The sequence below is a fragment of the Saccostrea cucullata genome, unplaced genomic scaffold (genome assembly GCF_032062105.1).
Source record: "Saccostrea cucullata isolate Sc308-1 unplaced genomic scaffold, CSIRO_AGI_Scuc_v1 ctg2332, whole genome shotgun sequence".
NCBI classification, from domain to species: Eukaryota; Metazoa; Mollusca; class Bivalvia; order Ostreida; family Ostreidae; genus Saccostrea; species Saccostrea cuccullata.
Genome location: NW_026927295.1, coordinates 473 through 64,187, shown reverse-complemented (window position 1 = coordinate 64,187; position 63,715 = coordinate 473). Strand labels below are relative to the sequence as shown.

The 63,715-nt window shown below is 34.2% G+C and overlaps 4 protein-coding genes across 4 annotated transcripts; 3 read left to right on the top strand and 1 right to left on the bottom strand.

Moving 5' to 3' along the window:
- Window positions 1–14,424: 14,424 nt before the first annotated feature.
- LOC134273992 (RNA guanine-N7 methyltransferase activating subunit-like) lies at window positions 14,425–18,590 on the bottom strand. The gene is made up of 3 exons (XM_062756215.1): window positions 18,479–18,590; window positions 16,745–16,937; window positions 14,425–15,179 (listed from the first exon to the last, which is right to left on the bottom strand). Exons 2-3 carry the CDS (start codon window positions 16,927–16,929, stop codon window positions 14,951–14,953), a joined length of 414 nt encoding a protein of 137 aa, XP_062612199.1. The 5' UTR covers window positions 16,930–16,937; window positions 18,479–18,590; the 3' UTR covers window positions 14,425–14,950.
- A 1,246-nt stretch (window positions 18,591–19,836) lies between these two features.
- Window positions 19,837–46,654, top strand: LOC134273991 (cyclin-H-like). The gene is made up of 11 exons (XM_062756214.1): window positions 19,837–19,969; window positions 24,762–24,889; window positions 25,214–25,336; window positions 25,769–25,842; window positions 26,549–26,750; window positions 27,260–27,367; window positions 27,814–27,869; window positions 30,348–30,418; window positions 32,769–32,880; window positions 44,208–44,283; window positions 46,272–46,654. The coding sequence occupies exons 2-11, from the start codon at window positions 24,773–24,775 to the stop codon at window positions 46,305–46,307; spliced, it is 975 nt and encodes a 324-aa protein (XP_062612198.1). The 5' UTR covers window positions 19,837–19,969; window positions 24,762–24,772; the 3' UTR covers window positions 46,308–46,654.
- LOC134273986 (uncharacterized protein K02A2.6-like) lies at window positions 20,490–24,365 on the top strand. Its single transcript, XM_062756211.1, has one exon. It carries the CDS (start codon window positions 20,490–20,492, stop codon window positions 24,363–24,365), a length of 3,876 nt encoding a protein of 1,291 aa, XP_062612195.1.
- An 898-nt stretch (window positions 46,655–47,552) lies between the features above and the next one.
- Window positions 47,553–57,241, top strand: LOC134273985 (uncharacterized). Its single transcript, XM_062756210.1, has 7 exons — window positions 47,553–47,871; window positions 53,520–53,627; window positions 53,878–53,950; window positions 54,201–54,517; window positions 55,124–55,369; window positions 56,529–56,738; window positions 56,919–57,241. Exons 1-7 carry the CDS (start codon window positions 47,694–47,696, stop codon window positions 57,239–57,241), a joined length of 1,455 nt encoding a protein of 484 aa, XP_062612194.1. The 5' UTR covers window positions 47,553–47,693.
- Window positions 57,242–63,715: the final 6,474 nt, after the last annotated feature.

Sequence of the window (63,715 nt, the reverse complement as noted above, 5' to 3'; positions counted from 1 at the left end):
GAATAAAATCATTTCAAGAAAATGTACACATCATCCTTTCTCGAGATTACAGCTTTCCTAATATGATTTAAGGATTCCCTCTTTTATAATCTCTGCTTTCGGCAATCTTACACTTTATTTTCATTAACTTAGATACATATTTTTTTCATATTCATGTACAAACACACATTTAATTTCACATTCTTTCTCAAATGAGTTTGATCTGTTACCGTATAGCCGGTTTTTTTTGGCGGGACACAAATTTGGCGATTTTAGGTTGTTAAGGTATATCATTAATTTTGGTGGATAATATTTTGGTGAATTTAAATTTATTACCATTTAGTTGCAGGTAAAGAATGCGCTCTTGTTAAGATTGCACACCCTCCCAAACTTGCCAAAGTGTCGGGAAATCCTCGGAAATACGCAGATACTATTGTTAAATAACACCCCATATATGGAAATTAATATGTAGCTCTTATTTGAACTGCACAGATAATGTAAAGAACATTTCTAAAGAAGTAAAATATTTGTATTAAATAGAAAAAGAAAGTAGGATACTAACTTGTTTTTTCTGTAGCTAAATCCGTTTATATAATTATACATTTTGCTGACAATGCATTGCAAGCGCTGTCTGTGTTTACGTAAACAAACCATCCCAAGCGCAATTACTTTCACACAGGTATTAATTGATACCAGTTATTCAATTATACCAAGTACATGTAGTTTAAAACATTAATTGTTGAAAAAACTTCACTGGTCATGAGTGTGCCGTATAAATGACAGATGATTCGAACCCATTGTTTAGCAACCAATACAGCTTTATAACTTGAGGGTCAATTGGAGTAAAAGTTTTGGCAGTGATGAAATCCAAATTAAAAACAATAAACTTATAGAACTAAATATTTTTGTTTCATCAAAATAATGTCAGTATAGATAACTATATCTTTATTTATAACTATTTGTTGACTTATTTACCGGTGATAACTCTACCGATGATTTTCCGTAACCATGCAAAAATAGGGAATTTACAAACGCAAGGTGTGTAGGCTAGAAATTTAGCGGTTTTTATTTTGGTGAATTTTTATAAATCGCCAAAATAGGCCAAAATTATATCCCAGCCAAAATAACCGGCTATACGGTATTTTATGGATAATCCTATAAAATGGTTTTCAACAAATTTTAGCCGGGCATTGATATTGTTCAAAGTAGTATCTTCACATTATGATGCCTTCAAAAATGATTTTGTCGCTCAGGGAAATTTAATGTGATGAGAGACATGAAATCAAATGATATGTTTCAAAACATTGTAAATAAATAACCCTGCAATAAAAATAAAAAAATACTAAAACTTTTTGCAGTTAGGTTTTAAATTAAACATATGTATTTTGTTCAGATCCACACCTAATTTTTTTAATTAGAGATAACGTCAACGTAGGTAGATAAGATTTAAGGTTATGACGTATCAACCATCTATATTTATATCATTACAACGGTAAATTTTTAAAAGCATCTGAATTAAAATTGGTTATATTTGAAATTTCATTATAACACGATAATATGCTGAAAGTTTAAAATGCTATAAATAAAATAGGACACATTTACTTCTAGTATTTTATCACCATATATTTCTTCAATTTGTCTTTAATATGTGTGTTGCTTTCCAAAACATGATTGAACGAATAAACTTCCTTAAGGGAAGTGTATATCAATACTTCCAAATGGATTTTTTCTTCATCCAATGGTAGAAAGTAACTTTATTCATATTATGATAAAATAAAAGTCTGCATCTCAAGATATATGCATCAAAATAATGCTTGTTCTTGCTTAACACGTTAAATTCGGCGAACATTATCGAAGCTGCCAGTGCATGGTAAACAAAGTAATACAGGGAGTTATGTTTGTACAGGTAGATAAATTCGCCTGATGCCTCATATAAAATCAATAGTGATCGGTCGAAGCCGATTACAAAAATGCTTATCGTCGTGGTAGCTCATTTACTAGAGCCAAAGCCTTGTGATCGAAGGGTCATTGGTTCTAGTTTCAGCAACTACAAGGCCCCTGACTAATAAGATGATTATAAAGGAATTCAGGCTTGCCTGTTAAAGGCAGCAATACACAAAGTCTATGGCTTTTATAAATCATGTTTGAAAACACGTTTTGCGGGACTATTTGATTGGCATGTTTCACATGCAATCAAAAAAAAAAAAAATTTTTTCCGATATCGATTTAGACTAACGATTACTCCTTTTACAAAATGTTGATTTGTGTGGGATTTTTTCATGGTATTCATACGATTTTTCACTGAATCCAATATTTTCATCTCATAAATTTATAGAAATATTTATAATACGCAATGCTTGTAAGAACACGTTGAGTAAGATTGTGTTTCGGTTTCGAGTACATATTTACCGCTTTTAGAATAAGTGGCTGCACTTAACATGCTTAATAAAGACTTCAATTCATGTCACATTGAAACAGTATGCTATATTTAATGCAGGAAGTCTGGCGAGAACCTTCAAGTACATACACATAATCATTCAATTTCTTTTAAGGCACGAGACGATTCGTTTAATGAGAGCCACCTTGACACAAGTGTTTATTATATTATGCAGAGACGAAATAATTGTACACTTCATGCAAAATGATCGATAACGTTGTGCTTATTTACACATATATTTTCCATGCATTTTTATTTTCATGTATAGAGAAACAAAGTTAAAGCTGAACACTTCCCATAAATAGGCACTGTCAGACGGGTATATAAACCGTTCGCTTTCGTTACACCCGATTGCACACTCGAAACTCGTGGCCGACATGTAGTATTCCTATCGTTGTCTTAGATTTTTTGCGTTTATTTCTTGTTTTCATGTGCATTTTCTGTTTGTAAATAATGTATTGACCTGTATTTTCCATGATACTTTTATCCTGTTTAGGACAAAATACGTAAAAATTGATAATTTCATCGATATTGAGTAGTTATACTTTGTAAGATGTACGTCTGCACTCGTCGGATCTCTATAGTAAAATACATTGAACTGACTAGCAATTTACTCCTTATATACGAGTTGTAGGGAGAGCGTTGAAGAACGAGAAATATGGCGGACTATGCCTATTTACGAGTAGTGTTCAGCTTTAAGAAAATGTACACACCTTCTTTCATGAGATGACACCTTTCGTCATATGATTTAATGATGCCAAGCCCTCTGATTCCTGCAATCTAACACTTTATACTTGTTTACCATATTGTGTTAGCTCATTTTCGAGACCTTGTGATCGAAATGTCATTGGTTCGATTCCCGGCCACTATACTACAAGGCCTCTGATCAATACAACGATGCTACACGGATTTAAGTCAACAATGCGCAAATTCTATGGACTTGTGTGAACCATGTTTGATGGTCCGATTTTGGCTGGCATGTTTCAAACAAAATTGTAAACAGTTTGATATTGATTTTGAGTACCAGTCATTCTGTTTTCTTGATCAATGCATCATATGAGGTTATAATAGATGTTACTGGTCGAAAAAATACCCCCTGGCAGTCAACCTCGCCTCCAATGAATCCAAAATATTGTGTTTTGTTTTGGTCTTGAATTGTATCGGTTTCTTTTTAATAGGATTCATAAGATTTAATACTGATCGCTATTTTTATCTTATAATTTTCATAGTAGCGTAAATACTACGCAGTATATATAACAAAACGTTGCAATAGATTGTATTTCGATTTTGAATACAAATACATATATATCTTTTAAAATGAAAATATTACGTTCCATCAATAAAAATTAAATCATTCTGACTTGTTTTTTCATAAGAAATATTTTTATATACAACAGATTTATATAAAGCCATTCACGTTCACAAAAACGTCTTTGTCCATGAACTTTTTGGACAACCCTCGTACATCCATGGGAAAACTCACTTTACATAATGTTAGAATTATGAGAATCAGGCCGAGGTTACGCCTTTTAAATACATTACTAAATCTAAATAAATCATTCTTTTTTCTAACTCTGACTCTTTTTCTTGCATCTTTATTTGGTACACAGTACTTAAAAAAAATTATTCAACTTTTAAATTTTCTTTATATATTTCATTGAAAATATTTTTTTGTTAAATCGATGATATGACATTTTTTGACAGATTTTATAAAAAAAAAATTCTTGATAATCCAAGAAATTGTTGTAGTTAAAAAAAAACAATAGTTTTTATGATAAGCATTGATAATTTAAAAATATTGTAATTTAAGTGTGACATGAATTTTTAAGTCATATACTCACAATGAATTATATAGTCAACATTGATCTACAATTTTAGAACTGATGTTTAGTGATGAACTATATTTTACTACATATAAAACGTGTAATGACCTTTTAAAGAAAAATAGCTACACATTTCCTGGTTTAAGTACTGAAATAAATAATTAAATTGGACAAGAATTGACCATTTACCTATGATTTTACAAAATATTGTTTCAATGTAATATATAGAGAAAAAATAAAATTATCTTAACTTTTGGCACGCCACTGTAGATCATAAGTTCATTACAATCTCTGAATATGAATGTTCGGCATTTGCACATTATAAATTTTCAAAATAGTATGCAATTATAATTGTTAATAGCCTCCCTCCCCATTAATACATGCAGGTACAAATTAATAGATTTTGTTAGATTCATTGCATTCGTTAATAAATTATTAAATTGCGTCTAAATTGAAATTGGTTAAATTTCCAATTTTTTGTATAACCGATAATATGCTGAAAGTTCTCAATGCTATAAAAAGAATAGGTCACATTTGCTTCTAGCATTTTTTCTTCAATAAATCTTGAATATTTTTGTTGCATTCCGAAACATCAATGAACAATTGAGTTCATGAATTTATGGAATAACATTTTTTTTATTTTTCGATTTCATCTTTCTTTTTTTAACCGCGCCTATCGATGAACCAGAACACTGATGAGGAAAAAAGAACATGTACATTAGTTTAACTATTTGTAATTTTCTTTTGGACAATTTGTATCACAAGACTTTACAAAAATCAACAGCATAAAAACTTACGACTTTTCAACTTTATACACAACAATTCCGCACGACAAATTAAAATCCATGCTTTTTGATATCATTGACAGCTGCTTCTTCAACAAAAATGGAACTCGTAAGTTTACTTACCTCGTCATTGGTCATTTGAAAAATTATTTCGTTAAAACAGATTCTGATTGCACACATAAGTACTCTGAAGTTGACATCAAGAAGATGCTGGAGTTTCTGATTGACAATATCTATGTGGTTTTTGGAGACCAGGTATTCCAACAATCTATTGGAATTCCCATGGGTACAAATTGCGCTCCGTTATTAGCCGACTTATTTTTATATTCATATGAAGCAGAATTTATGCAAAATCTTTTGCGTGAAAAGAAGAAAACACTTGCTGTGGCCTTCAACTCGACATTTAGATATATCGACGACGTATTGTCAATTAATAATGATAATTTCCATTCCTACGTCGACACGATATATCCTGGTGAGCTTGAGATAAAAGATACCACAGAGTCCGACACTTCTGCTTCATACTTGGATATTTTACTTGAAAAAGACACTAATGGTAATCTAACAACCAAGCTATATGATAAACGTGATGACTTTAACTTTTCTATCGTCAACTTCCCTTACTTATGCAGCAATATACCTTCATCACCTGCATACGGAGTATTTATATCTCAGTTGATTCGATACGCAAGAGCATGGTCTACGTATGAACAATTTCTTAAACGAGGTAAATTATTGACAAGCAAGTTGATGAAACAAGAATATCAACAGTCTCGTTTAAAGTCATCATTTCGTAAATTCTATGGTCGATACAATGACCTTGTCAGCAAATACAATTTATCATTGAATGAAATGCTGACTGACGTTTTTCATACCAATTGTTAGTCCATTATTTATACACTGAATTGACCATGGATTTTTTCCGTTATTTCCTGATTATGACAACGAGCACACGGCGGGTGTGACCGGTCGGCAGGGGATGCTCACTCCTCCATGGCACCTGATCCCATCTCTGATGTTTCGGAGGTCCGTGTTTGCTCTGCTCTTATTTTGTATGTTTGTTTGATGGACGTTGAGATTGAATACTGTTCGTTATTTCCATATCCTTCTCGAACAAAGACATTGGAAATGTAAATAAACGTCAATTTCGCAAGGTAAATACATCAAAATAATGTTTTTATTTTTACAATATTGAAGGTGTCAGTACATGGTAAACAGAGTTATGCATGAAGTTAACAAGTGTGCGCAGGTAGATAACTTCGCCTGATGCCTCATATGGAATCAACTGTGATCGATTGAAGTCGATCACAAAAATGCTTCTCGTCGTGGTAGCTTGTTTTTTTAAGAGCCAAAGCCTCGTGATCGAAATGTCATGGGTTCAATTTTCATTCGCTACAAGGTCTCTGACTAGTAAAATGAGGATACACGGATTTCACATGTTTAAGAAGGTCCGTTTTACGCAGTATTATTGATACACAAATTCTATGAATTTATTGAAACTTGCTTGAAAACAAATGTTAGGCAGATATAATTTGTCTGGCATGTTTCACACAAAAATTGTTAAAGGTTTGAAATTGATATTTATTATAAAGATTACTCCTTTTAATATATGTTGATTTGTGGGTTTTTTCACTGTTTGTCTTAGTATTGATATATCTCTGATCACTATTGTCATCTTATGATTTTTCATAGAAGTATAGATACTAGGCAATGCATTTTAAGCTATCTATGGCGTATCTGAGCTAAGTTTAGATGTACATCATATTTTGTTATTTACGTTCATATTAGAATAAATGTTCGGTTAAAAATGACTTTTAATTGTGTTTCATATTTAAATTCCGAATCGGTTATTGATTTAAATCCCTGATATCTAGGAAACGCGATTGATTAAAAGTGTGTAATTTTCAAGAAAGGCCTTATAATCTTTATATAAAGTAACAAAACAAATAGAAATATCTTTTTATTTAATTTAGGTAGTCTGCACTCATAAAAAATATGTCATATATGACTTTAGGAAAATCTTCAGATAGATTGTGCTTGGTTTCGAGTACATGTTTATCATTTTAAAAATAATTGGCTGCACTTAACATGCTTAATAAAAATTATTAAATGCAGGATGTCTTGCGAGAAGCTTCAAGTATATACACATAAACATTTATTTTTGTTAAAGGCACGAGACGAAGTGGCTCAATGAGAGCCACCTTGACACAAGATTTTCTTATATAATGCAGAGACGAAATAATTGTACACTTCATGCAAAATGATTGATATAGTTCTCTTCATTGACACATATTTTTTCATGCATTTCTATTTTCTTCTTTACGAAGAAAAAAATAATTCAAGAAAATGTAAACACCATCCCTCCATGAGATATGATGAAAACTTTCGTCAAAAGATTTAATACAATGATTTCCCTCCCTCTGATTCCCGCAAATTAATACTTTAGTAATATTTACAATCATTGTAGCTCTTTTTCTAGAACCCTAGCCTTGTGATGGGAGGAGCATGGGTTTATTTCTCGGCAATTACAATATCGAACCTATGTTGATATAAACTGAATGACTACTGTTCGGCTTTGCCAATTATTATGTAGGTTATAATGTTAGGTACCAAGAACTTTATTCGGTTAAATTACACCTTTTATTGTCAAATGTAACACTGGAAATTGAATATGCTATAAAATATTTTTTTTAAATTTTATTATCCATCGTATAGAAGTCATTGACTCTGAGGCTTAGAGAAGCATCTCATTACGACGTCATCATGTGACGTTAATACTAGTAAATAGAAAGAACAAGGTTCACTTTTGCCTTATTTGGCCCAGTGAATTTCTGAAAAACTGAAGACTGCATAGTTTTAATTAACAGTGCATTGAATATCACTTAAATATTTGGTGACTGCGTATCTTTCAAAAATGACGTCATTTTCTGGCTAGTCAATGCATTATGACGTTGCAAAATGCGTCAATTTCCTCATATTCTGAAAAAGTCTACGAAAACGGCCAATTTTAAAGCTATTTTTCGATATTTAATATAGAGCGCAACCTCTGATCTAAAATATGCAACTTGTGAATGATAAAACTGATTCTGAGGAATAATGAACATGTTTTATTTTTTAGATCAGAGAGTGCGCTCATATTATTTTTCTTCACTGAAAGTGTTCAATTATACCTGTTTACATAAAAATTCAAGAACTTTGCAATTTCATAAAGCCAGTTCTCCAAGACCTGGACTTTGAGAATTTTTTTAATATGATTATGAAAGTACCAAGTCTCTATCTTATTTTAATGCTTCAAATAGAAAATCAAGTGTTGAACAATTAATTGGTATATCTACAGGGCAATTTTATGCATAAAGTGAACCGACTTCTTTTCCTTGATAAAAAAAAAAGTTCAACACATTCCCGGGGATAATTAATTTCTCTTTGTAAAAAAAAAATATTTAAAAAAAACCCTCAATTTACACGAAAATTGCTGCTAGAATCCCATTCTTCCTCACAGAAAAAAAAATCCATAGTTTTCCATGAAATCTTCCCAAATATTTTATACGATCAAGAACTGTTTATCAATTCATAATAGACAAGCAATTCTAGCAGAACTTTTAAGCAATACTGAATATAAGTTTTTGATATAACAAAAAAGGGTTTCACAAATCGGAGATCCCTCTCACAGAAAACACATCTGTAAATCACTGCAGCATTCGTCATAAATCCCGAGATTAGGGTTAGCGTATTATTCTTTTACATCAATTTATAAAATCGGTGGCATCTTTATCTTTCCAAGATTTTAATTCAGCTTCAACAACATCTTTACGAAGGAAAAAAAGGCTATTACGAAGGAAACGACATTATGCGTGCACCAGACGCGCTTTGTTGAGATGTAAAACATGATTGTGACGTACATCTTTTGTTTGTGTTGCCCATTCTATAGCTTACTATTGAGCTAACCCCCCAAACAATCCATTTAGGTACATGTAAGTGTCCACTATTTTTTCAAAACTGTTTATTCTCTTTAAGAATGGAGAGTTTTTTAAATAAAAAGATTGGAGAGTGAAAAAACCCACAAAATGGAGAGTTGCAGGTACACTTTGGAAATCAAAAACAAAATGCAATAAATGCATCATTAAATACAAAATCTACAAAAAGTAACTATATTAAAGGAGGCCCAGGGCCTTGAATCACTCTTCTGATAAACTGTACAAGCTATCACTTCTATTTGAAACCTCTAACTCTAAGTATCATAAGATCCAAGTTGCATCAACTGACAGAGTTTGTTGATTCTTAGCCATTTGGGACTGAGGATATTTTAATAGAGCTATAAAAAAACATAAGTAGGTCACGGTGACCTACTTTAAGATTGAAATTTTCTGAGGACTCAAGATGCATTAATAGACAGAGATTGAAATTCTGATATATTCAAAAGTAGGTCACGATGATCTACTTTTTCGGCGATATTATCCAAAACCAAAGATGCCCCAATTAGCTTAACAATTTTAGGTTAATAATTACTCGAGATACTAAAATATAGCCTTAAAATGTCAAAAGTAGGTAAAAGTGACCTAATTTTTCGTTTGCTTTCCTCGAAAGCCCAAGAAGCATCAACTGACCTGACAAAGTTTGATGATTGTAAGCCAAAAAGTACCCGAGATACTTAAATACAGCCATAAAAATTTCAAAAGTAGGTCACCGTGACCTACAATTTGATTGACGTTTTCCAAAGTCTCAAGTTTGATGATCACATATCTGAAAGAATTCAAAATATGCCTTTTAAACAACTTGAAAAGAAATCTGAAATGCCTCCAAAATTCAAAAACTAGGTCACATTGACCTACTTCTATAAAAATACGTTTTAAGGCCCCAAGATGCATAAGATACTTCAACTTACAAAATTTGATGATACTAAACCTCGCAGTATCTGAAATAAAGGGATTAAATGTTTTAGAAAAGATTAGCCATAAAATTCAAAAAGTTCAAATTCAAGTTGACGCTGTTTGAGGACCCAAGATGCATCAACTGACAAAGTTTAATTATCATAGGCTTTAAATTGTATAAGATATGCCTCCAAATCAATTTGAAATCTAATGCCCGCAAAATTTAAAAAGTAGGTCACTATTATGTACTTTTGAGTTAACATGATGTAAAGTCGTAAGATGCATCAACTTACAAGATTTTATGATACTAGCAATAGTAAGCAAAATATAAATGTTTTTATTAAGTGTAAATTTAAATCAACTTTGAAGTGACCTTGAAACCACACCCTTTTCCCCACGGCAATTCCACCTGCAAATTTTAATCTTCAACATATCCTGATCATAGTAAGTTTGGTGAAAATCTGCCAAGTGGTTCTGGAGAAGAAGATTTTTTAGCAACCAGTTCTTTTTGGTTTTTTTCCGATTATCTCCCCTTGTTTTAGGGTCCGAACCCTAGTTTTAGTATAAATAGTAGCCCTGTGACAAATTTGAAACTGATTCGCCAGGGTTCTTGAGTTACGGCTCATATTACAAAAAGTTTACACACACCACACAAATGGCCATGGCATTTGCTCTTTGAGCCTTTGGCTTAGAAGAGCTAAAACTCAAAGTGGTCCTAAAATTAAGTCATGAGGAACACCAGCATGTAAAGTTACGATAAATCACCCTAAAATACCTACATTCAAGATAAATCTAAAGCAAATAAAGGTGATTATTATACCCCTCACTTGAAAAGCGGGAGGTTACATAGTAATCGGTATGTCCGTTCATTCGTCTGCAGGTCCGTCCGTCTGTCACGCTTTGGGGTACCCATCTCTTATCCCCTACTCCTATTATACATTGAATGAAAGTTGATGAAACTTTCACAGAATCAATATTGCTTTTGCCATTGTGCACCTTTTATTTTACTTTTTGATGCGACAAATATGTTGGGTTACTTAAAGCAAAACACGGACACTGCCAATATATTCATATGGGGGTGGGGGGGTGGGGGGGTGAGGGGTATCATTCATGTTGTGAGATCATTGCTCAAAGTACCTCTAGTTTTACTAAAAAACAGTTTGCTTTGGAGAAGAAAAAACTTTTTGTACCTGAAAATATACATATAGTTAAGCATTACTGTAAACAGGAAAAAATTCGCCCATGTTCTAGTTTCGCCCCTTTTGTCCTTCTCACAGCAGGGTTAATTTAAAATGGGGCAAATTAAAAAAAAACACAGTATAATTTCTTAAACAGAACCGAGATTGGGCAATTTGAAATGGGCATATTTAATTGCAAGCTTAAAAGGCAATTATTAAACGGGACAAAAAAACCCTTAGTAACATAGAGTACTACAAAATGTTCAACACTAGCAATTGAGGATGCTCAGGTTAAACCTACATGTACATATATACAATGTTAATGTAATAATTCAAGGATTTCAGTTACTTTAATTAAGGTTCATAACGCATGCAATTGGTGTTAACATACTAGACTCTTCTGTGGAGAAAACTGTCAAAATGAACACACATATTTCATTTATACACATGTATAAATGTTATGTAACAATATTTAAAGTTATAAAACCACAAAAATACATAATAACTGTAAAGACTAATCTTTATTATCCCTTCCCCCCCCCCCCCGCTTATATATATAGCAGGTAGAGGGTATATAGTAATCGGAATGCCCTTCTGTCTGTCTGTACATTCGTTCGTCTCTTATGCTTTGGGGTACCCATCTCTTATCCGCAACTCCTTTTATACCCCTGAATGAAATTTGATGAGACTTTCACAGAATCTTGGTTATAAAACACGATTGTGCATCTCTTATTTTACTTTTTGATCCGACACATATTTTGGGTTTTCCAGAGCGAAACATCGACACTGCCATTTTTTCTATAGATTATTGAAGGGTGCCCATCTCTTATTGGCAATTCCTCCTATACCACTGGACAAAATTTAATACTTTCAAAGAATCTCTTTTACATGATGCCATTGCACAACTCCTACTTTACTTTTTGATCTGACACTTAATTATTTCGGCTCTCCAAGAGCAAAACAGGGACTTTTTCATAATTATCATATGGGAGGCGGGGTTACTATCATTTTGTGAGCTCATTGCTCACGGTACCTCTAGTTTTTGCTATTATTGTTTGAGCTAATACCAAGATGTACTGTATATCTGTTACTCATTCACAAGCTTTACAAAAAAACCTTACATGATAAATTTCTCAAATGGCCCCTTAAGAATACCTTAAGTTGACTGTACATAAATGTTTACTTTGCACAGTGATACACATCACAATTATTCTTGATTTTCAATTTCATTTAAATGTTATTATAATATCCCCCCCCCCCCCCCCCCCGCTTGAAAAGTAGGAGGGTATATAGTAATCGGTAAGTCCGTCCATCTAGCTGTCTGTATGTCCGTCCATCTGTATGTTACGCTTTGGGGTACCCATCTCTTATCCGCAACTCCTCTTATACCACTGAGTGAATTAAAATGAAACTTTCAAAGAATCTTTATAACATATTGCCATTATGCACCTCCTATTTTACTTTTTGATCCGACACATATTTTGGGTTTCCCAGCCACAACAAAACATGGACTTTTCCATTATAATCATATGGGAGGCAGGGGTATCATTTAGTGAGTTCATTGCTCACAGTACCTCTAGTTTTAAGCAAATTTCATTTAAAACTGCTTATTTGCAAAGGAATTATTACATTGCTATATAAGTAATAATTATATGTCTTATGAAAAATCAGTCAAAGTAGTTATAAATTATTTAAGTTCCTTCTGTAGTAATTGATCCCCTCTCTGCATACATCAAAAAAGTTCAATCTTATACATGTATAAACAAGAAGTCTATGGGCCCATTGGGCCTGAAATCACTCTTCTGATAAATCATTCAACCCTATCACTTCAATTCTAAGCCTTTTTGTATATACACTGAACCAAACTTCTAAGTGTTCACCTAACATTTTTGAAGTTTTAAAGAACAAATGCGAACAAAAAATAATGTCTTCATTTCTTGGTTAATGATGCATATTTAAGTTCGATGTTGCGTAAATTTCATGTTAGTATCTCGTCAGAATTTTAAGCAAAGTGTCAAGTAAATGGTGTACCCTCAAAATGAAAATTCACACAAAAAAATCTCGATTGTGTAAGAACCACTACTCGCTCTTATTACTAAAAGAAAATCTTTATTGTTGGATACCATGTACCCCTGAATAGGAGATTGACCCATCTGCTGTCACACCTACATGTACTGCATTGATCTTTCCAAACAATTGAAATTGTGAGAAAAAGGGGGCTTGGACATTTCTTTTAAAATCCCAAATGTGTTCAATGGGATTCAGATCCGGGAATTTGACAGTGTATCGTCACACAAATGCCTTTTGGTCAATATCCTTGGGTTTTTAGCACGTTAGTGCGCCGCTTTCAGGATAATTCAGACTGTTTGAGCTGATATAAGACTGCCTTGAGCACCAATTTTTTATCATATCCGTACGATTAAAATGATTTGTTTCCATGTTTTTAACATTTTTGCAGGACAGTTTAACACTATTTTAACCTGGTGTGACGCGAAATTTTCTTATCAGAAGAAGATCAAGGTCACTTCCGGTGTGGTTAAATTTTGTCAAAAACTTTCAAATTGTGATAAATTAGTGATGAAAAATGATCACAGCCTATAGAAAAATGTGTTTAAATGGGTTTTGATACTGTTTGACAATTTTGAAAAGTAATATGAAGTACAATTAAGCACTGAAATAAAAGTGAGTAAAACGTGGTGTAAAGATGGTCCAGATAGCAACATTCCAACGGCTCTATCTTTTATCTCAATGGTCATTTAACCAATGTTTTGTGTTTTTTAGTGAAACCAGATTTTGAAATATGATAATGATCACAAAAAGATGCTTATTACAGAAAACACATGCCGCAAAGTACAAATTTATTGTTTTTAAGCTTCGTCACGGAACATTGGTTTTCATCAGTGATATTGAATTTTCTTTCTACAATTGTTGAAAAGACTCATTTGTTGATATTATTTGAAAATATCATACTATTCTATAAAGTAGTTTTTATGTAAAGAAATTTATGAAAGTGAACACTTAGAAGTTTTGTTACGTGTAGATATTATTAATAATTTGAAATTTATAAAGCAGGTTTGAAGATTTACTTTTTTTGTTTGACACAATACCAGGACCTCAGTCAACTTGGAAAGTCTGATGATTCTAAGCCTCTTATAATACGAAACATCAGATATATTCAAGGCATGCGCAGGTTAAATGCAGATCAAAGTGACCTTTTTAGCTAACACATTTTGAGGACTTAAGTGAATCAAATAACAAAGTTTGAGAATTATTAGCATCTTAGTATTATCCTAATAATAATTGAAAAACAACTATGATTAGTTGCAAAAAATGCCTCACAATAACTATTTTTTTATTGAAAACTTTGATACCATTAGATACATTAACTGACAACAATTAACTTTAAAAGCCTCTAAGCATTCCTAATTTGAGATGAAATTTTAAAAAGAACTCCTTTTTCTGTAGAAACACTCTTTGGACCTGAAAAAAGTTTATGATTATAAGTCATTTATAACCCCAAACATTTAATTAAATCCTTAAAATCCCAAAAGTAAATCACTATGACCTATTTTCGTACACATGCTTCGAAGACACATATTTCAAAAACAAACCATTGAATTCATACATGTATAAGTAAAGTCCACTCCATGACCTAATTCTTGAGTGATAAACTCTCTTAATCTAAGATGCAACAAGTAACAAAACTTAAATGTACCTAATTTTAGCAACATTTTTTCATTTTCTCCCAAAATATGTATAGTTCACAGTGACCAACAAAGATCTTTGCCTTATGAGTTGGCATTGTCAATTAGATGAAACCTTCATAAAATATCTTCACACCTCCTCATGCTGGATAAAACTCTTGCCTTTGTGTGACGTGTCATCTTTGATCTCTGTCCCTGTATCCCCCATAACCCCTGTTGTCATGGTAATGACCTTGGTTATAACCACCATAACCAGATCTGTCACGATCATAACTGTCTCTGTATCCACGGTTATCCTCCCTGTTACCATGGTGATGATCCCTGTAACCCTGTTGATGACCTCTTCTGTTGTAGTTGTCACGGTGATAACCTCCACGTCTTTCCCCTCGGTCTTGGTATCCACTTCTGTAAAATTATTTCAAACTGCTAATTTGAGCAGAATACTCTTCATCTTGCTAAGCAATGCTAAATATTATCAAAATCTCTGAACAGAAGGAAGCAATATAAATTATAAGCATTGTTTTTCTTCCAAATTTGATGTGGATGTGTGGGACTGATCATCCAGGGGAAAGAAATTTTTAAAACATTATTTAACAAGAGTGGGGGAATGAATTATTTCCCATTCTATCTACTTGCCTGTTACTTATGAAAGCAATTTTTTAATTCAATGATGTTTTTCAAATTAAAATTAAAGAAAATAAGTTTCTCTCTATTAAAGTTGTTTATACAACTAAGCACATGAAATATATATTATTCCAAATAAAGAATAAAACATCTCTAACACAAGAGTATTAATCAGAATTTTTTTTTTTTTTCAAATCACTCTTTTAAGTCATTAAAAAACTAGAAATATGTCCATAGGACATGAATGCCCCGCCGAGGATGTATTAGTAAAGCAACATGAAAATTTGTATGTGTATAAAATTTGATCAGAATATCTTGAATAGTGATGCAGCTGAATTGCTTGTTTGGAAAATATAGGTCAGATCCAGCATCCGAAGCAAGTCTGGTAGTGTCCATCTCTAGATGCATCATCCATGCAAGTTTGGTTAGGGCAGGACTTATAGTTACTTGGGAATGAAAATATAGGTCAGATCCAGCATCTGAAGCAAGTCTGATACTGTCCATCCCTAGATGCATCACCCATGCAAGTTTGGTTCGGGCAGGACTTATAGTTACTTGGGAATGAAAATATAGGTCAGATCCAGCATCCAAAGCAAGTCTTGTAGTGTCCATCCCTAGATGCATCATCCATGCAAGTTTGGTTCTGGTAGGACTTACAGTTACTTGGGAATGAAAATATAGGTCAGATCCAGCATCCAAAGCAAGTCTTGTAGTGTCCATCCCTAGATGCATCATCCATGCGAGTTTGGTTCTGGTAGGACTTACAGTTACTTGGGAATGAAAATATAGGTCAGATCCAGCATCCAAAGCAAGTCTGGTAGTGTCCATCCCTAGATGCATCATCCATGCAAGTTTGGTCCAAGTAAGGCTTATAATTCCTTAGGAATAGACCTGCTCCAAAAACTTAAATCTGGTCACTCATCTGGAAAATGTAGGTCAGATCCAGCAAACGAAGCAAGTCTGGTAATGTTCATCCCAAGATGCATCATCCATGCAAGTTTGTATCAACATGTGAAGTTTGATAAATCAATCTTGAATGGTATGTTTAAAACTGAGCTAAACACTAATTTAACAAAAGTGAGGTCAAGGTCAAAGGAAAGGTCAAGGTCAAAAAATGTTGATGCAGTTGCATAGCTCTCATCAATATCTATCAGCATATGAAGTTTGATGAAAATATCTTGGATGGTTTCTTTGAAACTTAGCTTTGAGCAGAGCTAAACGCAAAGTGTGACGGAAGGACAGAAGGACGGAAGGACAGAAAGACGGAAGGACAGAAGGACGGAAGACGGACATGACAAACACTATATGCCCCGGCCATATTCATGGCGGGGCATAAATATGTTCACCTATTTCTGAAGTTTCCTCTGGACTTTTGGAACCAGTTTTTGACAAAGGGAGGGGGAGGGGAGGGGGTGTTAACTGTCGCCATATACTCCTCATCCTCTTCTGTGTATCTGGACTTAAACATCTGGTCATACAAGGCCAGTAATTCCTCTGTTGTCTTCTGGTCTGTGGTCGATTCTGATGACATTCTTTAAACTGGAAGATAAAGGCCCTTGTTTATACACACCCTTGTTTATCCATTTCTGTCATTAAGTTCACTTTGGAAACATGTTTTACTCTCTATTGAACAGGCCCAGCATAATACCCTGAAGAAAGGTATATAGCTTGATAAAGCTATATAGCTTTCACAAATACCTTGATATAGGTATTTTTTGTAGAGAAAATACAAAAGAAAATTCTTAAAAAATTTAAATTTTAAAGTCGACGTATAACGAGTTGTTGTGAGCGTGTTCACTTGTGCATAAAAAGTACTCGGGTATCAAAAAGTTTAAAGACAGCATAAAAGAACGTACGTCTTCTCACAGGAGATGCTTTTATACTGATTTCTTCCTGTTTGGGTACATTACTTGAGTGAACTTAGAACTAGACTTTATTTATTCTTTAGAATTTTATTTGTATTTTCATTACACAAAATACCTTAATTTGTAATACCTTGATAAGGTTATATAGCTTTATCAAGCTATATACCTTTATCAGGGTATTGTGCTGGACCTGTTGATGTCACATTTGTACTTGGGTCTTGGTTTAAAACAAGTATAAATACTTTTTTTTTTTACATATCAATAATTAAGGTACATGTACAACCAAGACCCAAGTACATGTGGTTGAGAAGTTCATGGCCCTCAAACACTGGCGCTTGTTTCATATAGTAAGCTTAATTATCTTCTATATAATATTATGTTATTATATAGCAGAAAACTAAGCTGACTGTATGAAACAAGCGCCTGTGCCCTAAAAACAAGACATCAACTTCTGAATAGAGAATAATCAGCCTGTTTAAGTAAATGGTACCATGATTACAACTTTTGCAGGTCCAGTACAATCAGTACATTTAGCTACGTAGGTAGAATTACCTACGTAGCTTTATTTACCTACCTCAGGTAGCTTTATTTAGCTATTTCAATGCAACTTTTCTTTTTATGGAAAAGAGACAAAAAATCGCAGTTAAATGACTATTGATATTTATACTAGGTTGTCTTTAAAAAACAATCCAAAGCAGAGATAGTTAAAACATTGCTGCGTTTGGTCAATTTAGAGCAAAACATGTAATTCCATTGTTTGGTTATCTGTCCGTGCGGTGAGGCATGACTGAGTATGATTACTTCACATTGTGCTGAATAATTACCAACCTATTATCATGTTAACCAGAACTGGACTTCTTTGTCATTTCATTCAAGGAGTAACTGTCATACATAGCCCCAAAACTTTCAGAACTTTGATTGCAATTGCGCAGAAAAAGACATTTCTTCAAGAGGGAATTTTTCATGAATTGTTTTCACATGAGTTCAAAGTTGAAAATGATCACTGCATCAACATGATAGTTTTTGCACATCCTGAGAAAAATGCTTTTTTATAGAAATAAATTCATTTGATAGCTAAATCAAGCTACCTGAGGTAGGTAAATAAAGCTACGTAGGTAATTCTACCTACGTAGCTAAATGTACTGATTGTACTGGACCTGTTTTGAATTGCACGAAATAAGGGACACTGTTGTTGTTTTTTTTTTTTTTGCTTACCAAAACTGATTGGACAAGGGCTCGCCGTCTAGAACTAGAACATATATTTCACGGTATATTCAGTCTAACGTGAAAGTAAGATCGCGTTGAGGGAAAAAATTCGAGTGTGACTAAAATGGGTAGCGAAACCCGGGCCGGGCCGGGAATTTCAAAACTGAGAGCCGGGTTTTTGATAATTACGAGATAAATACTCATTCTTTCTTCACGAAATTTACAGACATAGTTTATAAGTATAGGTGTTGCCTTCGCTGAGAATTTTAAGTCAAAATGTTTTGTTTTTCGATGATTATCGCCGATTGTCCTTTTCCAGGTGACTAAAATGGGTAGCGAGCCCGGTTGACTCATTTTGGCGATTTTAAGCTTAATGCATCGAAAGTGTTTGTGATATTTGCATTTAATGGTTGTTTATTAACTTCAAATAGTTAAATTGTTCAATCATTATGAAATTAAATGTCAATTATTAGGGTTTTTGTCATTTTTCATAGACCCGGGACAGGTCAAAACCGGACGCGTTTGCCCGGGACAAATTATATAATTCCGGATTGCCACAGAAATAATGAAGATTTTTTTCAGTCCCTGACCTAGATACATCTAAGAAATAAATTGGAAAAAATTAATATAAATATGCAAATAAAAAAAGAGTCATTTATATTTCAATTATATGTCATTATCTGATAAGTATTTCGGAAATAAAAGGTTTTTCCCGGGTGAACGTGTCGGGTTTCGACCAATCCCGGGTGTTCAAAAAATGCGTATATTTTCAATAATCGTGATTTATTATTGCAACAGTTAAATGTTTTAGGTAGTTTAAGTTCAATTTCAAAGATCCAAATGAAATAATTGTAAATATGCTGCCGAAATTAAGTTTAAATCGCCAAAATGAGTAATCCGGGCTCGCTACCCATTTTAGTCACTTGGAAAAGGACGATCGGTGATAATCATTCAAAAACACAACATTTTGACCTAAAACTTTCAGCGAAGGCCAGTCCTGGAATAATAAACTATGTCCGTAAATTTCATGAAGAAAGAATGAGTATTTATTTCGTGATTATCAAAAACCCGGTTTTCGTTATCGAAAATCCCGGCCCGGCCCGGGTTTCGCTACCCATTTTAGTCACACTCAAAAAATTCTACTTTCTCTTTTGGTTTTTAAAGGCAACTCAAACGCTGAAATGTCGTACAGTGCAACCATCATGATCAGCCATTCAGCCTTTAGTCACTATATTTTTTAATATTTTGATTTGATGCCAATGAAATGCTTTTTAAGGAAGTTTAAACATACTTGAAGTAAGGTTCACAAGTACCCCTTAAATTATAACAGAATTCTTAGAAGTTTTTTTCGAGTCATTTTACGTACAATTGATTTCAATTGAACGCATGCGAACAAAAAACAAAATTCGAAGAGAAGTTGATTACAGAGATGGCAACTAGATAATTTAATGTGCACTATGAACAAATCATAGTATTATCTACCTAGTATGTAAATTAAAGGTGGGTGTCAGAATCAAGTGAAACCTCGTATGTTTTAACGTTACAAACTTACAAGTCACATTTGCAAATTTGTGCCAGTGTGGATCTGATGTTGAAATAGTTAGAATAATCTAACTGTGTCTCGGTACAAGTCCGTAGGACATTTATCATTTTAACGATAGAACATTCTATCTAATGTTGAAAGTAGTCAGGTAGTTGAAACAGAAAGTGATAAAAAGTCTGCTCCACATAACTGTACTCGGCTGTAGATTTGCATCCTAGCATGTTCCACTGGATGATTCTTGTTTTTATTCTCTTAATTTCAAACAATCTACTTTTCCCTGTGTTTAGTAAATGTGTTATCGTACGAACTATCTAGTGTATGTGTAACCTTTTTATGTACGACTGAATATGTACCTGTTTACCCTTAGTTTTAGCGCCATACTGAATAAACGTGTTTGTGTGAACTCGGTGTTGTAATTGGCAATTAACGAACCTAGCCATCCAAACATGGTGTCAGAAGTGTTCCTAGTGTAGAAAAATGCCGAAGTTCAATCCACCTGAGTGTTTCGCCTTTACCAGGCCAAATGAATGGCCGGAATGGAAACAACGATTCACGAGGTTTCAGATCGCCACGAAGCTGACTGACGAGGATGAACAAATACAGATAAGTTCATTGATATACGCCATGGGACCAGAGGCAGAAGGAATATTCAAGTCTTTCGCACTCGCTAATGGTGACGAGAAGAAATTCAAGAAGGTACTTGAAAGTTTCGACAAGTATTTCGTTCCTAAGAAAAACGTGATTCATGAGCGCGCCAAATTCCACATCCGGAGCCAGCGCCAGGGAGAGTCAGTTGAGGAATTCGTCAGAAGTTTACACGAGTTGGCGGCACACTGTGATTTTAGAGACAAGAGCGACCAAATCCGAGACAGGTTAGTCGTGGGCATTATCGACAAGGAACTTAGCGAGAAACTACAGCTTGAATCTGAACTTACACTCACAAAAGCCGTCGAGATGGCACGTAATTCAGAGTTAGTGAAACATCAGATTAAAGATTTACAATCTAAGAACTTAGATGCAGTGAGATTTAGGCAGCAGAATGGACAACAATCTAAACACAATTACAGCAGACAGCCTAAAGCTAACGAAAGAGTTTACAATAACTGTGACAAGTGTAATATGAAACACAATCCTGGAAACTGTCCGGCATCAGGGAAGAAATGTCTAAAGTGCGGGAAAAAGGGACACTTTAAGATAGTTTGTCGAAGTAAACCGAAACACCTAGAGGAAGTTCAAGGTGCATGTTCATCACCAGATTCATTCTACATGGGTTCTATTGACCTGAGCGATTCAGACAATACAGACGCATGGACAGTAAAGCTGAAGGTGTGTCGGAAGTACATTACATTCAAGATCGACACTGGTGCTGACACATCCGTGATAACCGAAGCGAAGTACAATTCATTGCCAGTAAAGCCCAAACTACAGGCTTCGACAAATCAGCTGTACAGCCCAGGAGGATCAGTGGAGTGTAAAGGGATGTTTGTTGCTAAGACTTTTCACAAGAACAATGAGTTTCATTTTCGAGTGTACGTGCTTAAGAACTCTAACAGTGGTTCTAATTTGCTCAGTCGAAGTGTCGCACACCGTATGGGACTCGTTATGAAAATCGAGGAAATTCGGGATGTGTTTGGTACACATGGATGCGTTAAGGGCCCACCCGTCAAGATAACACTCAAGCCAGGAGCCACACCATATTGCGTTACGACAGCTCGCAGGATTCCATTTCCATTGATGCCGAAGGTCGAGGCCGAACTAAACCGCATGGAAAACGCTGGAATCATTGCGAAAGTCACAGAACCGACAGATTGGTGTGCACCCATCGTGACAGCATTCAAGAAAAACGGGGATGTTCGCTTGTGTGTGGACCTTAAGAAACTAAACCAGGCAGTCAAACGTGAACATTATATGTTACCCAACTTGGACGACATTGCCCCAAAGCTGTGCAAGGCTACTGTCTTTTCGAAACTTGATGCTAGTAGTGGGTTTCACCAGATACCTCTAGATCCAGAGAGTTGTCACCTTACTACCTTCATAACTCCGTTTGGACGGTACTGCTTTCAGCGGGTTCCATTTGGTATTACGTCAGCCCCTGAAATATTTCAGCGTCGTATGTCGGAGATATTAGCAGATATTGAAGGAACGGATGCCATAATGGACGATATCATCATATATGGGAGTACGGTGGAGGAGCATGACGAGCGTCTGGACCGCGTGCTGGACCGTATCAAGGAAGTTGGTCTTAAACTCAATAAGAAGAAATGCGAGTTCAGGAAACAGAGCATTGAATATTTTGGACACATGATTAGTTCAAATGGTATCAGTCCATGTCAAGAACGTGTGCGTGCAATACGTGAGTTGGCTGCACCAACAAATGTGACTGAACTTAAGAGAATTCTTGGAATGGTGAATTATCTTGGTCGATTTTTACCAAACCTTTCTACGGTTATGCACCCCCTTACTGATCTTTTGAAGAGTGACTCAGTATGGATATGGGACAACCCCCAGGAAGAGGCCTTCAAAAAAGTGAAGGATATGCTAACAGAAACACCTGCATTAGCCTTCTACAATTCTTCAAAGCCAGTTGTGATTAGTGCAGATGCCAGCAGTTATGGCCTAGGAGCCGCTATATTTCAGCAGTTTGATGGTCAACTTAAACCTATTGCGTTTGCATCGAGGACACTGTCACCGGCAGAAACCAAATATGCACAAATCGAGAAGGAGTGTTTAGCATCTGTATGGGCCTGTGAGAAGTTCGAGCGCTACATCATTGGACTCGACTCATTCAAGCTCATCACTGACCACAAACCTCTCGTCCCGCTCATTAACACTCAAGCTCTAGATAGGACACCTGTGAGATGTCAGAGACTTTTGATGCGTTTACGCCGATTTAATCCAATAGCAGAACATGTGCCAGGGAAAAATCTCGTGGTTCCCGACACTCTTTCCAGGAGCCCGCTAACTGGAAACACTGAGGATACAGAGGAGGAAGTCAATCTCTATGTAGACTGTGTCGTAGAGAATCTTCCCATATCAGATCAACGACTAGAGCGCATTCGATTAGCTACAGCAGATGATCCAGAGTTGTCTGAAGTTTTGAAGAAGACTCAGAACTGGTGGCCAGACCATGAGAGATCACTGAAAGCAGAAATCCGACCATACTTTTCCGCAAGATCCGAACTGTCTGTCTGGAATGGAATTCTAATGTACAGAGACCGAATTGTTATTCCGGAGGCTCTTAGACCAGAAACATTGCAAGACATACATTCAGGACACTTAGGTCTGAACAAGTGCCGTGAACGCGCACGAGGAGCTGTATGGTGGCCAGGAATATCAACCGATATAGAGCGTACCGTAAAGTCCTGCGAATTCTGTCTTGTTCATCAACCAAAACAGAACCGAGAACCGTTGAAGACTACAGTCCTTCCAGATCGTCCGTGGCAAAAGATAGCTGCAGATCTGTGTGAGCTGCAGGGCAAACATTTCCTAGTAGTTACAGATTATTTTTCTCGTTACCTGGAAATTGCGTATCTGGATTCGTTGACTAGTGCTCACGTAATTGGAAAACTCAAGAACATATTGGCTCGTTGGGGTATTCCAGAGGAATTGGTAACCGACAACGGCACCCAGTTTACATCAGACTCTTTCAAGAAGTTCGCAGCTAAGTACGGATTCGCGCATACAACCACCAGTCCTCACTACCCGCAAGCAAACGGCGAGGCCGAGAGTGCTGTTAAGACTGCGAAGCGTATACTACAGCAGGATGACATCTTTGTTGCGCTTATGGCGTACCGTTCAACACCCATCTCAACCACAGGAGTCAGTCCAGCCGAACTCATCATGGGACGTAGGATTCGAACCGTTGTTCCAGTCAAACCGTCTTCACTAGCACCAAAGTGGCCAGACTTGGACCAAGTGAGGAGACAGGACGCACGAACGAAGGAAACTTCAAAATATCATTATGACAATCGATTTGGGGTTAGGAAACTCCACCCGCTTGGACCCGGAGACCGAGTTCGCATCAAGACCGACAAAGAGAAACAGTGGACAGATAGTGGCACAATCACTAGCGCAAATTACAAAATTCGATCATACCTAGTGGAAACCGATCATGGAACATTGAGGAGAAATCGGAGGCACTTGCAGCATACTGGATACGTGAACACCGAATTGCCACATACCATAAATGTGCCGTATCCGTTAACCGACAGTAAACCAAGTGTTTCGTCTGACGTTGAGCCACCCTCTGAGCCGCCTAGCCAGGAAGTTACATCTCCTTCCGTAAAGTCCAAAACCGTAACTCGTTCAGGACGCGTCGTTCACAAACCAATAAGATTCAAAGACTACGAATGAACATTTGTGAACTCTGTGTTATAATGATCTGATTTGTATGTAACAAGTAATGCATGCAAGATGAGTTTTATTTGTAGCTTATGTTTTATTCTAGTCATTTTCTGTGAAATCCTAGTCATAAACTTTTAGAGGGGAGATGTTTAGTAAATGTGTTATCGTACGAACTATCTAGTGTATGTGTAACCTTTTTATGTACGACTGAATATGTACCTGTTTACCCTTAGTTTTAGCGCCATACTGAATAAACGTGTTTGTGTGAACTCGGTGTTGTAATTGGCAATTAACGAACCTAGCCATCCAAACACCCTGGGAGAAGGAAATTAAGGGAAACTTTGACTACAAATATGCTTGTCAAAATGAGATGTACCAGCAATATTTTTAATTTTTTTTATTTAGAGGTGTTGACGATGTTTGCGACGAGCAGTCAGTTTAAACACTGGATGTTCAGTAATGAGGCAGAGCTTCAGTCCCTCAGACAGGAGGCTAACGAGAGATACTTAGAGGAGTATGGGGCCAAAATGTCGGTAAAGATTTCATTTAACTCTGTTTATCACTTGATAATTGATCTATGTAATTAAGGAAATTTGCACTTGTACATGCTGCTTAAACATGTTCATGTTGACGGAGCTGGTTATATCAACTAGGATTTTTATTGTCGAATGAAAAGCCTGTTAATTTTGCATTGTTCTTTTATTGACTTATTCATTAAAGGAGTAAAAAGTTAACTAAGTTGAGGATGCATAAGTTCTTCTCAAAATATTATCAATTAGCTAGAACATTTACTGAAGTTTAATTTATTGATTATGATTCATGAGTAACATTTATCTCATTATTTATTCTGATTCCAGCCGGATCAGAGGAAAGCCTATTTTTTGACACCCTCTGAGGAGAGACATCTTTGCCGCCATTTTGAATACGTCCTTAAGGAGTTCTGTAGTCGGTTCCAGCCTCCTATGCCTAAATATGTCTTGGTAATGCTTAATCCTCATCTTTATTCTGTAATGTTGAAGACAGTCCTTCAACCCAGAAATTTCTTGACAAGCATAAAAAATGTAACCTCCTTTACCAAACATTAAAAACTAGCTATCTCATGGTGGTGATGGTGGTAGTGGACCCCCCCCCCCCCCCCCCCCCCCCCTCTTGATTTCTGCATGGAATTAATTGCCATTGTCTTTGTAAACGTTAACTTAATATTTAATTATAGAGAGGATAAATAAAGTATTTCAATTGTAGACTCGGTTCATTTTCATATAGATCTGCAGTGCAACATGTTCACTATGAAGAGAAGCATCAGATGAGTTAGAAAAAGAACAACTATATACATATAATACTTTGTATACACAATTTTTTACAAACACATGGATACTTATTTATCCATTTAAACACCATGTCATATATTTCAGGGTACCGCTCTTTGTTATTTCAAGCGATTCTACATCAACTGCTCAGCTATGGACTATCATCCTAAGGATGTCATGTAAGAGATATTGATGTACCAGGGTAATAGAAATTGATTTCAGAATTTATAGATTGATGATTAACATGTTCATACTTACAGGCTATATATAACCTATAGATTCTTAAACACTTTATATTAAAATTTTTAAGCTGCAGAGAATTTGTTCAATGACAGAAGATTTCTGAATTTTTGCCACAATTTTAGTTTTATTCTTGTGTCAGAAATATCTATAAATTTCTCATCTAATAGATTAAATTACATGAAGCCTCCCATGTTAATTTCAATAGTCCTTGCCCACTGATATCAGACACAAAGACAGCCGCCTGAGATTTACATGCATATTAGGCCTCCTTAGCTTCTGACCTTTGACTTAGTGAAATTCACATTCTGGTTGAATTACTGTAAACCAAGTTTTATTTGCGTGTGAGAAATAGCAATGAGTTCTGCGACCAACTTTAACTCACAAATATTATTTGCTGGGAACCCATTATTTTGCTTAGTATTTGTAGAGAATGTTTCCTTATTTGGAAACATTAATTGTTGCAAATTGATTTCAAACTGATCGCGAATAAAAAATGAAGTGAATAATAGTTGGTTTACAGTACATGTATTTAGAAATCAATTCACCTAATTTTTAATGAGTTAACAATGAGAAAACAAGTAGAAATGTAAATATTTGCTGACCATATCAATTAATACAATATGTTTATTATTTTGAATGTAGGTTGACCTGTGTGTACCTGGCCAGTAAAGTTGAAGAGTTCAATGTGTCAATCAATCTGTTTGTGGGGAACCTAAAGGGGGACCGGGAAAAGTTCGCCAACATCATCCTGACCTTTGAACTCTTGTTGATGGACAAACTCAACTACCACTTGCTGGTTCATAATCCCTACCGACCTTTGGAGGGGCTATTTATAGATCTCAAGGTTAGTGGTCAAGTACATTGATCTTGTCATTTTTTTTTCAAAAAGATACAGTTTACTTGGTTGTTTGCTAAATATATTGTTTTAAGAAAGTGATGTGGAATGTCCAAATTAAAATTGAAGATGAACAAAATGTAAGGAACTTCTTCATAATTATTTTGTGCAGAATTTGCAGTGAAGAAACATTTTTAACATTTCAGTATTCATGTAGGTCCTACATGTTTGTGTCAAATCGTTTAAAAAGGTCATTCATTCAGGAAAAAAAATTTAAGTGCATTTGCAAACAGTTCACTTCAAACTTGCATTAAGTAGAACAAAAACTGGTATAAATTCATGAAATATTTAAAACTGTTCATATGACTATGAATAAATAGATATTAAATCAGATAATTTGTCTGTGAATTGTAATGATTACATGAACCAGAAATGAGATTTCCAGATTCATGCTGTAAATAATAATAATGTGGAATTATTTTTATAAAAACAATAAAAATTATCCTTCTCTCTTTTAGACCCGATTCCGAGTCCTGGAGAATCCAGAGAAGCTGCGTAAAGGAGCGGAGGATTTCCTGGAGAAATCTCTGATGACGGACGTTTGTTTGTTGTTTGCTCCTTCTCAGGTAAACCCATATCTGGCTTAATGTACATCTAACTGAGAAATGATTTCAGTGCCAGATAAAACAAACTCTTTGTAAATATGTGTATTTATATATATATATTTTACATTTATCTTTAATGTATGCCACTTTAATTGTAATTTTGAAAATTAGCAATAAATGTTAAATTAAATGAAAGAGAATACTGTACAAGTGCAGTCAAATCTCATTATTTTGAACTCTTTGGAAATGAGAAAAATCTAAGGTTCTTAGATATTGAGGGTGAAATTTACAATACTTAGAGAAAAAGTGCCTTAGACTTCCAAATCACATATATGTATCCAAAGCATTTGAGATATCCATGTTCAAGATACTGGAGTTCAGCTGTAGAATATTACCATAAATTTCAACACTAAAAAAATAATAATACATTGTATGTGTTTATAAATGAAATGTGGATTCTATTGTAGATTGCCTTAACTGCTGTCTTAGTCAGTGCAGCTAAAGAGAAGGCCAACTTGGACAGGTATGTTTAAATATATAGATGGTTCCACTCTTCGCTATGTTACATTAATATATAGCTTATAATATGTGTACTAGAATCTGCCAAAGTAAGCATCATTCTACAGGCACTGTATAAAATGTCAAAAATAGATATGTTGTTTTGTAAGTCAATAAGAACCCTGAGTCAAGATGGATAACTCTGTATCTAAACTAAGTGTTATATGAGTATGATTGGCTATGTACTCTTTGGCATAAGCAGTCTTCACAAAAACTTTTCAAACTAACTGGCCAGTCGGACCAGTGAACTTTCAAAATTTACTGGCCCACCAAAATTTTTACTGGCCCTTTTATTAAAAATTAAATAAATACATTTTCATAATTGTAAATTTATACATGTTTACGTACTTCAACTTTTGAATGCCGCTATTTTTCGTCCTTTGTTGCATTTTGGTAAGCTGTTCATTGGAAATTCGCACATTTTATATACTAGTTAATAGTTACTAGCTAGTTCCGGTTGTTATGTAATACATCCATGTTATAATAAGGTTACAATAACATGATTCAACAAAACATGCTTGTTCTTTTTGTATTATATATCAATGAAATTTATGCAAGTAAGTCAGTTAAGATATATATTGACTGTGTATGATTTTTATAATCAACAAGCCCATCGGACTTCTTGAATTTTGATTTTCACTGACCCGACATCAAAATTCACTGGCCTCGGTCTTCTGACCAGTGAGTTTTCGTGAAGACTGCATAAGTTTTAAGGTTTTCATCATTTATCTAGGTGAAAACACAATTGATCAAGGAATAAAGTTTTTTGGCACTTAAGGTAGGATTCTTCTCTGGTTTCTGACTAGATGAAACATTCAAAGTAGATTTGCTTATACGGCTTATATATTTAGGTGTAAGAGATTTAAAAGACCATATTTTTCTTTCCTCATCACAATTGTACAACTTTAAATAGAAATGGTAAACTGCATTTGAAAACTAGCAGGGACTATATTTTTGGCGGAACGGTGGCGTATGAAAATATCTTTTCTGCCTCTCAAAAGTATAATAGAACAATGAATTTAGTTATAATTTTTACACAATCGTAGGCTTGGAGAAACTTTCAAATGTAAGTTAAATTAACAATGAGGGACTATACTTTCAAAATATATCTAACTTATATGATTTTTCAAACAAACTAGAACTTTGTAAGGTTTTAAACGCTTCCTATCAAGGTGCAGATTTGAGCCAAAAATCCATAAAAAGAATTTTTCCTCTCTTAGTAAACGATCAAAACTTGTTGTTTTTGTATCATTTTGTACATTTATAAGACTACTTTATTATATGTGAAAATAAGAAAAAATTAAATATAGGAAGCATATGAAAATAACTAATATATCCTAAAAAATTAAGAAAAACAGAGAAAATTCGGATTAGCCAATATCCAGTTTAGTTAAATCATTTTTGTAAATTTGGTAAAATCATGCTATAGACCAGATATAGTGATATATTTTTATGCAAAAAGAACAATCATTTAACTTTTGAAATAGAAGTAGGTATCACATGATTGGCAACAGTTATTTTTTATTCTAAATGTCAAGGAAAATGATAATGACCTTGACCTGACCTTGTCTCTAATATAAAACGGTCAAATTTAATTTCACTGAAACTATCACTTACTGGTATTGTCACCTTGATTCTGTGAAAATTTCATTAATTTTTAAATATTAGAAATATGAGAAGAATCCTACCTTAAATGAAATCAACAATATCAAATTTAAGTTTGTCAGGAGCCCAACAGGCCAGGACATTGTGAGGATGGCTAGTATTTCTGTCACATTTATCATTTAGAAATGTGATAGTCCAAGGGAAGTAATTGTAATTTATGTAACATATGTTTAGTCATAAATAAACTCTTTTCTTTTTTTTTTTTGATTAGCTCAGGATGTAAAAATAGAATAATAAAATTTCGCTTATCAATAATACTAATGTTTAATCAACTGAATCGCCCAGTGGGGATCTGGGTTAGAATAGGTCCTCAGTACCCCCTTGCTTGTCGTAAAAGGCGACTAAATGGGGCGGTCCTTCGAATGAGACCGTATAAACCGAGGCCCCGTGTCACAGCAGGTGTGGCACGATAAAGATCCCTCCCTGCTCAAAGGCTGTAAGTGTTGTGCATAAATTTGCAGCCCTTCACCGGCAATGGTGATGTCTCCATATCAGGAAAATATTCTGGAGAGGGACGTTAAACAATATTCAATAATAATAATAATCTGCTGAATCTTACCATAATAGATAAGAATATGAACAGAAATCTATCTTCCTATCTTTGTTAATATGGCAGCAGTCACAGACAAAAAAAAACAGCTGCAACAGTAATTCCCATATTAAGAATCAAAGAAAGTATTTTATCGTTTAAATTTATGCATTGCTAATAGTACATGTACCAAGTTCTGTGAGGTCTGTCTTGTGTTATTTTTTTATAATGAGGGTTCTCTTTTACAAGGTACGTCACTGAAACATTGCTGAAAGGCATGTCATCTGAAGAGATCAAGAAACTACAGGTACAGATCAAAAGTAAGTACATTTTTGTTTAAAGTGAAGATTCCAAGGAACTACAGGTACAGATCAAAAGTAAGTACATGTCTGTATAAAGTGAAGCTTTTAAAGAACTACAGGTACATATCAAAAGTCAGTAGTACTACATTTTCTGTACAGAGTGTAGCTTTTTAGGTCACCTGAGTAAACTCAGGTGACCTATTGCTATCTGTTTTCGTCCGTCGTCGTTCGTCGTGCGTTAACATTTGAACATTTTCAGCTTCTTCTCTGAAACCGCTGAACCAATTTCAACCAATTTTGGCATAAAGCATCTATGGGTGAAGGGGAACAAAAATTGTGAATTTCGTGGTCCCTGCCCCCCTGGGGCCTGGGGGGTGGGGCAAAAACCACTAAAATTAGTGCAATCTTTAAAAATCTTCTTCTTTACTCCCGGACATCAAGCAGTCAAACTGTTGGTATGATTGTAATCAGCATTGAGTCCTCTACCAAAATTGTGAAATTCATGGCCCCTGGGTCAGGGGTTCTGGTGTTAGGGTGGGGCTCTATTGATTATATAGTGAAAATGCATTATTTCTTTGAAAATCTTCTTCTCTGCTCCTGGGTATTAAATAAACCAACTAAGTACATAGTTATGATGAGCAAGAGTGCCTCTACCAAAATTGTGAATTTTATGGCCCCAGGGTCAGGGGTTCTGGTGTTAGGGCGGGGCTCTATTGATTATATAGTGAAAATGCATTATTTCTTTGAAAATCTTCTTCTCTGTTCCTTAGTATTAAATAAACTAATTTATTACATAATTATGATGAGCAAGAGTGTCTCTACGTAAATTGTGAATTTTATTGCCCCAGGGTCAGGGTTATGGTGTTAGGGCGGGGCTCTATTGATTATATAGTGAAAATGCATTATTTCTTTGAAAATCTTCTTTTCTGTTCCTGAGTATCAAATAGACTAATTAAGTACATAGTTATGATGAGCAAGAGTGTCTCTACATAAATTGTGAATTTTTTGGCCCCAGGGTCAGGGGTTCTGGTGTTAGGGCGGGGCTCTATTGATTATATAGTGAAAATGCATTAAATTTTTGAAAATCTTCTTCTCTGCTTCTGAGTATTAAATAAACTAATTAAGGACATAGTTATGATGAGCAAGATTGTCTCTACATAAATTGTGAATTTTATTGCCCCAGGGTCAGGGGTTATGGTGTTAGGGCGGGGCTCTATTGATTATATAGTGAAAATGCATTAAATCTTTGAAAATCTTCTCTCTGCTCCTAGGTATTAAATAAACTAACTAAGTACATAGTTATGACAAGCAATCGTGCCTCTACCAAAATTGTGAATTTTATGGCCCCAGGGTTAGGGGTTCTGGTGTTAGGGCGGGGCTCTATTGATTATATAGTGAAAATGCATTAAATTTTTGAAAATCTTCTTCTCTGCTTCTGAGTATTAAATAAACTAATTAAGGACATAGTTATGATGAGCAAGATTGTCTCTACATAAATTGTGAATTTTATTGCCCCAGGGTCAGGGGTTATGGTGTTAGGGCGGGGCTCTATTGATTATATAGTGAAAATGCATTACATCTATGAAAATCTTTTTCTCTACTTCTGGGTAATAAGCAGATGAACTATTTACATATTTATGATGGGCTCTTCTTCCAGAATTGTGAATTTCAAGGCCCCTGGGTCTGGGATACCAAATTTTTTTTTTTTTTGGGGGGGGGGGGGGGCGCTACTTATATACTGAAAATGAATTGTTTGAAATATGCTCTTTGGTATTAATCAAACATTTTTGATAAGCGAGTGTGCCTTTTCAAAAATTGTGCAATGTGTAGACCTAGGGTCAGGGGTTCATGTGTAGTAGGAGCACTCCTGATTATCGCTGAATATTACTGATTAGTTGACATACATTTTTGTTCCCTTACCCTGCTTATGGGTATTAAGTAAACAAACCAAACAATTGCTAAGTGTATAGTTATGATTAGCATTGGTGCCTCTTTCAAAATCGTGAATGCAATAGCATCTAGCTTAAAACATGAACCAAATTCAATCATTTGAAAGTTGTTGCATGATGCTCAGGTGACCTATAAGGCCCGTGGGCCTCTTGTAAAGATCTAATTGGGAATATGTCTACATGAATGATGGACTTATGTCGCATCCAGGGGAAATTCTATTTCTAGTCAAAAAATGAGTAAAAATAAATCCTGTCAAGAGTGAAACCTAGACTGAATGTATTTTTCAAAAATCGCCAATCCCAAAAATTTTAAGAATTGTGACCTGTGATCTTAGTGATACATCTGCAGACTTGCAGGCTTTGACATTACAGGAATTGAGTCAATGTAATTTTTGCAACTATTTGGTTTAATTTTGCAGAGTTAAGACACATGGTGAAGTCTCAGGAACAGATACCACGGGAACAAATGGCTCAGCTACAGAGAAAACTGGACCAGTGTCGAAACCAGGAAAATAACCCAGAAAGTGAAGTGTTAGTATCTGTTATTGTATAGGGAGAGGGTCCCTCAAGTATCCCCATATAGGAACACTGCGCAGAGAGAATCAAGTGTATACCAGAAATAATACTGTATAAGTGGAAATTTTAGCTAGATGCAAATAAAGCTATTGTTTTTAAAAACTGGTATTTTATTTTTAGCAAGATATAATCTTAGCAGTTTTGAAATGCTCACTAAAGAAGCTATTACAAATAAAACACAATTGTTTTTTAGCAATATTCAAATTTAGCGATATCGGCACCTTTGCTGATAATGCAAAAATTAAATCATCGCTAAAACATCTGCTTTTATGGTATTTGTATAGGGACAGTGAAGTGTAAGTATCCTAAAATAGATTAGAGAGTGAAATGAAAGTATCTCAAAACAGAAAAAGAATGAAATCAAGGCAGTTATCCAGAAATAATGATATTGTATATGGAGAGTGGAGTGTAGGTATCTAAATACAGAAATTTTGTGTAGGGTGAGTAAAATTTAACGGAACACAAATTGTTTGGAAGCAGGAAAAAAGACAGTATAAATTACTTTTGAGGATTCAGACTGTAATTTAGCTCTTTCTGTTTTAATTAAGGTCTTCCGTTTCCAACGGAAGACCTTCTACTGATTCTGTTGGTAAAGATTATTAAGGTCTTCCGTCTTCAGCGGAAGACCTTATTGTTTTTCTTAGGTTTCTTTTCCACTATTTTTATTATTGTTTTTTTTTTCTTACCAATTTTGTGCGCGCGATTTCTCGAAAACGGCTTGATCGATTTTCATGAAACTTTCAGGTCTTATAGAACATCAAAAAATCTAGACATATATTTTTTGATTTTGATGACGTCACTTCCGGTTCGGAGTTTTCTGCGATTTAGTGATTTTTAGAGGGTCACTTTGTCCGGCAGTTTTCTCAAAAAGCACTCAACACAGAAGCATGAAATTTTCAGTGATGCTTAGAGCAACCTTTGGAGAAGTGCACTTAGTATATCACAACTACCGGAAGTGCGAAGCGCCGACGCTCGCTATGGCCCGAAAATAGTCCTTTTTACCACCTTTTCTACGATAACTTTTTACCTAGAAATATTTTGTTAAAACATGTAGAACAAAAAAGGTGTAGAATCACAAGATCTTTCAAATGATATCTCGAAAAAAGGGCTGGCCCTTTAAATTAAGGGCCTGGAGGGGCTGAAAGTTTTTTTTCCTTTATATCTCAAGAAGTATTGAAAATTTGTGATACGTCAAAGAAGCAAAGTTGTTCAAAATGTCAAGCTTAATCTATTGGAGTCGTCAAAATACGCCCGGCATCGTCACTTCCGGCAAAACCGGAAGTAGTTGGAAAACGCGTATTTCTGCCGTTCTTGACAAGTTTTTGGATAACATATGTCTCTGGGAGCATTAAAACTAATTTTCCGTCCATCGTCGTCACTTTCGGTCAAACCGGAAGTAGCAAAAAATAGCTTATTTTTGAATTATTTTACAGGGATTTTGAGGATTTAAACCATTTTTGGCGTTATTTCTCATTTCTGTTAAAAATAAAAGCTACTTCCGGTCAAACAGGACGGAAGACCTACTCGTTGCTTTGCAATGAGCTTTGCTCTAGTTAGGGTCTTCCGTCTCCAGCGGAAGACCCTTCTATTATTCTATTGTTTCTTTTTCACTTTTATTATTATTATTATTTTTTTCTTTACACATTTTTGTGCAGACGATTTCTCAGAGATGCTTGGGTGGATTGACTCGAAATTTTCAGGAACGATGTATCATGAACTAAACCTTATTCATATTTTTCATTTTTTAAAAAATCACTTCCGGTCGGAAGTTATCGCCCTTTAATCGAATTTTTAGTGACCATTTTGTCGACACAAAAACTCAAAAATGACAAAAGCTAGAATGTTGTCCTTTTCAGGACTACCGTATTTGGCCGAGTATAATACGCATTGATGTAAAATACGCACCCCCCTTTTTGAGTCTGAAACTTGGGAAAAAAACGCAGTTCGGATGTATTATACGCAACAGAAAAATTTACCAAGCGATGTTCTGAACTTTGAAAATCGCGGTAATTTGTTACGAAAATCGGCGCGAGGATTAAGTGTCAAAAATTTACTGAACACACTTTTTTCTTAAAATACACACTTTATAACTTCTCTTAATCCTGACATTCCATATCGCGGCAATCTGGAGAAAATTATTTATTCATTTATTTCAACAAAGTACAAGATAATATTGCGTAAAAGTATTAACAGATTTTTTTAAAGAATAGTTACGGTGATTTTGAAATAATGCGTCGCCATATTCTTAGATGAAATAATTTTATTTCAACAAAGCAAGAGATATTGTCGAAAGTTTTATCAGTTGTCATATTTAATTTTGGTTCTAGATAATCATGCTGAAAATTATCTGACAATATTTTAACAGGAAACGAAATTGAAACATCAAAGTATTTATTTCTTTAAGAAGACTACGATTTTCCTCTTCTAAATCTTCGCGGATATCTTATTTTCTAAATGATACCACTTTTATTAGGTCACCTGAGTAAACTCAGGTGACCTATTGCTATCTGTTTTCGTCCGTCGTCGTGCGTCGTGCGTCGTGCGTCGTGCGTTGTGCGTTAACATTTGAACATTTTCAGCTTCTTCTCTGCAACCACTGAACCAATTTCAACCAAATTTGGCCTAAAGCATCTATGGCTGAAGGGGAACAAAAATTGTGAATTTCATGATCCCTGCCCCCCTGGGGCCTGAGGGGTGGGGCCAAAACCACTAAAATTAATGCAATCTTTAAAAATCTTCTTCTTAACTCCTGGACATCAAGCAGTCAAACTGTTTGCATGATTGTAATCAGCAATGATTCCTCTACCAAAATTGTGAAATTCATGGCCCTGGGGTCAGGGGTTCTAGTGCTAGGGCGGGGCTAAATAAGTAGGTAGTGAAAATGCATTATTTCTTTGAAAATCTTCTTCTCTGCTCCTGGGTATTAAATAAACTAACTAAGTGCATAGTTATGATGAACAAGAGTGCCTCTACCAAAATTGTGAATTTTATGGCCCCAGGGTCAGGGGTTCTGGTGTTAGGGCGGGGCTCTATTGATTATATAGTGAAAATACATGAATTCTTTGAAAATCTTCTTCTCTGCTCCTGGGTATTAAATAAACCAACTAAGTACATAGTTATGATGAGCAAGAGTGCCTCTACCAAAATTGTGAATTTTATGGCTCCAGGGTCAGGGGTTCTAGTGTTAGGGCGGGGCTCTATAGATTATATAGTGAAAATACATGAATTCTCTGAAAATCTTCTTCTCTGCTCCTGGGTATTAAATAAACTAACTAAGTGCATAGTTATGATGAACAAGAGTGCCTCTACCAAAATTGTGAATTTGTTTGGCCCCAGGGTCAGGGGTTCTGGTGTTAGGGCGGGGCTCTATTGATTATATAGTGAAAATACATGAATTCTTTGAAAATCTTTTCTGCCTCTGGGTATTAAATAAACTAACTAAGTGCATAGTTATGATGAGCAAGAGTGCCTCTACCAAAATTGTGAATTTTATGGCCCCAGGGTCAGGGGTTCTGGTGTAAGGGCGGGGCTCTATTGATTATATAGTGAAAATACATTAAATCTTTGAAAATTTTCTTCTCTGCTCCAGGGTATTAAGCAGATGAACTACCTATATAGTTATGCTGGACAAGGGCCCATATCTTCCAGAATTGTGAATTCCAAGGCCCCAGGGTCAGGGTACCATAGAAGGGGGGGGGCTGTACTTATATACTGAAAATGAATGAATGGTTTGAAATCTGCTCCTTGGTATTAATCAAATATCAAGGCCTAAGGGTCAGGGGTTCATGTGTGGTAGGGGCAGTATTGATTATTGCTGAATATTACTGATTAGTTGAAATGCATTTTTTGTTCCCTTACCCTGCATATGGGTATTAAGTAAACAAACTAAGCAACTGCTAAGTGTATTGATATGATGATCAATGGTGCCTCTTTCAAAATTGTGAATGCCATAGCATCTGGCTTAAAACATGAATCAAATTCAATCACTGGAAAGTTGTTGCATAATACTCAGGTGACGTATAAGGCCCATGGGCCTCTTGTTAAAAGTTTTAGCATAATTTATATTTCATTTGTCAACTCTCAATTATTTAAACAAGAGGCCGATAAGTATAAGATAAGGTAAAATTACATTTAACAAGTGTTTAATTGTTTAAAGTGCCGTAATCAACACATGCTCACACATACGAAAGGTCATAAACCGACCCCCTTTTTAACAAAGAAAATAATCAAAGCAATTAACATGGCAGTAAATAATCAGTGCTGTAACTGTAAAAACATTGCTTTGGAGTCGGTAGACATTTAATTGCCCCGAAGGGTGTTGATAGGTAATTATCATTTGACCAGCGCACGTGTGTCACAACATTGGCTTCCTTTCATTGGGACGTATGGAGGGGTGTTATATATTGTTGCAGATTATCAATGAGTTATTTTAAACCTAAAATTAATATTTATTTTATTGTATTTCATTAAAAAATTATTTATTACTTTGTCTGGCAGATAAGGTGCATGTGCACTATCATTACGGAAACACGTGACATAAGCATGAGTTAACGTCTAAAAATAACATCGGTAATGGCGGCCTCCTCGGAGACAATCAACATGCAGCTCAAATTACTTTTAACTTACTTTTTCATGTTATTTTGGTATCAAAAGATTGTGAAAGTGACATTTTTAAGAAGCATACCTTCCAACAATAACTTTCCGAAGTTTAAGATATGGCAATAAACAAAAGAAATTGCATATGTCTCTAGGTAATACTACGGTATGTACGTATGATAGCCGTGTTTCACCTGAAAGGAAAACTTGTCAAAATCCCATTGTGATGTAAAATACGCATCCCTTTCTCACAGAAATTTATTTTAGGAAAAAAGTGCGTATTGTATTCCCCGAAATACGGTAATAGAAGATATATTGTAGTTTTGCACCTGTACTTTCAAATCTTCCGGAAGTGCCTAGTATGGAAGCTCGGTAGGGGTCGAAATCTAGGACACGAATTATGAGTGATTTTTTGAGACATTTTGCATCATATCTCTTAAAGTATAAATATTTTGTGAAAACATACTGAACAATATTTGTGAAGAATGACAAGATCTTTCATATGATATCAAGAAAAAAGTGCTGACTCATCACACTAGGGGTCAAGAGGGGCCAACAGTCTTTAATCGATAACTCTTTATCAGTCAATATTTTGTTATACATTACTGAAGCAAAAATGTTTATCTGAACCATCTACAATGATATATTATAATTTTTATGTCGTATGATACATCGTTAGGGGCCACAAGGGGCCAGAATACTAAATCTTTGACGCTTTATATCTCGAAAGTGAGAAATATTTTGATAAGTAATATTGAACAAAAGATGTTCAAAATAATGTTCTGAACAATATGCAACCTTTCATTTTTCGCTAAACGTCCCCGTTAAGGAGTTGAAGGGTTGGCCCCTAAATATTTCTTTTTCGAATAACTTTAAAACGAAAAAGAATCTCTGAATAGTTGTTGAACAAAAAGTGCTCTAAATCCTAACAGCTTTAAATTGAAATCCAGAAAAAGGGGCTGGACACTAAAATTAGGGGCCAATAGGGGCTAAAAGTCTTTTTTCGATAACTCTTTAACAGTCAAGAATTTGTTATACATTAATGAAGCAAAAATGTTTAACTCAACAATCTACAACTGTATATTATAATTTTAAAGTCGTACATTACATAATAAGGGGCCACAAGAGGCCAGAAGGCTAAATCTTTGACGCTTTGTATCTCGAAAGTGAGAAATATTTTGATAAGCAATATTGAACAAAAGATGTTCAAAATCATGTTCTAAACAATATGCAACCTTTCATTTTTTGCTAAACGTCCCCATTAAGGAGTTGAAGGGTTGGCCCCTAAATATTTATTTTGCTAATAGCTCAAAAACGAAAAAGAATTTCTGAATAGTTGTTGAACAAAAAATGTTCAAAATCTTAAGATCTTTAAGATGTTCTAAACAATATGCAACCTTTCATTTTTTGCTAAACGTCCCCATTAAGGAGTTGAAGGGTTGGCCCCTAAATATTTCTTTTGCAAATAACTCGAAAACGAAAGAGAATCTCTGAATACTTGTTGAACAAAAAGTGGTCAAAATCCTGAGATGTTTAAGATAAAATCAAGAAAAAGGGGCTGGACACTCAAATTAAGGGCCAAGAGGGGCCAAAAGTCTTCAATCAATAACTCAATAGCAGTCAATATTTTGATATACATTACTGAAGCAAAAATGTTTATCTCAACAATCTAAAACTATATATTATGTTTAGAATGTCGTATGTTACATAATTAGGGGCCATAAGGGGCCAAAACGCTAAATCTTTGACTCTTTATATCTCAAAAGTTGGAAATATCTTGATAAGTAATACTGCACAAAAAATGTTCAAAATAATGTTCTGAACATTATGCAACCTTTTATTTTTTGCTAAACGTCCCCATTAAGGAGTTGAAGGGTTGGCCCCTAAATATTTCTCTTACAAATAACTCAAAAACGCAAAAGAATCTCTGAATAGTTGTTGAACAAAAAGTGTTCAAAATGTTAAGAGCTTTAAAATGAGATCAAGAAAAAGGGGCTGGGCACTCAAATTAGGGACCGAGAGGTGCCAAAAATCTTTAATCGATAACTCTTTAGCAGTTAATATTTTGATATACATTACTGAAGCAAGAATGTTTATCTCAACAATCTAAAACTATATATTATGTTTTGGAATGTCGTATGTTACATAATTAGGGGCCAGAAGGGGCCTAAACGCTAAATCTTTGACGCTTTATATCTCAAAAGTCGGAAATATCTTGATAAGTAATACTGCACAAAAAATGTTCAAAATAATGTTCTGAACATTATGCAACCTTTCATTTTTCGCTAAACGTCCCCATTAAGGAGTTGAAGGGTTGGCCCCTAAATATTTCTCTTACAAATAACTCAAAAACGCAAAAGAATCTCTGAATAGTTGTTGAACAAAAAGTGTTCAAAATGTTAAGAGCTTTAAAATGAGATCAAGAAAAAGGGGCTGGGCACTCAAATTAGGGGCTGAGAAGGGCCAAAAGTCTTTAATCGATAACTCTTTAGCAGTTTATATATTGTTATACATTACTGAAGCAAAAATGTTTATCTCAACAATCTAAAACTATATATTATGTTTTGAATGTCGTATGTTACATAATTAGGGGCCAGAAGGGGCCAAAACGCTAAATCTTTGACGCTTTATATCTCAAAAGTCGGAAATATCTTGATAAGTGATACTGAACAAAAGATGTTCAAAATAATGTTCTGAACATTATGCAACCTTTCATTTTTCGCTAAACGTCCCCATTAAGGAGTTGAAGGGTTGGCCCCTAAATATTTCTCTTACAAATAACTCGAAAACACAAAAGAATCTCTGAATAGTTGTTGAACAAAAAGTGTTCAAAATCTTAAGAGCTTTAAAATGAGATCAAGAAAAAGGGGCTGGGCACTCAAATTGGGGGCTGAGAAGGGCCAAAAGTCTTCAATCAATAACTCAATAGCAGTTTATATATTGTTATACATTACTGAAGCAAAGATGTTTATCTCAACAATCTAAAACTATATATTATGTTTAGAATGTCGTATGTTACATAATTAGGGGCCAGAAGGGGCCAAAACGCTAAATCTTTGACGCTTTATATCTCAAAAGTCGGAAATATCTTGATAAGTAATACTGAACAAAAAATGTTCAAAATAATGTTCTGAACATTATGCAACCTTTTATTTTTTGCTAAACGTCCCCATTAAGGAGTTGAAGGGTTGGCCCCTAAATATTTCTCTTACAAATAACTCGAAAACGAAAGAGAATCTCTGAATAGTTGTTGAACGAAAAGTGTTCCAAATCCTGAGAACTTTAAGATGGTATGAAGAAAAAGGGGCTGATCCCTAATATAAGGGGCCGTGGGGGGCCAAAAGTCGAATTTTTTAATCTTAATGTTCAATGTCTGTTTACAGATTATGGAGGCATGATCGTTCTTCTCCACAATCTTTATCATTATTTTAGAATGAAAATCTCAATCAAAATCTTATCTCAAATTGGACGGAAGACCCACTCGTTGCTCGCAACGAGATCGTATCTAGTTATTCTTTTTTTTTCTTCTGCTTCCTAGACCGCAACTTTGAGGCCTCATATCTCGCTCATTTCTCAACGGATTTCGCTCAAATTTTCAGAAGTTATAGACGTTAATAAACTTTATCAGAATAATGTCTAAAATTTCAAAAAGCCACTTCCGGTTTTGAGTTATTTCCCTTTAAAGGAAAATTTATAGGCTTTCGTTTCCAGACAAAGGCTCAGAGACGGCTAAAGCTGGAGCAGAAATTCTACTGATTTTAGATAAGAGAAGGATTGAAGTTGTGCACATCGGTTTTTGTTTTTCGATTTCTGTATTCAAAATGGCGCTATATAGGGGTCAAAAATTAGAACGCTTAAAAGAACCAAAAATTACTCATATTTTTCTTTTTATCTTCTAAACTAAAAATATTTTGTTAAAATATATAGAACATAATTTGTGCAGAATTAGAAGATCTTTCAAATGATATGTCGAAAAAAGGGCTGACCCCTAAATTAAGGGACCTAGAGGGGCCAAAAGTTTTTTCCAGATATCTCAAAAAGTATTGAGAATTTGTTATGCATCAAAGAAGCAAAGTTGTTCAAAATATCAAGCTTTATCTAATGAAGTCGTCAAAATGCGTCCGGCAACGTCACTTCCGGTTGAACCGGAAGTTGTCAGAAAATGCATATTTTTGCCGTTTTTGACAGGTTTTTGGGTAACATGTCTCACTAGAAGCTTAAATATTAATTTTCCGTCCGTCGTCGTCACTTCCGGTCAAACCGGAAGTACCAAAGTATGCTTAATTTTGCTATACTTAACATAGATTTGGAGGATTAACCCATTTTCGACTTCATTACTCTTTTGTTTTAAATGAAAGTTACTTCCGGTCAAACAGGACGGAAGACCTACTCGTTGCTTTGCAACGAGCTCGGCTCTAGTTAATGTATATTTTGCAACATTATTAGGGTGAAGTCTTAACTAGTTAGAATTGAGAATTGCTTACTACAGTTTTTAGCTCACCTGAGCCGAAGGCTCAAGTGACCTTTTCTGATCACATTGTCCGTCGTCCGTCCGTCCGTCCATCCGTCCGTCCGTCCGTCCGTCCGTAAACTTTTCACATTTTCGACTTCTTCTCCAGAACTACTGGGCCAATTTTGACAAAACTTGGTACAAAGCATGCTTGGGTAAAGGGAAATATAAATTGTTAAAATGAAGGGCCAAATTCCTTTGCAAGGGGAGATAATCAAGAAAAGACAAAAATAGGGTGGGGTCATTAAAAAATCTTCTTCTCAAGAACCACTGGGCCAGAAAAGCTGAAACTTATGTAGAAGCATCCTGGGGTAGTGTAGATTCTAAATTGTTCAAATCATGACCCCTGGGAATTGGGTGGGGCCACAATGGGGAATCAAAGTTTTACATAGAAATATATAGGAAAAATCTTTAAAATTCTTGTTCTCAAGAACCACTGGGCCAGAAAAGCTGAAACTTATGTGGAAGCATTCTGGGGTAGTGTAGATTCTAAATTGTTCAAATCATGACCCCCGGGGATTGGGCGGGGCCACAATGGGGAATCAAAGTTTTACATAGAAATATATAGGAAAAATCTTTAAAGATCTTCTTCTCAAGAACCATTGGGCCAGAAAAGCTGAAACTTATGTGGAAGCATCCTGGGGTAGTGTAGATTCTAAATTTTTCAAATTATGACCCCCGGGGATTGGGCGGGGCCACAATGGGGAATCAAAGTTTTACATAGAAATATATAGGAAAAATCTATGAAAATCTTCTTCTTAAGAACCACTGGGCCAGAAAAGCTGAAAATGATGTGGAAGCATTGTGGGGTAGTGTAGATTCTTAATTGTTCAAATCATGACCTCCGGGGATTGGGCGGGGCCATAATGGGGAATCAAAGTTTTACATAGAAATATATGGGAAAATCTTTAAAAATCTTCTTCTGAAGAACCACCGGGCCAGAAAAGCTGAAACTTATGCTGAAACATCCTGGGGTAGTGTAGATTCTAAATTGTTCGAATCATGACCCCCCGGGATTGGGCGGGGCCACAATGGGGAATCGAAGTTTTACATAGAAATATATTGGTAAAATCTTTGAAAATCTTCTAAATAACCACTGGACCAGAAAAGCTGAAACTTATTTGAAAGCATTCTTGGGTAGCGTAGATTCTAAATTGCACAAATCATGACCCCCGGGGATTGGGCGGGGCCACAATGGGGAATCAAAGTTTTACATAGAAATATATAGGAAAAATCTTTTAAAATCTTCTTCTCAAGAACCATTGGGCCAGAAAAGCTGAAACTTATGTGAAAGCATCCTTGGGTAGCGTAGATTCTAAATTGTACAAATCATGACCCCCGGGGATTGGGCGGGGCCACAATGGGAAATAAAAGTTTTACATAGGAATATATATGGGAAAAATCTTTGAAAATCTTATTCTTAATAACCACTAGGCCAGAAAAGCTGAAACTTATGTGAAAGCATCCTTGGGTAGTGTAGATTCTAAATTATTAAAATCATGACCACCGGGGATTGGGCGGGGCCACAATGGGGAATCAAAGTTTTACATAGAAATATATAGGAAAAATCTTTGAAAATCTTCTAAACAACCACTGGGCAAAAAAAACTGAAACTTATGTGAAAGCATTCTTGGGTAGTGTAGATTCTAAATTGTTCAAATCATGACCTCCGGGGATTGGGCGAGGCCACAGTGGGGAATCAAAGTTTTACTTAGAAATATATAGGAAAAATCTTTAAAAATCTTCTTCTCAAGAACCACTGGGCCAAAAAAAAATGAAACTTATGTGAAAGCATTCTTGGGTAGTGTAGATTCTAAATTGTTCAAATCATAACCCCCGTTGATTGGGCGAGGCCACAATGGGGAATCAAAGTTTTACATAGAAATATATAGGAAAAATCTTTAAAGAACCACTGGGCCAGAAAAGCTGAAACTTATGTGGAAGCATCCTGGGGTAGTGTGATTTCAAATTGTCTTATTTATGATCAGTGGGGTAGGGTGGGGTCACAATATGTATTACAAGGGGGAAATCTAGTAAAGAACAGAATGGTCAAAGCTTCACAGGTGAGCGATGTGGCCCATGGGCCTCTTGTTTGAATGTGGTGTTATAAATGTTTATTGGAACTGATTATCAGGAAAAAGGATGGACAAATTATGATTTATTTTTTATCTTTCAGGTATAAAAGAAAACTACAGGAAATGCTGGATGAAGATGAGGAAATTCAGACTAAGAAGAGAAAGAAAATAAGTGAAGTAAGCTATGAAAGTTTTGTATAATTGAGGATTTCTAGTTTAATTTCTCTAGAATGGCTCAACGAACTTAATTTCACTTGAGATGTTTCCAATTATCTACTATAATTGTAAAGATTAATTATAAGATAAAATCTCTGTGTTTGGCTTAGATTCAGATATTTACTATAAAATAGGCAATATAAGAGGCCTGCGTGGTAATATTTTTGTTTTCAAAATCTTTTCAAAAGCAAGAATCCAACATGTACCGATCATTTGATATGTGAAAATTCAAATATACAAGTATACATTTGGTAAAAATTGGACAGAGATTGTGGTTATAGAATTCACTTTCATTTTTAGCACACCTGAGCCGAAGGCTCAAGTGAGCTTTTCTGATCACATTGTCTCCGTCGTCCGTCCGTCCGTCCGCCTGTCTGTCCGTCCGTAAACTTTTCACATTTTCGACTTCTTCTCAAGAACCATTGGGCCAATTTTGACCAAACTTGGTACAAAGCATCCTTGGGTAAATGGGAATTTAAATTGTTAAAATGAAGGGACATATCCCCTTGCAAGGTTAGATAATCAAGAAAAGACAAAAATAGGGTGGGGTCATTAAAAAATCTTCTTCTGAAGAACCACTGGGCCAGAAAAGCTGAAACTTATGTGGAAGCATCCTGGGGGTAATGTAGATTCTAAATTGTTCAAATCATAACCCCCGGGGATTGGGCGGGGCCACAATGGGGAATCAAAGTTTTACATAGAAATATATAGGAAAAATCTTTGAAAATCTTCTTCTCAAGAACCACTGGGCCAGAAAAGCTGAAACTTATGTGGAAGCATCCTGGGGTAGTGTAGATTCTAAATTGTTCAAATCATAACCCCCGGGGATTGGGCGGGGCCACAATGGGGAATCAAAGTTTTACATAGAAATATATAGGAAAAATCTTTGAAAATCTTCTTCTCAAGAACCACTGGGCCAGAAAAGCTGAAACTTATGTGGAAGCATCTTTGGATAGTGTAGATTCTAAATTGTTCAAATTATAACCCCCGGGGATTGGGCGGGGCCACAATGGGGAATCAAAGTTTTACATAGAAATATATAGGAAAAATCTTTGAAAATCTTCTTCTCAAGAACCCCTGGGCCAGAAAAGCTGAAACTTATGTGGAAGCATCTTTGGATCGTGTAGATTCTAAATTGTTCAAATCATGACCCCCGAGGATTGGGCGGGGCCACAATGGGGAATCAAAGTTTTACATAGAAATATATAGGAAAAATCTTTGAAAATCTTCTTCTCAAGAACCACTGGGCCAAAAAAGCTGAAACTTATGTGGAAGCATCTTTGGATAGTGTAGATTCTAAATTGTTCAAATCATGACCCCCGGGGATTGGGCGGGGCCACAATGGGGAATCAAAGTTTTACAAAGAAATATATAGGAGACATCTTTGAAAATCTTCTTCTCAAGAACCACTGGGCCAGAAAAGCTGAAACTTATGTGGAAGCATCCTGGGATAGTGAAGATTTTAAATTATACAAATCATAACCCCCGGGGATTGGGCAGGGCCACAATGGGGAATCAAAGTTTTACATAGAAATATATATACAAACAATCTTTGAAAATCTTATTCTCAAGAACCACTGGGCCAGTATAGCTGACACTTTTGTGGAAGCATCTTTGGATCGTGTAGATTCTAAATTGTTCAATTCATGACCCCCGGGGATTGGGCGGGGCCACAATGGGGAATCAAAGTTTTACACAGAAATATATAGGAAAAATCTTTGAAAATCTTCTTCTTAATAGCAACTGGGCCAGAAAAGCTGAAACTTATATTGAAGCATCCTGGGGTAGTGTAGATTTCAAATTGTCTAAATTATGATCAGTGGGGTAGGGTGGGGTCACAATATGTATTACAAGGGGTAAATCTAGTAAAGGACAGAATTGTCAAAGCTTCTCAGGTGAGCGATATGGCCCATGGGCCTCTTGTTTATTTTTGTCCTGTTTTATTTAAGGAACAGAGAAAGAGAGATGAAGAACTACTGTCATGATATACTGCTCCTACATTGGAAGCTGTGTGAATTTATTTTTAGCAATGAGCCCTGCAGTACATCAGTATTCAAATCTGTGCAAATACACGAATCTCAGTTTCTGAGGGAGATGTATTTTAAAGGTTCAAAGAAGAATGTGCATTTTGTTCTAGGGAAAAAACTGTTAAAAGTGTACTTTTGTTTTGACAAATATGTGCTTTGTGTAAAGAAATTGTTAAATGATATTAAAAGTTGCTTTAAAAGCAAAGGATCTAAGACATCCTGATTCAATTTCATATCCGATTGTTCAGTAGAACAGGAAAGTTTATTGAATGAAAGGAGAAGCAAGAGCATTTACATGTACAGCCTTCACAGAATAAGTTTTCTCAATGCATAATGGGTGATCCATTCACTGAAGATACACAATATGGCTTTCATTTAATTGCCTAAAACAATAGTCAGTCATACAGAAGTAATGACTAGAAAGGGGGACCTTCATCCTTATGACTTTCACAATATATTGATCTTGATAGCATTTCTATAAAACACGCTCATGCATAATTTAATTGCATTATAAAGGTTTAATGATTTGGAATACTTTGCAGAATTTTGTTTTATTGAATAAACCAAGGACTTTTGGCTGAATTCAGTAAATGTTTGACTTTGCTAAGAATTGTGAAACCATGGTACTTTTGCAATTAAAAAAAAATAGAACAATGTGCATACGATTGATTAGCCTCAATTAACGGAGAATGCTTTTGATTAAATAGAAATAAATTCCTGATCCATGCAGGTTAATCGCTTGGACATAGATAACAGATTTCCTATTTAATCAAAAACATCAAGGTTGCACACGGAGAACTCCGGGTTGTATTTCTTTTACCCTTTGACTTCAGATTAAAGTAGCTGCAATAATGTAGCCCACTCCCTCTTTTTTTTTGGGGGGGGGGGTAGCCTTCTCCAGAAAATATCGGAATAAGAAATTGTAGAGGGCTGCATTATTGCAGTTAGGAATAAAGTAAATCCTCGTACATCCTTGATCAATTGAACACGGATAATTTATAGTTCAGTCCCCCTGGGTATGGTTAAATGTATAGTTGTAATAGTGCATGATCGTATTTTTATATTTTAGTGTTACTTACACAAAATGTCATGTGCCTTAAAATAGACTACACCATATAAACAAACCAGAATGTGAAAAAATAAAACAGGGAATTTTAATAGCTATTTATAGGTTGAACGAGACTATCTCTTTTGCAGAAAACGAAACTAGATCCGTAAAATTTGCGAGTAAGTAGATGTTTTCGTGAATACATTAACCTAAATCCTCTCTCACTGGCCTTCCGATGAAAATTATTGAAAAAAAAAAATAAATGTGATATCTATGGTTAGTAGCGAGTGAGAAATATGTATAGATTCCCTGTGTATAACGTTCTTAATTGTCCGGAGAATCTGACATCTATAGAAGAATCGGCTTCGAAAATAAACTGTACAAACACGAACTTTTACTACTGCATTCCTAACTACCAGAAGTCGTCCCATGTAGAGTTCTGCTATGATCGGGAACCTTCGCTTTTCGAAAGTGGTAAGTTCTATGTTCACTTCTAATCTTAAATCCAGTAGCACATTGGAAAGGTCTTTCAGTATTAGCATCAAGAAATTCGTTGTATATTGAAACAGGTTTGGAACCTCTTGTAAGAAGAAGAGACATAGCCAAACTTTTAACAATGTTTAAAATCCACAACAACCTAGCTCCTGATTACCTAAAAACATTGTACCGAATTAAGACACAATTGTATTTTAAATAATGATCTGTATAGATGTAAAATCATAAGTAATCCAAATTGTTCTTGTGGTATGAAAGAGGATAGTCATCATTTTTTCTTTGTTTGTAGAAAAAATTTTGAACCTAGACGCCTAATGATGAATACTTGTAACTCAAAATGTAAAAAATGATTAATGTGCATTAATTGCTATGGGGAGATGATTCCTTATCTTCACAGGAAAATGAAAAAAAAATGGTATTGTTCAAAGATTTATTGCAGGAATTTTGGAACTTGTGTCCAATCCCTTTGACATTTCGTCAATAAAATATGTTCAAAAAAAAAAAAAACAAAACAAAACAAAACATTGGACATACATATGTATACATATACCGGTAATAGAAAATAATTTTTATTAAAAAAGTAGCATTTTGGATCCATGTTTTCATTAAAACCAATTGCTGTTTATATATACTGGTAAAAACAAGTGGTAGCGATACTAATCAGATAGAGTTTGTCGACATTGATATAATGTAATCATTTTATGCAACAGAAAAAGGAAAACATCTGAAATACACCCTAAAAATTAACGTACATAGATGGAAAATACAAGATTCCAATATTACAAAAACTTTCGGTTGAGACCGGAAAATCTTTTTATAACTTTTGTTTGGAGCTTTAAATGTTTTGCAGAGGATAATATTTCAATTAATAATATTTACATCCATTGAATATTATTAAGAAAACCCGGGCGTTTATAAATCAGTTGTAAACGCCACTAAAATACCACATGCATAGAATGAATTTAGACCAGTGGCTCTACTTTCAAAGGTACAAGGATATTTATATTTTATAGTACGATTTTTTTTCTTCTTGATTACTAGTATTTATTTATTTAATGCGTTCTTTGATTGTTTAATTGGGAATTAATTAGTTACATTCTTTTTGATACCTTTGACAGCTGATTTTCCAATAAAAATGGAACTCTCTTTACTTACCTTGGCATCGGTCTTTTGCAAAATCATTTTGTTAAAACGTTCTGATGAATTGAATTGAATTGAATATATTTTATTGACAAAGTCAAAAGGACCGGACACAAGTTCAGAAACTTACGTAGTCCTCTCCTACTACAACATTTTGTAAAATTGCCAAAGTAAAACAACATATATACATATGGTCTACTATATACATTATATACATTGTAGCAATAGAAAGGAATTAATTCTTTAAATATACAAAAATAATTTGAGATGGTGAGAAAAAACATATTTTGAAAAACGACCACATTCATTTAAGAAAGTTTGAATAGTCTTAAAAAGTTCAGCATTTTGTTCGAAAGTTAAAGAATCATCACCCCATAGTATTAAATGTACATCTATAATATGTAAGTAATTTAATGACAATAGCTTATTCATTAAGGAATTTCTTGCTTTTACATAATGTTTACAAACAAAAAACAGATAATATGTATCTTCTAGTAGTCCACAAGAACAATTAGGACTGGTTATTAGGTTACAGCGATATAAATCAGACTTTGAATTACAATTGTGTCTTAATCTTGTACGAATTATGTTCAAAAACCTATTTCCATAAGAAAAGTATGTCTGAGCTTTTGCATTAATATTTTGAAGATAGTTTTTGAAAATTTTTATAGAAGTTGCCTCCCTTGTTCTTAGACTTAGGGAATTCCACTTTCTAACAGTATCGGGAATAAATGATTTATTGTAGAGTTCTAATCTGTATTTTGGTAAAGAATAATTTAAAGAATTCCGGGTAGTGTATCCTGAAATATTGCCTCTTGTATCAGGTACTAAGTTTTGCAAGTAAATAGGGACTAAATTATTGTGCATTTTATACATTGTTATTAGTTTTGCCCTATTTCTTCTATATTCCAGTGGTTCCCAGCCTGTTTCCAAATATAATGAATTTCTTGAAGCAATAATTGTAAGCCCAGTAACTATTCTTGCAGCATATAATTGTACTTTTTCAAGATTCTCAATGTCTGTTTTTGTGCATCCAGACCAAACTTCAACAGCATATTCAAGTTGTGGTCTAATAAAAGATATATACATTTGGGACAGAATATCTTTTGACACAGTGAATTTTAATTTTTTAAGAAGCCTTAATTTTTTTGTATGCTTTCTTTATAATGGTATCAATATGATCAGACCATCCTAAGTTAGACGACAGAAGTATCCCAAGATGTTTGTGTTCCGTAATATATTCCAATTGGCAATTGTCAAAAAATAATTTAGGAAAATGCTGTATATTTTTCAAACTAAAAAATACTGCTTTGGTTTTCTGTGGATTGAATTTCAATAACCATTTCTTTGACCAGTCATCTAGTATTCTAAGATCGTGGTTAAGATTTTGTTCAATATGATTAATATTATCTGAACATTGTTGTAAAGAATTATCATCAGCAAATAGTCTACAAAGAGATATCATATTTTCAGCCACATCATTTACATACAATAAAAATAATAGGGGACCAAGTACTGAGCCCTGAGGAACTCCAGCTTTTACTTGTCCAACAGAGGAAAAATGATTTCTATACATGACTTGTTGGGTTCTTTTGCTTAAATAACTATCAAAACAATCTATCACCATTAATTCCATACATTTTTAATTTGTAAATTAAGCCTTTATGCCAGACCCTATCAAATGCCTTTGATAAATCACAAAACACCAAACAACAGAATTTACCTTCATCAGCACTTTTTACTATAGAATGGTATGTTTAAGAGTTGATATACTGTGGGAATGACCTGGTAAAAAACCTGCCTGGTATTTATAAAATATATTATGTGAATGCAAGAAATTGTAAACATGCTTAAAAATTATTCTTTCAAAGATTTTGCTTATACAACTCAGCAAAGAAACTGGTCTATAGTTTGAAGTGATGGAAGGGTCATCTTTCTTAAAAAGTGGAAGAACATGTGCTAGTTTCCAGCAGTCTGGAAATGTTTTTAGTGATAGGGATTTGTTGAATAGCATACACAAAGGTTTTGAGATAGTTTCTTTGCAAGATTTTAACATTTTATGGCTGATGCAATCATGACCAACGGCTTTATTGACAGGAATAATAGAAATTATATCAATGATTTCTTGCTCTTGTATTTCAATGTGTGGAAAATTATCCGTACATCTTGACACTATATTTGGGAGCTCTTGATTACTGTCATCTAACTCTGTAATTGATGTGAAATATTTATTTAATAGTTCTATTTTTTTCTATGTCTGAAAATGCAAAACTTTCAGTGCCATTGTTGTCTGTAAACTGAACAGGTGGAATTTCATTTGTTGGTTTAATGTGAAAAGTATCTTTCAGTAACTTCCAGTATAGTTTTTGATTGTTCAGACTAGCATCCTTAAGATGAGAATCTATGTTGTCATAATAGTTTTTAATAGCATATTTTTTCATATTATTAAACTTATTCCTTTCTTTGCGAAAGTTTTCCTTATCAGATTCTCTTTTTGTTTTTTGTGCTATTTTTCTTAGTCTATTGCGAATACGAAGGTTTTCTTTAAGAGAGTCCATCCATGGTTTATCATTTGGCCTTATAGTAACAGTTTTTTCAGGTATGCATTGATGAATAATAGAGTTAAATTTTTCTGTGAAGTTTGTTGTAGCAGTATTAATGTTTTCTGTATCATCAATAAGGCTATTCCAGTCGCATTTTACAATAGAATCATTAAGGAGTTCTAAATCTGCTTGTTTATAGTTCCAAATTTTACGTTTATATGCCACATTTACATTTGTATTCTGGTGAATATATAAGTTGCTTTATGATCACTAACTGTATTACTAATTTGTAATGTTCCAGAATCATGTACATGTATATTGTCACTAATAATGATAGGATCTATAAGTGTTTCTGTATCGCAAGTTATTCTTGTAGGTTCGTGTATAATATTTGTTAACCTACAGCTATTCATAATTGTATGAATCTCATGTGAGTTGTTAACTTTTAAAAAATCAACGTTAAGATCACCAAGTACAACAATATTGTTAGAGATATCACAAGCCTTTTCAAATGACCAAGATATTTTTTGCCAAAAGACACCATTAGTGTGTGGTGGACGATAAATACAACATATAAGTAGTTTTCCCTTTACTTGTGGTATTTCTATCCAAATGAGATCTGTATCAACGGGTTCTAAATCTTCTCTTCGACTAGCCTTAATTAAATTTGAAACATAAATCATTACACCACCACCAATTCTGATTGTACCAACAACTACTCTGAATTTGACACCAAAAAGATGCTTTAGTTTCTGATTAACAATATCTATGTGGTTTTTGGAGACCAGGTATTCCAACAATCTTATGGAATTCCAATGGGTGCCATGTGCCTCATTATTAGCAGATTTTTTTTTGTATTCATATGAAGCAGAATTTGTGCAAAATCTTGTGAGTGAAAAGAAGAAAACACTTGCTGTGGCCTTCAACTTGACATTTAATTATATCCATGACGTATTGTCAATTAACAATGGTTATTTCCATTCTTATGTCGATACGATATATCCTGATGAGCTTGAGAAAAAAAAGGAACAAACGAGTCTGAAACATTTCTTTAATATTTGGATATTTTACTTGAAAAAAAAAACCCGTTAATGTTAATCTTACAACCAAGCTCTATGATAAACGTGATAACTTTAACTACCTTCAACTTCCCTTGCATATGTAGCAACATACATTTTCCATCTGGATACGGAGTTTATATATCTCAACTGATATGATGCACAAGAGCATACGTATGCACAATTTCTAAAAACGAGGTAAATTATTGACAAGCAAGTTAGTTGATAAAACAAGAATATCAGCAGTTTCGTGTATTATAATGCCATTATTTTGTAAGTTCTAGGTATGATACACTTGTACAATGACCTGTCTAGCAAATACAAATTACCAAAGAGTCAAATGCTGACTGAAGTTTTTCAAACTTATGTTTCTCCATTATATTTATACTCTGAATTAACGACGGATTTTCCCGTTATTTCCTGATCATGTCAAGGAGCAAACGGCGGGCAGGGGATGTTCACTCTTTCATGGCACTTAATCACACCTGTGTTATGGGGTTTGCTCGGCTCCTATTTAGTATTGCTGTATGGACTTTTGATCTTTAAAACGGTTCATTATCTCCATATGTTTCATTACAGCTAATGCATATTTCCTTAATAAGTAATATGGATATTCAATAAGTAAAAAAATGAACATTTCTTTATCTCGAACTGAATGGAACCCCATATAAATGTTGCAAATACTAAGAAACAAAATGCACCTATCTTCAACTCGAAATAAAACAGGCCCACACCAATTCAACTTATAGGATAACGTCATGCACAACTACCAATAAAATTGCAAAATACCCCATTTCTGATTTCTAAACTCATGAAAGAAGTTACACAGGTAAAAATAATCAAATACTCATAAAATCAACAATGTATTGATTTTTTGTTGTTATAGGAAATTGTTTGCAGTTGGCAGGAGCTGGATATTTGAATCAAGACAGCTGCACACTGTTCACTTCCGGATGCCCAACTGAGCATTTTCCCGGAAATTCAATATACAAGTGTACGTAAACTATACACTTAGAGAAATCATTTTGAATTTTAATAGAGCAAACTAGTTATACAATATACTCAGCGAAATATAAAATATAGACAACAAGAACAACTCAGCACGTGTTGGCGTATAATATGAGTATGAGTATCGTTCACCTCTACGAAACGAAATCTCATGTGTAGCTAAAGCTTATCATTGAAGTAAATACTAAGAATGCATTAGAGAAAGTGGATTAATCGTTATTTGAACTTTTTTTCAGTTGAAGAATGCCAAAATATCGATACCATACATCGTTGTTACCGTGCAGATCCAAACTGTACAGAATCAACGAGGTATACAGTGTCCTTTTTTCCTCAATATTCCTGGGTTCATGTATTTAATTATTTTTTTGTACGAGTATTTATAAGAGTTGCATACGTCCTTTTAATTAATCCTTTATATCTTCTCTTTTACACAAAGTACATTTTAGATGTCCTCCTTTTATATCTACATATATTTTTTTCTTTCTTCTTTTCTTTTCTTGTTTTATTGCATTAACAGATTTTTTGATCAAAGAAATGAAGTCTTCATTTCATATTTCAGTTTGACGACGATACAGCCGTCATTTGTCACGCAAGGTGTTTCAACGTCACATTCCGTATCAACATATCACTATGACGTAAATTCACGTAACACAACTGACGACTTGACGAAGAACACAGAGGCCGATCTCTACGTAATCATAGTCGTAGTTTTTATATTTCTAGTCATGGCTGTTGGCGGTTTTGCGTTTTTTATACGGCGCCGGAGAAGAAAACAAACTGCGAAAATAACTCAGGGCACTGCCTTCGAACTACCGTTGCTGCATTCACATGTGAATAGTAGTGTAACAACAAAAGGACCCAGTAGCAGCCAATTAGGTGAGATTTTTTTTTACACAAAAAAGATTGATTTCAACTCAGGAAAAGTAGAGCATAGACTTGCCTATCTTAGATTTTTATAGTCACAATGGATTCATATATTACTGCATAAAAAATATAAACTTGGAAGACAGACAAAATTAATGTCTATATTTTCTGAAGCAAATTGCACTAGAAAATTGATAAAAATTTGCATTAAGCATAAAAATTAGAAATTTGACATGTGACCTTCTATAACCTATATGTACTACATAACACTACATCAATGCACATAATTTGCAAAAAGAATGATAATGACGAATTATCACGTCGTTCTGAGAGATATCATAAACAGAGACAAATAAGTAGCTTAATTAGCCCCCATTGTCTTTTTTTGACATGTTGGCTGAGGACGGAGGTTATATGAATGGAGTATATCAAATAACAAAAGTGTAATTCTGTGAATTAGAATTTTAATTTTTACTGTTTTTGTTTATAGAGCTGGAGACATAAGGCTAGATTTAGAATTTTTTTAAGGACTGACATTTTTTTTTATCAATGTGCTACTCTTTTGTTACTTCATCTTTGATAACACAAGATTGTTTCTTTTCTTTTACATTTATTTAGTCATCGCAATTAGGCAATGTATGAATGGACTGTATATATTCATACCATGGAACTCGAATTTATCAAATATTATGTGGACCAAAAATGAATCAGCCATTGATATATCTAACGGAGAGAAATATAAAACTGGAAAAGACAGCACGCCCATGCTGATTATCAATGGTGCGACCTCGGAGGATAGTGGAAAATACTCATGTATGGGAACGTCGTTAGGACATTCTGTCGTGAGCAGGCCTATTCATATAGGTAAGTTACATGTACTAGAATACTGCATGTATTTCATAAAATGTCTAAATTTGAAACTGATATGGTAGATAATTGCATTTATGATAAGATTATAATTATATATTTCCGTGAGGAAATGTATGATTTAAATACAGGTGACTTATAGGCCCAAAGAGCCGGGTGTAATGTTTCAATCTTTATATTTGAGATATATTATAATATTTTGTTGTATTACACAAGTCACTATAATAAATATATTATTATTATAATTAAAAATGCTTAGCTATTTAACCGCGCGTACATCCTTTTCTTTTCGAGAACTTTATTTTTCGAGAGTTACAGTGGCGGATCCAGAGGGGGGGTTACGGGGGTTGCACCTCCCCCCTTTGGATTTGCAAAAAGAGAAATAAGAAAGTTCCAATTTTTTTGTTGTGTTTCTATTATAGAAAATGTAAGGTGAAAGGCTAATGTTGTAATATATAAAGAAATGCAGTTGTAAAAACAAAATAAAACCCCATAGGATTTTCAGGTTCGGGAATTTATTTTCCTTTCTTCAAAAACTTTCTGGTAATGTATAAAAGTACTTTTTCCCAGATTGATCAACGTCCCACTTTCAAAAACTATACTCCACCCTGTATCGATATTCTATTGAGTTATTTAACTATATGTATATGTACAACGTACGTTTAAGTGTTTTCGCCTTCAACCCCCCTTTTGAAAAATACTTCAACCCCCCCCCCCCCCCCCTTTGAAAAATTTCTGGATCCGCGCCTGAGTTACCTGTGTCTGTCTGCTCTCGAAAATGTCATTAACGCGTATATTTGTACTTCTAAGAATTATATGCAACAAAAGCTATGGCTTGTTAAAAGCTTGTCTCATTAATAAGTATCAAATAGCTATCTCTCAAAAATTTACAGGTTTCCGGAAAATAAAATGATTTACAGCAGTTTGACAAAACGTCACTGACTTTAACTGGAGTAATATCTTCTTGTCTTTGAAATGTTTAGAGAGGGAAGTATGGCAAAGGAGAAAGTAAAAGGTCTTTCTGATCAGATTTAATCAACTGTCAAATTTGTAAACGAAAACTCCCAATCTATTTTTTTTTTCATTTCAGACTTAATAAAAGAGTTACCATCAAATTAAATTGTCATCAAAATTTAAATATATTTTTGTTGTTTAGGAATAACTCCTGTACGCCTCAAAAGTCCTTCAGCCGTTAATGTTGGGGAACCTTTATCAAACCATTGGGATTGGCTGTATTTGAAACCAGACACAACTTCTGAATCTGCGACTAGTGACCTTGACCTCTACACCGTCATGATCCCAGAACCCCATGTACAGGATCAAGATTGTACTCACCTTAAGGGACAAGAAGAACGACAAGAATATGGTTAACTTTTACAAATAGTCAAATATATAGCAAAAAATAAAACATGTCTAAAAAAATTTGTCCTATGCATTAACAAAAAGATATTTGGCTACTGACTAAACACTTACTAGTTAGTTGAAAACGACAATAACGAATTGTAATAAATAAGAAATTGTAGTATGTCTAAAAATTGTCTTACAGATTTGTTTAGCAGGATAGGTTTCAACTCAATCAAAAGGTACCTCCATTTCTGGCTTCTCTTCTGCGAAGGAGGCTGCGTGGATCTGGAAAACAAGGATCACTCGGGTGTTCCTGAAGGACTTGACGCCTTCACCAAAGGTCCAGATGCAGAACCTATCCCAGATAATATAAAATCTGACTGCTCCACATATGATAGCATGATTTGTACGGGGACCCAGTTGTCATTTACCTCTGATGAAGTTGAGAGACAGAGTCTCTGGGCTTATATTCAACCTTATTTTTCAAAAAAACTTTCCATTTCCTTTTTGGATAACCCCAGTTGACCTATCGCAAAGTACTGCAGGACATCTGGGTATCTTGGTTCTCAAGAAAAATGGTGTATTTGTCTTTTTTAGCATTTTTACCGAGAAACTCATTGTAAAACTAGACTTGGGTATAATCACACATCCCACTATTACAAATACCAATATCCATCCATTAGTGAGCCGAATATGTAAGTACATTTAGCGGATAGAACCTATGGAAAAAAAATTGGTAAAAATCACAAAAAATTTTTTAGGAACAAAGTTGTTTTGGAATGAAAATGTGATGATTTGAGATCAATTTCTTTTTGTTTTCCCCACCTTTTTTTCCTTCAATCCAAATATAGTTAGCATTGATTGTTTTTTTAAGAAAAATCCGGGGGCCCCAGTGGGAATAAAACCCAGCGCCTAATTTTTGGAAAAATAGTAAAGAAAGCATTGAAATGTTCGGGGGAAGAGGATGAAAAGTTGGGTGTGGGGGGGGCAGGAAAAACGACCTTCCTAAAAAGGCTTCAATCCAAATGGACTTTAGGGGACCTATACACCACTGAGTCAACTGTAGGGCTCAAAGTTCATCATAATATGTTCCAAATTGAGGATAATGAAGACCACAAATGGCTAAAAGGTTGACATATACTTCAATCTATCAACATTTCATTTAAAAACTCTTAATGGTTTACCATTGTCTCCAAATGATGCTAATTTTCCTTTGTATTGTATATTCCTTTTTATCACCTGTTTTAAGACATTTTTTAATTTTTTACTTTAAACTTTTTTTTTTTATCATGTTACTACTTACTAGTATCATATACTTCATCGACACAAATTGCTGTGTAGGCATGTATTGTAAAAAAAGGGAACCCAGGGTTAATTATTTTTACAGAAGTACCACAGGGAATGTTGGGATGTTGAAAGACACATAAAGAAAAGAGAGAAACTGATCAGTGTAACTGACTTTGGCGGTCAGTGTTCATATTATGCCTGTCATCAAGTCTACCTTACAAGACGTGCATTCTATATTCTTGTAATAGACATTAAAACGTTTGGAAGAAAAGGTTGATCCACCTTTTGGGACGAAATGGGTCCATATATGAAGATTGGACATACAAAGGTTAAGACTATTTTCTATTCATAAAAATACGTTGTATTTATATTGTGACATTGGATGAAGGAAACCAAAATAAAAATTAAGTGCCATTTATTTCATTCATGGGGGCATATTTCTTATAAATTTCATAAAGATATAGTTGTAATAAAAGATTATAGAAACTTATAACTGTGTAGATAAACATACAGGGCTAACAAATTTTGAGTGGGAGTTTTTGTCTTGTGTAGGTTTTCTAAAAGCAAACAGAAATATTAAAAACGCAGAATTATTTTTAGAATTTTCCCTTACTGGATGCAGTCTATCAACACTTACTGTGATGATATAACGCCTGTAATTTGGTTGCAAGCACAAAGATAAAGTCAGTAAAGAAGTAAGAACAAGAAATATAATGAGATCAATCATCTACTTTAAACATGCCACTAGTGTATTTTCCCTTTCAATAAACCACTTTAAAGTACTCTAATATTTAAATACTACATCGTACGTTTTAAATCTTCTGCAATTAAAATTTATTGAGTGATGTAAAATCAGATGGAACATTACATTTTCACATAAAATGGGTAATGTAAGGTTTATGAACGGAATCAAAAAAGTTCGATCGACTAGGAACACTTGTTACTTTGTAAAAAAAAAAATAAAAAATATGTTGTTCGTAACCTTACTTCTGTTTGCAGAAGTCTGTGTTCCCCCGATCAATATTTTTATTGTTTGATTGGGTAGCATGATAATTGTGTGTTTTTTCTTACTTCATCGCTTTTTTTGGGCAAGACAGAATGTTTTTATGACAAATTAATGGAATGCTTACCAAGAGACTCCGAATTAAAACACCCTCCCACAGAAACGATACTTTGAGATTCAACTTCCACCTCTAAAAGAAAAAAAAAAAGTTAAGGAAAAGCCATTGTAGAAGTCGCTACCCAAAAAAAACTCACTGGGGAAAAGAGTTTTCCCGCCAAGTGGGCTATGTTTGAAAATCCCTGTCAGAATTGAAAACAGAAAAAAAAGAAAAAGCATTGAAGAACTTAAACAAAACATTAGAATCGAACTTCCTGAAAAAGATTTAAAACTTGCGCATCATGCTGTCTTTTTTTCACGAGATTGGAACAATTCTGTTTTTCAACGAGGAAGGGTTAAATAAAATGGTTTTTCTGGATGTTGGGGGTTTTTTGATGCTTTTTAAAAACATAAAACCGACCCAACACAAGTTAAAGACGCATCTCCAACCGTCGGCGACTGGATGCTCTTCAACCAGACAGGCCAAATTTGGGGGGTCGGCTTCTGGATGAAATGTGGTCAAACCACAAATACAAATGCTTTGCTGAACACAAAAGTACAATTCTACTATTTATGCAAAGGCTAGGTCTAATAGTGATGGGGGAAAAAAGAACGCAAGGAACTAAATCCAACCGCCTTTCTGCGTAAAACAAGAGGAGACAGGAGACAAACCAAGACAAATATACCACTATGTACCTTGTATGAACAAGGAGAGTAGATTGGATGCCTATGACAAGAACTTTGCAATTGCACAAACAAAACGTCCACTTTGGTTTTCCGATTCAAGAAAATTCTTCCCCCATTTCTTTTTTTTACCACTTGTTGTCCATTGTATGACAAGATGGCAGACTCTGGTTCAAGATGATGTACCTTTAGTTTGCAAAGATGCAGTTTTTTTAAAAAAGAAGATGAAGATCATGTTCTCGTTCTTGGTGTTTGTAAGCCATCCATCCAGCTTCAGGTTGTTTGCCGTGAGGGTAACCTTGATGGTAATATTACCCTAAAAATACGCCAAAAACATTGAAAGCATGATGAAATCTCTCACGACGACATTTCACAAACAAGTGGAATATACTATTGGTTATTTCTGTCAAGAAAAAGAATTCTGCGCAGATGTTGAACATTTCTTCATATCTGAACATAGCTTCTTCAACAAAAAAAACAGTCCTTTTTGTAGTAAACACGCTAAAGAAAATCACAAGATTCACAGAAAAGAACTTCTCAAGTTTTGGGAAAGGTTTGTAATTTTTCTTAAAAAAGAAAATGTTCGTATCGAAATCTGTTCCATGAAATGATTCATTCTTGACACTTGCAAAGCTTTTCCTGCTGTGTGAAGTGCCCTGTCTATAATGACCATTTTAAGGTATAATGTCAAAAAGAAATTGATATTGAAAACAATTAACAATGGATGTCTGTTGTTTTTGTAGTCGGCTTTTAAAGAAATCGGTTGCACGTGTTTTCCAAAACGTAAAGATGTTAACAAGGTAATTTTTTTAGATTAAAAACCTTAAATCCCTATATAGGGTTAAAATATGTTTTATTGTAAACGATAAAGATATTATTTAAAGCACATGTTTCCTGAATATGAAAATGAATTGTGATAGTCTAAAAAAAATTTATGTTTTCAAAAAACCCAATCTTTGTTTGTGTTTAATTCACTGTAGACCCGCTTTTGGTATTTTTAATAAAATTACAATTTTTAGCTTACCTGTGCTGAACGTTGAATGAGCTTTTCTGATCGAAGATCGTTCATTGACTCTGTGTTGCGAGTTTTTCACATCGTCATTCTTTCCAAACCCAATGTGCCAATTCCAAAGAATTTGCCCGGGTGTCCTGGGTTAACGGAATTCAGGGTTTATTGTTAAAAAAACATATTGTTGCAGGAAAAAATTCATTTTTATTTTCACAGGGATATATTGGGGGGAAAAACGGCCCACAAGTTAATCAAACCAGCTTTGTGACCCATGGTTAGTTTTCCTTTTTCAGACACCTATTTTACACCAGGAAGTGTCCAAAATACAAACAACAACCTCAGAAATGGACCAAAAAAGGAGACGTTTAATTTGAAGAAACTTGAAAGGTTAAAAACAGATTTTAAAAGAACACTTCAGAGCCCCCCCCCCCCCGTCCTTTTTCCTTTAATGAATTTAGAATTGAAACTGTATTAGATTTACAGTTAAAAGAACTTGAATCAGAGTGTCTCAAATGTGTGCTTAAGGGGGGCGGCTGGAGTTTATTGTTTTTTAAAACTACAAAAGGGAAAAATTTTAATTTTTTTACCATATACAACTTATATTAACTTCAGTGTACATGCCAAGTTTGGGGAAAATATACCGTCCATGTATTTTAAGGGTCTGTCTCAAAATATAGGTACATTTACTATTAAGAGGATTATATAGGAAAATGCCAATTCTGGCACTTTAAATCAAATTATACTAATACTTCCATAGACTTTTTTTAAAATCTTTTATATTTGATGAAGAATACTATATTGTACATTATATTTTTAAGAAAAAAAAATTTTACCATCATGCTTCCATACGGGGGATCTCAAAATGCCAAGAATTAACGAATTTTCTTTTTTTTTTTAGAGTACTGCTTGATATGATGGACACAAAGGGTTTATTGCAAAACATAATAAAAATAATAGAAACATTCTCAAATTTTTATGATTTAAGTTTCAAGAGCGTATGTTTATTACTTTTCCTTTTAAAAACATTTTTATAACCCCTTTTTTTTGAGAGTTTCGTTTATTAAAATGTTAAAAAAAAAAAATTTTTGTTTTTGTTGCAATAAATTTTAATAAAAAATTTAAAAATTTTTTTTAAAAAATTGTAAAAAAATTTTGAGCCTTTTATTTCCCTTTAATTTTTTTTAATTTTTTTTTAAAGGAAAAAAAATTTTTTTTTAAAAAAAAAGTTAAAAATTTTTTTTTTTTTTGTTAAAGGGAAAAATTGCCCTAAAAAAAATGGGTTTTTTAGATGTTTAAAAAATCAAAATATAAAAAATGAAACTAGGGTTGTTGAAAAAAAAAATTTAAATTGGGGAAAGCCTTTTTTTTTGGGAACATCCCATTAAAAAAAATGTACAATAAAAATCTGTGGACCAAAGATAAAAAAAATTTTATATGTTTTAAAAAATAAGATTGGGGATCACAACCGGTCAAAATATATGACTGGATTTTAATAAATGGGTTTAAATTTTTATAAAAAATTTTTTAAATTTGATTTTTAATTAATTTTGGGTTAAACCCCCCAAATAAAAAATTCCCCAAGAATGGGAATTTTTTTATGGAAAATTTTTGGGGAAAAAAATTTTTTTTATTATTTTTTTTATAAAAAATTATGAATTTTTTTTTTTTTGTTCACTTGTATTTTATATACTTTGAATTTTTGTTTTAAAATTAATTTTGCTTAAATTTAAATGGTTTTGTATTATTTTGGGTTTACTTGCTTTTATTTTTCCCCTTTTAAATTTTAAAGTTTTTATAAAAAAGTTTTTTTTATAATCATTTACAAATAATTTTTGTTGTCTTTAGGTTTTTTTTATGTTGTTTAAAATATTTTGAAAAGACACTGTTTTTTTTATTTATAATATTATTTAAAAATTTTAAAAAATTTAACCCCTTTTTTTGTCATTTGATACTGTTTATAAATATTATTTTTCATAAGTAGACAGTGCTATTGGAGTTGTTTTTCTAAATACTTTGTGGTTATTTAAATAAACTTTATTGATAAAAAGTAAATTCTATTTGCTGACAAAAGTCCGGAAATCCATCCTTACTCACATTATCAATTAATGCCTGAGGTCGATAATTTGAATAAACATTTTTTTAAATAGCGGCCCATGGTGACCCATGGCCAATATCGTCCTTTTTCCCATACCGTAGGGATTGTTACTCTTCAAAAGAACCTACCCCCCTTTTGTTTAAAGTGAAAGAAATTTAGGCTTATTTTCTTATGAGAACGAGGTGGTTGGGGGTCGGGGATGTTATCGCAGTAGTAAAAACGATATTTAGGTTCATTGAAACGAGTCTTCTTTGTTTTTAACAAAAATTTTTGCTAACTAGCAGTTATCTGACAAGACAAGAACATTAACATAAGAGTTATGAAAAATTTACATCTTGAAGCGAAAAGTTGTGTTAAAAGCGGAAGTGCTATGATAAAACATACTTGTTGATAAAATAAACGATTATCTAATGGGGATGTTCCCCGTGCATCAGGCATACAAAATAAATAAATAATTGAAGCGTTGCTTTCACTTTTTCCCGGGGAAATTTAAAAGAAAAATCCGTCGTCAATTCAATGTATAAATAATGGACTAACAATTAGTATAAATACGTCAGTCAGCATTTGGCTCCATAATAAATTGTATTTGATGACAAGGTCATTGTACAAATGTATCGACTATAAAAACTTACAAAATGATGGCTTTAAACGAGACCGCTGATATTCTTGTTTCATCAACTTGTGAGTCAATAATTTACCCGTTAAGAAATTGTTCATGTATAGTGCATGCTCTTGCGTATCGAATCATCTGAGATATATAAAAAACTATATGCAAATGATGAAGGTATGATACTGCATGTTAAGTAAGAAAATGTTAACAGGAAA

Coding starts and splice junctions, on each gene's coding strand:
- LOC134273985 (XM_062756210.1), top strand. CDS start 47,694: ATGTATAGATTCCCTGTGTATAACGTTCTTAATTGTCCGGAGAATCTG. Junction 47,872..53,519: donor ACCTTCGCTTTTCGAAAGTG/GTAAGTTCTATG, acceptor TTGTTGTTATAG/GAAATTGTTTGCAGTTGGCA. Junction 53,628..53,877: donor CGGAAATTCAATATACAAGT/GTACGTAAACTA, acceptor ACTTTTTTTCAG/TTGAAGAATGCCAAAATATC.
- LOC134273986 (XM_062756211.1), top strand. CDS start 20,490: ATGCCGAAGTTCAATCCACCTGAGTGTTTCGCCTTTACCAGGCCAAAT.
- LOC134273991 (XM_062756214.1), top strand. CDS start 24,773: ATGTTTGCGACGAGCAGTCAGTTTAAACACTGGATGTTCAGTAATGAG. Junction 24,890..25,213: donor AGTATGGGGCCAAAATGTCG/GTAAAGATTTCA, acceptor TTCTGATTCCAG/CCGGATCAGAGGAAAGCCTA. Junction 25,843..26,548: donor TATCATCCTAAGGATGTCAT/GTAAGAGATATT, acceptor TTTTGAATGTAG/GTTGACCTGTGTGTACCTGG.
- LOC134273992 (XM_062756215.1), bottom strand. CDS start 16,929: ATGTCATCAGAATCGACCACAGACCAGAAGACAACAGAGGAATTACTG. Junction 15,180..16,744: donor AGAGGAAACTTCAGAAATAG/GTGAACATATTT, acceptor ATAATTTTACAG/AAGTGGATACCAAGACCGAG.